This window comes from Anomaloglossus baeobatrachus, chromosome 12, assembly GCF_048569485.1.
Source record: "Anomaloglossus baeobatrachus isolate aAnoBae1 chromosome 12, aAnoBae1.hap1, whole genome shotgun sequence".
NCBI lineage: Eukaryota > Metazoa > Chordata > Amphibia > Anura > Aromobatidae > Anomaloglossus > Anomaloglossus baeobatrachus.
Window position 1 is genome coordinate 125,181,514 of NC_134364.1, and position 72,089 is coordinate 125,253,602.

The window sequence follows — 72,089 nt, forward strand, 5'->3', positions numbered from 1 at the left end:
TCTCTTGTGGGGGCACTGCGCTCAGCGTTTGGTCTCTGCCTTCTGGAGGGCACTGCACTTGTGAGTTGGTTTCCTTTTGGGAGTACTGTGCTCATTTTTGGTCTCCTTGTAGAGGGGCTGCACTCGCACTGTAGGCTCCTTGTGGGGGCGCTGTGCTCATGGTTTGGTCTCCTTGTGGGGCGCTGCTCTAATGATTTGGCCTCTCCCTTGTGGAGGCGCTGCACTCGTGATTTGGTCTCCTTGTGGGGATGCTGCACTCATACTGTAGTTTGGTCTCTGCCTTGTGAGGGCGCTGTGTTCGTGGTTTGGTCTCTCCTTTGTGGGGCGCTGCACTCGTGATTTAGTCTTCTTATGGGAGCGCTGCGTTTGTGCTTTGGTCTCTTCATTGTGGGGACGCGGCACTTGTAGTTTGGTCTCCAAGTGTGGACGCTGCGCTCATAGTTTGGTTTCCTTGTGGGGGTGCTGTCCTCGTGGTTTGGCCTTTCCCTTGTGGGGGTGCTGCTTTAGTGATTTGGTCTCTGCCTTGTGGGGGCGCTGCGCTCGTGATTTGGTCTCCTTGTGGGGATGCTGTGCTCATTGCTTGGTCTCCTTGTGGAGGCGCTGCACTCGTGGTTTGGTCTCCTTTTGGAGGCGCTGCATTCGTACTTTGGCCTTTCCCTTGTGGGGGCGCTGCGCTCATGGTTTGGTCTCTGCCTTGTGGGGCACTGCGGTTGTGATTTAGTCTTCTTGTGGGAGTGCTACGTTCGTGGCTTGGCCTTTCCCTTGTGGGGGCGCGGCGCTCGTAGTTTGGTCTCCATGTGGGGGCACTATGTTCATGGTTTGGTCTCCTTGTGGGGGTTCTGCAATCTTGGTTTGGCCCACCAAAGCTAGTGCTTTGGTCTCTGCCGTGTGGGGGCACTGTGCTCGTGATTTGGTCTCTTTGTGGAGGTGCTGTGCTCGTGATTTGGTCTCCTTATAGAGACGCTGTGCTCGTGGTCTAGTCTCCTTGTGGGGACGCTGCGCTCATGGTTTGGTCTCCTTGTGGGGTGCTGTGCTAGTGATTTGGTCTCTGCCTTGTGGGGGCACTGCGCTCGTGATTTAGTCTCCTTGTGGGGGCACTGTACTCATTCTTTGGTCTCCTTGTGGGGGCGCTGTGCTTATGGTTTGGCCTCTCCCTTGTGGGGGCACTGTGCTCGTGATTTAGTCTCATTGTGGGCATGGTGCGCTCGTTGTTTGGTCTCCTTGTGGGGGCGCTACGTTCATGGTTTGACCTCTCCCTTGTGGGGGCGCTGCGCTCGTGGTTTGGTCTCCATTTGGGGGCGCTGCGCTCGTGATTTGATCTCCTTGTGGGGGCGCTTCATTCATGGTTTTGTCTCTTTGTGGGGGAGCTGTGCACATTGTTTGGTCACCTTGTGGGGGCGGTGTGCTCATGATTTGGTCTCCTTGTGGAGGCGCTGTATTCATTGTTTGGTCTCCTTGTTGAGGCGCTGCGCTCGTGTTTTAGGCTCCTTGTGGGGACGCTGTGCTCATAGTTTGGCCTTTCCCTTGTGGGGGCGCTGTGCTAGTGATTTGGTCTCCTTCTGGGGGCGTGCGTCAGTTGGTCTCCTTGTGGGGGCATTGTTCTCGTGGTTTGGTCTCTGCCTTGTGGGGCACTGCACTTGTGATTTAGTCTTCTTGTGAGTGGGGCTGCGCTCGTTTTTTGGTCTTTTCCTTTTGGAGGCGCTGTGCCCATGGTTTGGCCTCTCCCTTGTGGGGGGCGCTGCGCTCATGGTTTGGTCTCCTTGTTGGGGCACTGTGCTTGTGATTTGGCTTCTCCCTTGTGGAGGCGCTGCGCTAGTGATTTAGTCTCTGCCTTGCGGGGGCACTACACTCATGATTTGGTCTCCTTGTGGGGGCGCTTCGCTCATGGTTTGTTCCTCTTGTAGGGGCGTGGTGCTCATGGATTGGTCTTTTCTTTGTGGGAGTGCTGCGCTTGTGGTTTGGTTTCTGCCTTGTGGGGGCACTGCGCTCATGGTTTAGTCACCTTGTGGGGGCGCTACGCTCATGGTTTGGGCTCCTTGTGGGGGTACTATGCTCATGGTTTGGTCTCCTTGTGGGGGTGCTGTGCTTGTGGTTTGGCTGCTCCCTTGTGGGGGGCACTGTGCTAGTGATTTGGTCTTCTTGTGGGGGCGCTGTCCTCATTGTTTGGTCTCCTTATGGGGGTGCTGTGCTAGTGATTTGGTCTTGTGGGGGCGCTGTCCTCATTGTTTGGTCTCCTTATGGGGGTGCTGTGCTAGTGATTTGGTCTTGTGGGGGCACTGCGCTCATGGTTTAGTCACCTTGTGGGGGCGCTACGCTCATGGTTTGGGCTCCTTGTGGGGGTACTATGCTCATGGTTTGGTCTCCTTGTGGGGGTGCTGTGCTTGTGGTTTGGCTGCTCCCTTGTGGGGGGCACTGTGCTAGTGATTTGGTCTTCTTGTGGGGGCGCTGTCCTCATTGTTTGGTCTCCTTATGGGGGCGCTGTGATAGTGATTTGGTCTTCGCCTTGTGGGGGCACTGCGCTCGTGATTTGGTCTCCTTGTGGGGGCGCTGTGCACATTGTTTGGTCTCCTTGTAGAGGTGCTGCTCTCCTGATTTAGTGTCCTTTTCGGCGCGCTGCGCTCATGGTTTGGCCTCTCCCTTGTGGGGGCACTGCGCTCGTTGTTTGGCCTCTCCCTTGTGGGGGTGCTGTGTTTGTCTTTTGGCCTCTTCCTTGTGAGAGCGCTGCGTTCGTGATTTGGTCTCCTTGTGGGGGACGCTGCGCTAGTGGTTTTGGTCTCTGCTTTGTGGGGGCGCTGCGCACGTGATTTAGTCTCCTTGTGGGGGCATTGTGCTTATAGTTAGGTCTCCTGTGGGGGCACTGTGCTCGTGATTTAGTCTTCTTGTGGGGGCGCTGCGCTCGTTTTTTGGTCTTCTCCTTGTGGAGGCGCATGATTTTGTCTCCTTGTAGGGGCACTGTGTTCGTGGTTTAGCCTCTCTTTTGTGGGGGCGCTGTGCTCGTTCTTTGGTCTCTATGTTGGGGTGCTGCGCTCATAGTTTGGTCTGCTTGTGGGGGTACTATGCTCATGATTTGGTCTCCTAGTGGGGGGCGCTGCGCTTGTGATTCGGTCTCCTTCTGCAGGTGTAGTGCTCGTCATTTCATCTTCTTGTGGGACCGCTGCGCATGTCGGTTGGTCTCAGTCTTGTGGGGGCGCTGCGCACGTCGGTTGGTCTCAGTCTTGTGGGACCGCTGCGCACGTCGGTTGGTCTCAGTCTTGTGGGGGCGCTGCGCACGTCGGTTGGTCTCAGTCTTGTGGGACCGCTGCGCACGTCGGTTGGTCTCAGTCTTGTGGGGGCGCTGTGCTCGTGATTTAGTCTTCTTGTGGGCGCTGCACTCATGGTTTGCTCTTCCTTGTGAGAGCGCTGCGCTCATAGTTTGGTCTCCTTGTGGGGGCACTGTGCTCGTGGTTTGCTCTTCCTTGTGGGGGCGCTGCACTTGTGATTTAGTCTCCTTGTTGGGGCACTGTGCTCGTGGTATGGTCTTTTCTTTATGGTGGCGCTGCACTCGTGGTTTGGTCCCCTCCTTGTGGGGGCACTGTTCTCGTGGTTCGGTCTCCTTGTGGAGGCGCTGCGCTCCTGATTTGGCCTCCTTGCGCGGGCACTATGCTCAAGGTTTTTTCACCCTTGTGGGGGCACTGCGCTCGTGGCTTGGTCTCCTTGTGGGGGCACTGCGCTTGTGATTTGGTCTTTTTGCGGGGGCACTGCGCTTGTGGTTTGTTCTTGTGGGGGCGCTGTGCTCGTGGTTTGGTCTTTTCTTTGTAGGGGCACTGCACTCGTGGTTTTGTCTCCTTGAGGGGACTGTGCACTCATGGTTTGGTCTTCTCCTTGTGGGGGAACTTGGCTCGTGATTTATTCTCCTTGTGGGGGCGCTGCGCTTGTGATTTGGTCTCTGTGGGGGCACAGTGCTCATGGCTTGGATTTGTGGAGGCGCTCGATGTTTTTTCTCCTTTTGGAGGCACTCTGCTTATGGTTTAATTTTCTCCTTGTGGGGGCGCTGTACTTGTGGTTTGTTCTCCTTTGGGGGCGCTGCAGTCGTGGTTTGTTCTCCTTGTAGGGGCGCTGTGCTCGTGGTTTGGTGTTCTTGTGGGGGCATTGTGCTTGTGGTTTGGTGTTCTTGTGGGGGCATTGTGCTCGTGGTTTGGTGTCCTGGTGGGGGACTACAATCGTGGTTTCTTCTCATTGTGGGGGCACTGCACTCATGGTTTGGCCTTATTGTGCGGGCACTGCACTCATGGTTTGGCCTCCTTGTGGGGGCGCTGTGCTCGTGGTTTGGTCTTCTTGTGGGGGCACTGAGCTCATGGTTTGGTCTCCTTGTGGGGACGCTGTGCGCGTAGTTTAGTCTTTTTGTGGGGACGCTGCACTCGTGGTTTGTTCTCCTTGTGGAGGCACTGAGCTCATGGTTTGGTCTCCCTGTGGGGATGCTGCACTCGTGGTTTGTTCTCCTTGTGGGGGCACTGAGCTCATGGTTTGGTCTCCTTGTGGGGGCGCTGTGCTCGTAGTTTAGTCTTTTTGTGGGGGCACTGCACTCATGGTTTGGCCTCCTTGTGGGGGCACTGAGCTCATGGTTTGGTCTCCTTGTGGGGACGCTGTGCGCGTAGTTTAGTCTTTTTGTGGGGGCACTGCACTCATGGTTTGGCCTCCTTGTGGGGGCACTGCACTCATGGTTTGGCCTCCTTGTGGGGGCACTGAGCTCATGGTTTGGTCTCCTTGTGGGGACGCTGTGCGCGTAGTTTAGTCTTTTTGTGGGGACGCTGCACTCGTGGTTTGGTCTCCTTGTGGGGGCACTGAGCTCGTGGTTTGGTCTTCTTGTGGGGACGCTGCACTCGTGGTTTGGTCTCCTTGTGGGGGCACTGAGCTCGTGGTTTGTTCTCCTTGTGGGGGCACTGAGCTCATGGTTTGGTCTCCTTGTGGGGGCGCTGTGCTCGTAGTTTAGTCTTTTTGTGGGGGCACTGCACTCATGGTTTGGCCTCCTTGTGGGGGCACTGAGCTCATGGTTTGGTCTCCTTGTGGGGACGCTGTGCGCGTAGTTTAGTCTTTGTGGGGACGCTGCACTTGTGGTTTGGTCTCCTTGTGGGGGCACTGAGCTCGTGGTTTGGTCTCCTTGTGGGGACGCTGTGCTCGTGGTTGTGTGTTTTCCCATATACTACGATCGGAGTTTTGCGGGTTTCTGAGTCGTGGCTTAAGTCTGCAGACACAGAAGAAGTGGAGGGTGATATTATAGAAGACCCAGCGTGGCCCCCTAGAGGCCACAACAGCATGAACACTGGCCGGACACTTCACTCAGGGAGAAGCTTTGTGCGCAGGTTTCCGAGTCTCAGCTGTTGTCTCAGGAGGAAACCTGTGCTGAGAAAGGCATCCTTCTCCCTGAGGACAGTGCTGCGGCCGATCCTCCCCGCTGATCTGGTGGATCATTTACAGGAGCGCAGGCCGTACACAGCAGCTAGGGTCTTCCTGGGCTGTGTACACCGCAGCACACTCCACCTGCACACGGCGCTGCTCTCGCTCAGTGACTCGGGAGGGACACACCTGTGTAATCTCGGTCACCATCACCAGCCTGTGCGACAGGTGCAAGAGGCCCACACCCAGGAAACCTGCCAAACCACAGCTCCCGTCCCCTTTAAGGAGGAGGGTGGTACCTGGCCGCCCCATCCAGGATGTGCAGATCCTGGAAGTCTGCAGTCTGACCAGCAGCAAGCTCGGGGTAAGCAGGCGACCCCTGTCCTCGGGAAGGAGTAGTGGGCTGCAAGTGACTGGGGGACTCACACTGCGACATCCAGTCCTATAGGGTCTGCAGACAAGTACCCCAAAATCTCCTGCCAGACAGCGGGGGGCAGCAGTGGTGGCTGATGGAGGATGTGCCCCTATAGGTGCAGATATTGGGGGGTAGGATACCTGACGTCCTATTGACCGTGTCTCCGTAGGAAACATATAGCCCCCTGCCCGGCACGATGGACTCCTCCAGACCAGACCTCTTACTTGGCTGCATATTTGAGCCACAGGACAATCTGTTCCATTCGGAGGGGTTCCCAGCGACGGACGCAGTCACTTTCCCGCTACCCGAACCCCACGGATTTCCAGCCGATAAGCTGTATGAAGAATGGCCGGTCAGCGGACGGGGGGTAAGTTGTTTTTGCTGGTTTTGTGTCCACTAGGTGGCGCCGTGATTACCTGGTGTATACAGAGGTCGGGGTGTCCACGCTTCGTTGCAGTCCCTCACCGTGTGCATGGATCGTCGCAGCCAAGTATATGGTCAGGTTGGATCGTCGCTGACCACATACTTGGCTGCTGATATTTGTAGTTCCCAGACACACGCATCCTGTTGGCATTTGGGATTACGGCCTCCCAATCAGACGTGATTATGCGTTTACTCTTTAATGCCCTCGATCCATGGGCAAATATTTGCTTTGGACTAGGATGGTGAAGCGCAGGATTGGGCGGATCAGACGGATGCCGCAGGGCCGCTGTCTAGGGGTTTTACCTCTGATGTTTTTTAGGGTCTCAGCGACAGAGAAGATCCCGAGGAATTTCTGCAGATGATGATCAATCCCAATGATGTTTACAGCACGGAGGCAGCCGCCAGCGAGTCCCCCGAGAGTGACAGCGGCTTCTCTGATGACCCCCGCCCCGACACCCCCTCCACATGTGAAGGGAGCACCACACTGCCCCAGCCCACCCCTGTCTATGAGCTGGTGTACAACATCGGGGCCACGGAGGAGCAGAAGGCGGCCGGAGACCTGAGCAGCGTCATATCTATACAGCTGGGTACGTCCATAGGGGTCGCAGCCCCCCGAAATAACCTGCACCCCATAACACTGCTCCCCACGCAATGCACTCTACTGATAACTGTTATCAGCCCTCGTGGGATGAGTGAACGTGGCATCTAATGGCTCAGAGATGGTAGTTATCTAGGGAGGGTACTTCTAGATTATAATGTGCATGTCATAAAAGGGTTAATGAATCCCATAATCCAGCGGATCCAGATAATGCCAGGCAGTGGGAACGGTCTTCTGCCTTTGGATGCAGCAGATACCAGCTCTGCCCTGTGCGGAGGAGGCTGGGACCTGTGGTGCGCGGTTCTTATGGCCCTTTGTGTCTCCCAGCAGAGGACTGGCACACGCCTGTGCTCATCCCTGACAGCTGTATAGTCAGCGAGCTGCCCGGCCTCCGGAGGCCAGTGACGTTACCCGGCCGGGGGCTGGCTCCAGACCTGCTCTCTGTGGAGTCTCTGGTAAGGGATCTCTGTATTGTGCCCAGTCCTCTGTGATTACGCCCTGTACCCGCTGATATGTCTTGTGTCGCCAGTATCCGGAGCTTCAGCTGACCGATGAGGAGAAAAGGCTGCTGTCACAGGAGGGCATCGCGCTGCCAAACAACCTGCCACTCACTAAGGTACGGAGCACAGCAGTGCCATGTATAGACTGCAGTACCAAGGATGTCCACTGGGTGGTATGCTGTCCTTACATGTAACGAATACATTCCGCCTATCAGGACTGCAGTACCACTGATGACCACCAGATGGTGCGCTGTCTCTACATGTAACTAGTACATTACCTCTATCAGGACTGCAGTACTACTGATGACCACCAGATGGTGCGCTGTCCTTACATGTAACTAGTACATTACCCCTATCAGGACTACAGTACCACTGATGACCACCAGATGGTGCGCTGTCCCTACATGTAACTAGTACATTACCCCTATCATGACTGCAGTACTACTGATGACCACCAGATGGTGCGCTGTCCTTACATGTAACTAGTACATTACCCCTATCAGGACTGCAGTACCACTGATGACCACCAGATGGTGCGCTGTCCCTACATGTAACTAGTACATTACCCCTATCAGGACTGCAGTATCACTGATGACCACCAGATGGTGCGCTGTCCTTACATGTAACTAGTACATTACCCCTATCATGACTGCAGTACCACTGATTACCACCAGATGGTGTGCTGTCCTTACATGTAACTAGTACATTACCCCTATCATGACTGCAGTACCACTGATGACCACCAGATGGTGCTCTGTCCTTACATGTAACTAGTACATTACCCCTATCAGGACTGCAGTACCACTGATGACCACCAGATGGTGCGCTGTCCCTACATGTAACTAGTACATTACCCCTATCAGGACTGCAGTATCACTGATGACCACCAGATGGTGCGCTGTCCTTACATGTAACTAGTACATTACCCCTATCATGACTGCAGTACCACTGATTACCACCAGATGGTGTGCTGTCCTTACATGTAACTAGTACATTACCCCTATCATGACTGCAGTACCACTGATTACCACCAGATGGTGTGCTGTCCTTACATGTAACTAGTACATTACCCCTATCATGACTGCAGTACCACTGATGACCACCAGATGGTGCTCTGTCCTTACATGTAACTAGTACATTACCCCTATCAGGACTGCAGTACCACTGATGACCACCAGATGGTGTGCTGTCCCTACATGTAACTAGTACATTACCTCTATCAGGACTGCAGTACCACTGATGACCACCAGATGGTGCGCTGTCCTTACATGTAACTAGTACATTACCTCTATCAGGACTGCAGTACCACTGATGACCACCAGATGGTGCGCTGTCCTTACATGTAACTAGTACATTACCCCTATCAGGACTGCAGTACCACTGATGACCACCAGATGGTGCGCTGTCCCTACATGTAACTAGTACATTACCCCTATCATGACTGCAGTACCACTGATGACCACCAGATGGTGTGCTGTCCCTACATGAAACTAGTACATTACCCCTATCAGGACTGCAGTACCACTGATGACCACCAGATGGTGCGCTGTCCCTACATGTAAGTAGTACATTCCCCTGCTCCCTGTATCAGAACTCCAGCAGATTTTGGTGCATGTGCACTGGAATTTAGTGCAACATTTACCTCCTTCGTCTCATCTTCACAGGCTGAGGAACGGATTCTTAAGAAAGTGCGGAGGAAAATCAGGAATAAGCAGTCGGCCCAGGACAGCAGAAGGCGAAAAAAGGAATATATAGATGGGCTGGAGAGCAGGTGGGAGATGAGTCCTGTAAGCTCACAGCGCCCCCTGCTGTGTGTGATGTGCAGTAATATAAGTGCTGTATCTTTAATCACAGAGTTGCTGCCTGCTCCGTCCAGAATCAGGAACTTCATAAGAAGGTTTTGGAGCTGGAGAAGCACAACATGTAAGTGTCGGGGGGTGGAGACAGTAAGACTGGTGTGGATGGGATGGTCAAGGGGATGGAGATGGTCAGGGGGGAGAGGTTAAGACAGCCAAGAGGTGGAGATGTCAGGGGTAGGGGTTAGGACAGCCAAGGGGTGGAGACGGTCGAGGGGGGGTAGGGGTTAGGACAGCCAAGGGGTGGAGACAGTCGAGGGGGGGTAGGGGTTAGGACAGTCAAGGGGTGGAGACGGTCAGGGGGGCAGGGGTTAGGACAGCCAAGGGGTGGAGACGGTCAAGGGGGGGGTAGGGGTTAGGACAGCCAAGGGGTGGAGACGGTCGAGGGGGGGGGTAGGGGTTAGGACAGCCAAGGGGCGGAGACGGTTGAGGGGGGGTAGGAGTTAGGACAGCCAAGGGGTGGAGACGGTCGAGGTGGGGGTAGGGGTTAGGACAGCCAAGGGGTGGAGACGGTCGAGGGGGAGGTTAGGACAGCCAAGGGGTGAAGACGGTCGAGGGGGGGGGGGGTTAGGGGTTAGGACAGCCAAGGGGTGGAGACGCTCGAGGGGGGGTTAGGGGTTAGGACAGCCAAGGGGTGGAGACGGTCGAGGGGGGGGTAGGGGTTAGGACAGCCAAGGGGTGGAGACGGTGGAGGGGGGCAGGGGTTAGGACAGCCAAGGGGAGGAGACGGTGGAGGGGGGCAGGGGTTAGGACAGCCGGAAATAACTGCCATTATTTTATTTCTCCCAGATCGCTGATCACGCAACTCCGCAAACTCCAGACGCTGATAAAGCAGACGGCAAACAAAGCGGCCCAGACGGGCACCTGCGTCCTGGTAAGTCCTGGCCGATCCGTGGTACCGTCCTTCAGCCGGCGGCCGCAGTCCTCACTGAGCTGACCCGACCCTCTCTTACAGATCCTCTTCTTCTCCCTGGGTTTACTGATCTACCCCAACTATCACCCGCTCCGCTCCGGAGACCCCCCGCAGGACGGGGCCGCTTATATGCCCACTGGAGGTAAGAGAGGCAAGTTGTGTCCATTCTCTGGGTGCACTTCCCATTTAAGACGCATTGGCGTGTGTGGGGTCCGCCTTCTACTGAGGTCAGGGGGTGACTATGTTCTCTGCTGCAGTGATATCAAGAAATATTCTGAATAAAGATGAATTTGTGGAGAATATGGAGACCGCGCTACCAAACGCCTTGCCCCCCGAGCCACAGGACAAGAGGGCAGAGCCGGCGCTCAGGACTCTAGATCAGGAAGAGACGAGGATGGAGGTCTCTGAGGACAGAGTCCCTCCGGTCAGCTCCAAAGAGACAGAGGCGCTGACCCAAGAGAGTGCTGCTCTGAGGGAAGGGTCGAAGACGGGGAGGATGGATGAGATGTGAGCGGCTCCGTGCTGCTCAACCGGATGCATGGACTGTGTATGGAGACGTTACATGTAGACTATGGGCGAGAGACAGAGGGGAGAGAGGAGTTGGCGTCTAATATCTGGGGGCTGCGTGTACCCCAAAACTGGATGTGGGCAGAACTTTATGCGAAGGTGTCTCTCTGCGCCAGTGATCGGGGTTTCGAAGGTAAAGTGTTCACACCAGTAATAATCACCCGGAACAGAACCTGAGACCTGATCATACGTGATGTCAACATGAGGAGACTGCGCTGACAACCTCACACATAATGGTGGTGGGGTGTCAGGAGAAGAGAATGGTGTGGACAACCTCACACATGATGGTGGTGGGGTGGAACTGACATCCTCACACATGATGGTGGTGGTGGGATGTCAGGAGAAGGAAATGGTCTTACAACCTCACACATGATGGAGGGGGGGGGGGGTGGAACTGACAACCTCACACATGATGGTGATGGGGTGTCAGGAGAGAGGGGGGTAGAGCAGACAACTTCCCACAATGAAAGTCGGTTGTCAGCAGTAATGACTGCACCGTCGGGTTCCTTCATCTTCGCCTTCCCTCGCTCCCCGTCCTTCCGCTATGCAGAGACTTTGTATAATATTTATATGCAGATTATTCTATTACGGACGTTGATCTCTGGGACATTATAATAAAGTAATATTTAGTTTGTACACTTATTTTCTGCGGACTGAGGACGTCTCCCGGTGCGGTGAGCTTTTGGTCATGTGATGCTTGTACGGCCGCCATTGGCAGGGAGTGCTGAATATAATAAAGGTGTGACTCCGCCTTCCTCTGCATAAGCCACACCCACAATAAAGGCCCCTCCCACATAACTTGGTACAGTGGTTTCACAAGTATCATAGCTTGTAAACGCTTTTTGTAGCAGCTAATTCATGTTTGAGGGATTTTCATCCATTGTTCCTTGGAGACGTCTTCCAGTTCTGTGAGATTCCTGGCTCGTCTTGCATGCACTGCTTTTCCTTGGAGACGTCTTCCAGTTCTGTGAGATTCCTGGCTCGGTTTGCATGCACTGCTCTTCCTTGGGGACGTCTTCCAGTTCTGTGAGTATTCCTGGCTTGTCTTGCATGCATGGCTCCTCCTTGGAGATGTCTTCCAGTTCTGTGAGATATCTGGCTTGTTTTGCATGCACTACTCTTTTTGAGGTCGATTTTTAATGATATTCAGATCAGGGGGACTATGAGGCCAATGTACAACCTTCAGCTTGCATCCTTTGTGGACGTCTATTGTGGATTTTGCCGTGTGTTTAGGATCAACATCCATTTGAGGAAGCCATCCTCTTCTCCTTTTTTCAACTTCTACTTTTTTACAGATAATATGTTTCCTTCAAGAATTTGTTGAAATTTCATTGACTCCATTCTTCCCTCTACCCATGAAATGTTCCCTGTGCCATTTGCTCCAGCACAACCCCAAAGCATGATTGATCCTCCTCCATGCTTAATGGTTGGCGAGATGTTCTATTCATCAAATTCTGTGTCCTTTTTTATCTCCACACACCTTAGATTATTGTGGCATAAAAGTTCTATTTAAACCTCATCGGTCCACAGGACTTGTTTGTTTAGATGTTCTCCTGCAGACTTCTAACGCTCACTTTTATGGTGAAGGCAAGCGGAGTAGGGGCGGAGGGCACCAATTCCCTGAAATGGGATCACACCGGAACTATAAACAATTGTGAGATAAGAAGAGGCAAAGAAAGTGCCAAAAAACGGGGATCACCAAAAATAGAAATTTTATTGGACAAATATGCACTGGACTAACACACAGAAACATTAAAAATCCAAACAAGAAAAGGGAGAGAGAGGGACGGCCCGACATCCTAAAACCCGAGAAAAGCACCGCATATAACATGAGCAGCATACACCGCAATCACATAGGTGACATATCACATGTGACAAGATATGGAAAATGAGCAGCAATATAAATAACATGCGTGTGGAGCTCATAGAAAACCAGGCAGCAGTAGGGTGAGAATACCCCAAGGTACTATAACTGCGAATATTAGACACAAACTGTATATACTGCCCAGTCATGATACAAATAAAGAGTCACATGTGAATGCTGTAAAGGCGCCAGGCGTAGCAAATAGCATGATGAAAAAGCGGGGGGGTCCCACACACTCACCAAAAATCCCAATAAAGGATGATCTAACAAAAGTAACAAGGCTGCAATGCTGGAAGATCGTATCCTCCCCCAGTAAGAAGAGGACGAGGGGGTGGAAAGTGGGGGACAAATCAATAACAATGAACAGAGAGGATGGGGCGCAGCCACACGCGTATCGCCACAAAGTGGCTTGGGCAAAGGGCAAGAGTGTGTGTGTGTAAGGGCCAATATCAAGCTCAATATATACAAGATGTGATGACGTCTGTGCTGAAGAGTGCAGATACTGTGTGCACACTATTATACAAGTAATAAAAACGCAGAAGCGCAAACATCCATGAATAAGGCGCAGCTAAAGGACCAGGCACTAAGTACCACGCTGAGAATCCCAGCCTCCAGCTGCCTGGTTTTACCTGACTAGCAATCATTATACGGCGGGAGGCCATGCATTTTATTTTATTTTTTTTTAAATAATGGGCTTCCTGTATTTTGATTGCCAGCCAAGGTAAAGCCAGGCAGATGGAGGTGCAGCCCATAGCCGTCCGCTTTATCTGCGCTGAGAATCAAAAACACCGCGGAGCGCTACGTAATTTTTTAAAATTATTTATTTTTACACTACTATATGTGTGAAGGACCCAACAGCCAAACACAGACACTGTAGCACACAATGGGTGCCTGTGATTGGCTATTGGAGTAACCTGGAATCTGCCCATACATTCTAGATGCTAGAATGTATGGACTGTTTTTTCAGGTTACTCAGCATCTAATCACAGACGCCCACTCTGTGACAACATCTGTGATTGTTTGTTATTTTAATAGTAAAATAAAACAACAACACACAGAAAAAATATTTTATTAGAAATAAAACAGAAGACATTTAGGACTCCATCTTTATTACTCAAAAACACCCTCCGATGTAGTCCAAATGCGGGCGAGCATCTTCAGCTCTGCTACATCTGACTTACAGGACCTTCCATGTTGTCATAGCCATGTGATCAGTTTGTAACCCAATGTCTGTACAACATTCACACCTGACAGGTCACATGGCTATGACCTCATGGAAGGTCCTGTAGTCAGCGGTGGTTACCCGAGGGCACAGCAATGATCGGACCCAGAAGCAGAAGCAGCCGGGAGACAGAGACTGCAGGACGTGTCGTGGGACCTGTAAGTGTAATGACAATGTTTATTATTTACTATATTCTATATTTTACAGCCCCCCCTCCACCCCCGCCCCATCCCATAACTGTAAAGCCCGAGTTCGGTGTTTGGACGCAAGTTTGCGTTATCTCAGAACCTGAACTCAATCTTTACAAAACGTTCGGGCGAGGCTCCCCGATACTGAACAGTGGGGGGATTTCCCATCACTAGAAGCAACACATGCGCATTAACCCCCTCCCCGTCTGCTGTATGTGGACACCCCAGGGGTCACAGGTCATTATACTCACCACATACAACACACCATCAGTCAACCAAAAGACCTGATTGCCTCCCTCAGAGTCAGACAGGTACACCAGGCACTTTGGCGTATATCCAGACCCATTTCAAAGTTGCCGCCTTCTGGGTCTGGATATACGCCAAAGTGCGTGACCTGGGCATTTGTGGACTGTTGCGTGATGGTGACACTTAGCAGCAGCCCGTTCTGATATCCCACTTGGACTCCCCTGATGGTCTGTTTGTGAAACGTTGGGAGTGGGAAGATTCATCCATATGCCTGATACAGGTGTCCTGGCTTGTATGGGATTTGATGTGCTGATTGACAGCCCCCCTCAGGAGCCGTTATCCTGTCTGTATGCCTGATAGTATTTTCTGGACCTGGTAAGACCGTTCCCATATGACGTGGGATTTATTTATGGTTTCATATAGGTACCAGTATAACTGCCTGTGACACACTGGTGATTACCCCCCTCAAATGGGGTCTTGATTGAAATAATCATTTCTGTGTGCACGTTTTTCTATCTCAGCTGACTGGTCTGTAGAGGGTTTGAGTGTTCTAATTCACTCGACCTGGAGTAAGCCGAGACAGACCGTACTTCTGGGCCTCAATTGTGCCCTCAGCCTGCTATGGTCCGAATGGTCGGACTATTGGCACCTCTGGTTTTAATTCTCACTAGTGAATTATTGTTCACTTTTATTCCTTGCATGAATTAAAAGTTATGTTTTATGTATATGAATTTCTGAATGAATTTTTCTAAGCTCCTTTACTGGTCCAGCTAATTTGTTGTGATTACTGTGGACTACCCCTGGTATTTTGCTATTTACTACTTCATTCCCACCTAAGTCCCAATTGAAGGCAACAGCCCAACCCGTCCGGATAGTAGCCACCGCCAGAGGCCAGAGATCCAAGGGGCCAGCGTCTGCGGGCAAACGGGCTCCTACGACACATACACGCCGGGGAGCGGGCTACCAGTGCCCAGGCACGGTAGCCAAGATCACATACAGGTGCAGGAGAAAGGCGGACATTACCAACCTATCTGGAGAAACTGCATCCGGCTGCGGGCCCCGTTCGTCACCCCGTTTGGTTTACCAGTGACTCTGTGTGGTTTAATCGTGAGTACACCAGTGCCATCAGGCACCGCACCGCAATACTGCCCTTGCACCCCGGCCCTCACTACCGGGCCCCGGGACCAACATCCCCTACCCACAGAGGGGTCAACACCTAACTAGCCCCTACACCACTCCCGGGATTCTCTGCACCTTTACCGCAGCGGTGGTGCCCACCATCACCACAACCCGTGGGTGGCTTCATGAACTTTACAACACAACCACCCCACAACCCCTGCGTGCACCGCCACTACACCATTCCAGAGCAACGTGACCTCCGGGTCCGGAGGCGCTCGAGCCACCGACACACACGAGCCCGAACCCGAGCGGCTCGGCGGTCGCAGTCGAGGCCGCGGGGCGGTACATATGCATAAAGGATGCAATTACAAGCACCAACGATTGCAGAGCGACACACAGCCCCGCAGCAGGACAAGCAAAGCTGAGCAGCATACACAGCGGCACACCGCGTATGGGGACTGGAGCAGGAAATATACACAGATCATGAAGAACCCAACCAGTACTAACAGCCAGGAGTGCGCGGTGCTCAACCAAATGATGACTCCAGCACAGGTTTAAATGGAGGACAAAGAAAAATAAATTGTATGTACAGTACACACCAAAAGTTTGGACACACCTCATTCAAAGAGTTTTCTTTATTTTCATGAATCTGAAAATTGTAGATTCACATTGAAGGCATCAAAACTATGAATTAACACATGTGGAACGAAATACTTAAAAAAAAAGTGTGAAACAAGTGAAAATATGTCTTATATTCTAGGTTCTTCACAGTAGCCACCTTTTGCTTTGATTACTGCTTTGCACACTCTTGGCATTCTCTTGATGAGCTTCAAGAGGTAGTCACCGGAAAAGGTTCTCACTTCACAGGTGCACCCTGTCAGGTTTAATAAGTGGGATTTCTTGCCCTATAAATGGGGTTGGGACCATCAGTTGTGATGTGCAGAAGTCTGGTGTATACACAGCTGATAGTCCTACTGAATAGACTGTTAGCTGCTTTTTTCTTGCCATAATACAAATTCTAAGTAAAGAAAAACGAGGGGAAATCATTACTTTAAGAAATGAAGGTCAGTCAGTCCAAAAAATTGAGAAAACTTTAAAAGTGTGCCCAAGTGCAGTGGCAAAAACCATCAAACGCTACAAAGAAACTGGCTCACATGGAGAACCACCCCACGAATGGAAGACCAAGAGTCACCTCTGCTGCAGAGGATAAGTTTATCCGAGTCACCAGCCTCAAAAATCACAGGTTAACAGCAGCTCAGATTAGAGACCAGGTCAATGCCACACAGAGTTCTAGCAGCAGCCACATCTCTAGAACAACTGTTAAGAGGAGACTTTGTGCAGCAGGCCTTCATGGTAAAATAGCTGCTAGGAAACCACTGCTAAGGGCAGGCAACAAGCAGAAGAGACTTGTTTGGGCTAAAGAACACAAGGAATGGACATTAGACCAGTGAAAATCCGTGCTTTGGTCTGATGAGTCCAAATTTGAGATCTTTGGATCCAACCACCGTGTCTTTGTGCGACGCAGAAAAGGTAAACGGATGGACTCTACATGCCTGGTTCCCACCGTGAAGCATGGAGGAGGAGGTGTGATGGTGTGGAGGTGCTTTGCTGGTGACACTGTTGGGGATTTTTTCAAAATTGAAGGCATACTGAACCAACATGGCTACCACAGCATCTTACAGCGGCATGCTATTCCATCCGGTTTGCGTTTAGTTGGACCATGATTTATTTTTCAACAGGATAATGACCCCAAACACACCTCCAGGCTGTGTAAGGGCTATTTGACTAAGGAGAGTGATGGAGTGCTACGCCAGATGACCTGGCCTCCACAGTCACCAGACCTGAACCTAATCGAGATGGGGCCTTCAAGTGCTAAGCATCTCTGGGAACTCCTTTAAGACTGTTGGAAAACTATTTCCGGTGACTACCCCTTGAAGCTCATCAAGAGAATGCCAAGAGTGTGCAAAGGAGTAATGAAAGCAAAAGGTGGCTACTTTGAAGAACCTAGAATCTAAGACATATTTTCAGTTGTTTCACACTTTTTTGTTTAGTATTTCATTCCACATGTGTTAATTCATAGTTTTGATGCCTTCAATGAGAATCTACAATTTTCAGAGTCATGAAAGTAAATAAAACTCTTTGAATGAGAAGGTGTGTCCAAACATTTGGTCTGTACTGTATATACTTAGTGGGAAAAGTTTTTAGAGGAACTATTGCATATATAATAAATGTATGTATATGTATAGAAATATAAGGCAATGTAATGTAACATGGGGAGGAAACATCACCCAAGGCTACATAACTGCAGCATACGAATGTGATGACAAGAAGGTAAAGCATGGAGCAAGCAAAAAACATGTACATGAAAAACAGAGGCACATGTGAACAAGAAGAAGGACAACTGAATTAAAGAGTCATAAATGTACGAAGACGCATATACAGGAGCAGAGCATTGACATGGAGCCTAGTTCAAAATTGCCACGTTGTCCAAATGCATGGGCAGCAAAGATATGGGGCCGCCGTGTGTCTTACCATGTCAAAGTGACAGGGCGGATACACCCTTACGTAGCGCTCACTAAAATAAAAATTAGGCACACTGAATACAGTTTTATGGTAAAGCAATAATGTAACAATTTATTAAGATTGCATCAGGATAATGTTCCATTATGGAATGGCAGAAACAATATAACCCTGTTCTATTGATTCAATTAATGTAAATTATACAATCAATATAAATCATAGTATATAGAGAAATAACGCATCAATACATTACCTAAGTATTGCAACATCACTTCCCCACTGGAGGGACCACAGTGTCAGCGAGAAGGAAAATACTCTGGTCTTATCACAGAAGAAGTACATCCACTTTACCTTCTGGAGCATCCCTAACTCGCTGAACAGGGTCCCCATTTTTTATACACAGCTCTCACATTCTCTTCCATCACAGCTGCGTAGTATGTTTTAGCAGATCATCAGTTTCTTGCAGCTGCGCAGTATATTATTTTTTACAAAGTTAAAGTTTTATGATCACTTAAGTTTTATGACCACAGCACAGTGCTTCAAGGTTGTTTGTTACCAACATAAAGGCTCCTTTACACACTGAGACTTTCTATCAATCCCACCAGCAATCTCGACCTGGCCGGGATCGCTGGAAAGTCTATTAACAGTCGCTGGTGAGCTGTCAAACAGGCAGATCTGGCCAACGACGCAGCAGCGATACGGACCTGCAGAATGACCTCGCTGGAAAGGGAATGCTAGCACGCCTATGGGCTGGGTCGCTAACGATGTCATTGTAACGGTGTCAAACACACTGATACTTGCTGCGCAGCCGGGAAACATAGGACCAAAGAATGGTCCTGAATGACTTGTAGCGATCAGCGACCTCACAGCGGGGGCCAGGTCGCTGATGCGTGTCACACACTGCAATGTCGCTGGGGAGGTCGCTATTACGTCACAAAACCGGTGACGTTACAGCGATATCGCTAGCGATGTTGCAGTGTGTAAAGGGGCCTTAATAACCCAAAGTTTGTTTCCAAGGTTTGTTTGCTATTGATTATAGTCTAACATTTCAAAGTTCCCGGTATGTTGTTTGCACAAAATTAACTCGGCATAACGCTCTAAGACTGTAGCACATGGACAGCATGACTTACATAATCACCTATTCTGAAGACTGGATACCTATTTTAATCCAATCACACACTCATACTTGTCTCATTTGCATCACACCATCCGGAAAACCTAAAAAAGATTAAATGATTCTTAATGATTTTTATAAAAACCTGTGTATTTTATGATGAAGACGCAGGGGAAGTTTCCTTTTGATGACTCTTCCATGAAGACCATGTTTGTGCAGGTGTCTTTGAACAGTAGAACAATGTACTACAACTCCAGAGTCTGCTAAATCTTCCTGAAGGTCTTTTGCAGTCACGCAGGGCATCTGATTTGCCTCTCCAGCAATCCTACAAGCAGCTCTCACAGAAATTTTGCTTGGTCTTCCAGACCTTAACTTGACCTCCCCTGCTCCTGGTAACTGCCATTTCTTAATTACATGTGGAATTGAATAAACGGCAACTTTATTATATTCTTATAGCCTTCCCCGGCTTTGTGGGCCTCCACCATTTTCATTTTCAGAGTGCTAGGCAGCTGCTTAGAAGAACCCATGGCTGCTGTTTATTGGCACAAGGTTAGATGGGGCTGGGTTTTTATAAAGCTGTGAAGTTTGTATTACCATTTTTTCCTACCGATGATAGAGAAGACATAACCGTAATAGGATAATTAAGGTCTGAAACCTTGGTCAAAGGTTCTCCAAACATTTACATGCCACAGTAATATAGAAGATAATAATCTCCTCTGGTGATGGATCCCGCGCTCAGTTTACTCTTCATACTTTCTCTGCATGTCCCTGGGGTGTAAAAACTGAGCGCGCCCCTTGTTTCTGGTAACCCAGCCTATGTGACCATGTAAACTGAATGGACCCTTTAAGATAATCTACAGTGGTGCTAGAAAGTTTGTGAACCCTTAATAATTTGCAAACATTTGACCTAACACTTCATGATGGTGAATTTATCAGCATTATATGAGGGCAGCCTTTAGTTGTTTAGAGGTGAACTTGAGTTCCTTTGTGATCTACAAGCCTCCTGTGGAGGGAGTAGCCCTCTTGTATTTCCCCCACTTGTACATGATCTGACTGTGGATTGAGGGGGTGCACACTTATTGTCTCCTCAATGTGGTGGTCTTAGTATATAGACAAAATCTCTGCTTGGACCAGTCCTTCTGACAGAGGTTGCAGATTTGTTACACATGTATCCACAATCCTGTGATTACTGCAGATGAATACTCTATGGCTGCACTGATACATTGTGACAAAACCCTGGAACAATGCAGGGACTTCAGAAGAAAATGCAACCATCACTTCTCACAACTCTGCGCTGTCTCTGCTCCGCGCTGTCACGGCTCCGCGCTGTCACGGCTCCGCGCTGTCTCTACTCCGCTCTGTCTCCGCTCCGCGCTGTCTCTGCTCCGCGTTGTCTCTGCTCCGCTCTGTCTCTGCTCCGTGCTGTCTCTGCTCCTCGTTGTCTCTGCTCTGCGCTGCACTGTCTCTGCTCCGCGCCGTCTCTGCTCTGCGCTGCACTGTCTCTGCTTCGCTCTATCTCTGTTCTGTGCCCCCCCTGCTCGTATCTTGGAGACGACACTTATCAGTAATCAGAAGCGCTGATGGCTGTATACGGAGAATAAGGGGAGGGAGGACGTATATATAAGTCTGGAGCTCGCAGCACTCACATCACTCCCTGCACACACAGCTATGGACAAAGTCTGCCCAGCCGGCATCGGGGGACCCCCGAAACACTGCGCCCTCCTGATCGCCCTCTACCTGTCCGCACTCATCCTGCCAGGGAACAGCCAGGACCCCCAACTGCGAATAACCCAGGAGGCGCTCCCCCTGCAGAGCAACAGCCTGGTGAGTAACCACCGACCTCTACAGATCTGCAGAACATCGCTCCTCCATATCATTACAGATACAGTGTTAGATCCTGCAGATTACACCACTAACATCTCTGCAGAGCGTCACTACTCTACGTCCTATACACAGTGATATATCTTGCAGATTTTTACACCACTGACCTCTCTGCAGAGCATCACTCCCCCTCCTCCCATACACTGTGATATATCCTGCAAATTATTACACCTGACCTGCAGAGCATCGCTTCTCCATCTCCTGACAGATACAGTAATATATTCTGCAGATTATTACACCCCTGACCTCTCTGCAGATCATCGCTCCTCCACCTCCTGCAGACCATTACACCTCCATCCTCCCTGCAGATTACACCTCCATCCTCCCTGCAGATCATTACACCCCCGCCCTCCCTGCAGTATATCGCTCCTCCACCTACTGTAGATCATTACACCCCCGTCCTCCCCGCAGAGCATCGCTCCTCCACCTCCTGCACATTATTACACCCCCGCCCTCCCTGAAGAGCATCGCTCCTCCACCTCTTGAAAATCATTCCACCCTTGTGCTCTCTGCAGATCATCGCTCCTCCAGCAGATCATTACACCCCCGTCCTCCCTGCAGATTATTCCACCACTCTACTCCCTACAGAGCATTGCTCCTCCACCTCCGGCAGATTATTACACCTCCATCCTCCCTGCAATATTTCGCTCCTCCAGATCATTACACACCCATTCTCCATGCAGTATATCGCTCCTCCACCTACTGCAGATCATTACACCTCCATCCTCCCTACAGAGCATCACTCCTCCACGTCCTGCAGATTATTACACCCCCGTCCTCCCTACAGAGCATCAATCCTCCACGTCCTGCAGATTATTACACCCCCGCCCTCCCTGCAGAGCATCGCTCCTCCACCTCTTGAAAAACATTCCACCCTTGTGCTCTCTGCAGATCATCGCTCCTTCAGCAGATCATTACACCCCTGTCCTCCCGGCAGATCATTCCACCCCTCTACTCCCAACAGAGCGTTGCTCCTCCTGCAGATTATTACACCCCCACCCTCCCTGCAGTATATCGCTCCTCCACCTCCTGCAGATCATTACACCCCAGTCCTCCCTGCAGAGCATTGCTCCTCCACCTCCTGCAGATTATTACACCCCTGTCCTCCATGTACTATATCACTCCTCCACCTCCTGCAGATTATTACACCCCCGCCCTCCCTGCAGAGCATCGCTCTTCCACCTCTTGAAAATCATTCCACCCTTGTGCTCTCTGCAGATCATCACTCCTCCAGCAGATCATTACACCCCCATCCTCCCTGCAGCTCATTACACCGCTCTGCTCCCAACAGAGCGTCACTCCTCCACCTCCTGCAGATCATTGCACCTCCATCCTCCCTGCAATATTTCGCTCCTCCAGATCATTACACCCCTCTTCTCCCAAAAGAGCGTTGCTCCTTCACCTCCTGAAGATTATTACACCCACGCCCTCCCTGCAGAGCATCGCTCCTCCACCTCCTGCAGGTTATTATACCCCCGCCCTCCCTGCAGTGTATCGCTCTTCCACCTCCTGCAGATCATTACACCCCCGCCCTCCCTGCACTATATCACTCCTCCACCTCCTGCAGATTACACCCCCGCCCTCCCTGCAGTGTATCGCTCCTCTACCTCCTGCAGATCACTCCACTCCTCTGCTCCCAACAGAGCGTTGCTCCTTCACCTCCTGAAGATTATTACACCCACGCCCTCCCTGCAGTATATCGCTCCTCCACTTCCTGCAGATCATTACACCCCCGTCCTCCCTGCAGAGCATCGCTCTTCCACCTCCTGCAGATTATTACACCCCCGCTCTCCCTGCAGTTTATCGCTCCTCCACTTCCTGCAGCTTATTACACCCCTGTCCTCCCTGCAGAGTGTTGCTCCTCCACCTCCTGCAGATCATTACACACCCGCCCTCCCTGCAGAGCGTTGTTCCTCCAACTCTTGCAGATTATTACACCCTCATCCTCCCTGCAGTATATCGCTCCTCCAGTTCCTGCAGATATTTACACTACCGTCCTCCCTGCAGAGCATCGCTCCTTCACCTCCTGCAGATTATTACACCCCCCTGTCCTCCCTGCACTATATCACTCCTCCACCTCCTGCAGATTATTACACCCCCCTGTCCTCCCTGCACTATATCGCTCCTCCACCTCCTGCAGATCATTACACCCCCGCCCTCCCTGCAGTATATCGCTCCTCCACTTTCTGCAGATCATTACACCCCCGCCCTCCCTGCAGTATATCACTCCTCCACCTCCTGCAGATTATTACACCCCCGTCCTCCCTGCAGAGCATGCTCCTCCACCTCCTGAAGATCATTACACCCCCGCCCTCCCTGCAGTATATCGCTCCTCCACTTCCTGCAAATCATTACACCCCCGTCCTCCCTGCAGAGCATCGCTCCTCCACCTCCTGCAGATCATTCCACCTCTATACTCTTCCTAGATTGCTAGCTCCTCAGCCCTGGATAATTGTGTGTCCTGCTGGGCTGGAGATTAACCCCTGGTGTCCTGCTCTCCTTACTTTCCAGGCCTTGGCTCTGGGAGAGCTGCTGGAGTATAACCACGATGCGGGTCTGACTGTGGAGAAGAAGGCCGTGCAGGTGCCGCGGGTGAGGAGCGGCTATGGGGTAAGCTTAGGTGTTTCTTGTCCCCAGAGCTGACCGTCTATTCTCTGCACAGTGTGACATGGGGGAGCGCTGTGCGATGAAGCATGGACCCCGGATCGGGAAGCTGTGTGACTGCCTACGCGGAGCCTCCTGCAACTCCTTCATGCTGCGCTGCTACTAGCCCTCTGGCCCTGTCCTGGGGGGCCGCACATCTCCGCTCATTGTACCCCTTATATTACTGGCCTCCCCATACAGGGGTCCCCACATCTGTGCATCGTCCCCCTATGGCCTCCTGTACACATCTGATTGAGACGGCAGATAGCAGAGAACAGCAGCAGCCCAGCTGCCCATCCCCATCTCCTCCCCCGCTGTATTTTATATGATGCTTTGTAAGATAATAAAGGGTTATTACAGATTATTTTTGCTGTTTGGTTGTCCTCTCCTGAAATCATCTGTGCTGCTGTGAAATAAATGGTTTTGTCTCTTAGATTCCCTTGTCCCAATTCCTGAGGGAACATCTCTGTTCAGGCCCCATGATAACACTCCCTGGACATGTCCTCCGGCAGCTCAGTGTCATAGGAACACGACTGTACTGTAAATAATCAGAATAAAGTATACTGCTATTATACGAAAAGGGGGGACCATGGAGAAGCAACACTGATAAAGAACGGAGACAAGAAGTGTTGTCGTGGGGGCACAAGCAGATATGGTGTGAATAGTAATGATGATGAGACATGGGCAGCAGGGGGCGCCACTATGAGAGGATCACCAAGACTGTTACATAACAATCTAAATGTGGCGTCACCTCAGAGATCACAGATAATCGCACAGATTATGTCACATATTATGTAAGGAGATTACACCCATCATCCGCCCCGTACACGGCCGCCGCAACTCCCACGTCACCGGCATTACTGGACGACAACAACCACCGTGTCCTGGGACAAAGCAACTAATCCCATCAGATGTGATACTGTCTGCTGAGCCACGGCTAATCCTGAGGACGAGAATATCACTGCTAGATACCGCCCCATGTACAAGAATATAACCGCTATACTACTGCCCCATGTACAGGAATATAACCGCTATAATACCGCCCCTATATACTGGAATATAACCGCTATAATACTGCCCCTATATACAGGAATATAACCGCTATAATACCGCCCCTATATACAGGAATATAACCGCTATAATACTGCCCCTATATACAGGAATATAACCGCTATAATACCGCCCCTATATACAGGAATATAACCGCTATAATACCGCCCCTATATACCGGAATATAACCGCTATACTACTGCCCCATGTACAGGAATATAACCGCTATAATACCGCCCCATGTACAGGAATAGAACCGCTATAATACCGCCCCATGTACAGGAATATAACCGCTATAATACCGCCCCATCTACAGGAATATAATCGCTATAATACCACCCCTATATACAGGAATATAACCGCTATAATACTGCCCCATGTACAGGAATAAAACCGCTATAATACCGCCCCATGTACAGGAATATAATCGCTATAATACCACCCCTATATACAGGAATATAACCGCTATAATACTGCCCCATGTACAGGAATAAAACCGCTATAATACCGCCCCATGTACAGGAATATAATCGCTATAATACCACCCCTATATACAGGAATATAACCGCTATAATACCGCCCCATGTACAGGAATATTTATACCCCCCCCCCCTTTTTTTGCCTCTTCAGTGTCTAAGATGTATGGACTCAGTGGTCTTCAGATTTCGGAAGATTCTTCATAGGCTGTTGCTCTTCTGTGGCATTACTCCTCCATGGACACCCGAACAGATGACCATCAACACAGACTGCTTTATCTTTGGACCATATTTATTAGCTCTGATCCTTGTTCTAAATCCTTCACTTATGTTCTGTGACTTATGATGTGAAGTTATGTAAAGAGCCATTTGGCCTCCTCTTTTTCCATTGGCCTGTGTTTTGATGATTATGAATCTTTCAATCACTGTTGATTATATGTATATATACCATGTGTCAGATTTGACTTTTCCTATGTCCTCTTTTGAGTGCTATGTGGGTTCATAATTGTGTTGCTGGGTTGTCCTGTTTGCCCTTATTCTTTCACCTTTGTGACATTCCATATTAAATGTATTTGGGAAATACCATATGTATGGTTACACCTGTCCCATGGACCAGTCTACAGTTGTGAATTGTAAAGATTTCTCTGCCTTTGCATTTGTCTGTAAAAAACCCTATTCAATGGTGTATGCTTATATTTACTCATTGATAATAGTGTGCTGCTTTTTTCTGATTTTGCTCTCTTTAAAACATACATGTTGCTAATGCTGATTGCTCTCCAAGTCTATAGGGTCATCTTAAATCTAAGCGCTAGCGCATATTTACTTTTGATCTCTGCGCCGTTAGCTGCATGGGCGCCTGCGCATTACTATATTGCTTGCTTACATGGTATTTCATCGCGCATGCGCATTTGTGGATTTTCGGCGCGATAGGGGAAGAAATTTCCCCTTGCACGCCGATGTATTTCCGGTCTATCGGCCACTTCCGCCCGGCGTGTCAGCTGAACGCACAGCTTGATTTGAGCACAGGAACACCGGTATTTGATTTTCTTATTAATTTTCTTGTATTTATATGTGTGCTTTTTTTGTTTTTGTCCATTACCTTCCCCTGATGAAGCCCTTGTATTAGGGCGACACGCGTAGGGTCGGTGCTTATCTGTCTGGCACCTTACTATGGCTTAATTTTTGCCTCTACTCTTGTAAGTGTTTCCCTCTGGACCTCTTGTGTGGTGGCTTATTATGGTCCTTTGCATTTTTTAGGGCAATGCTCCCTTAGGAGATCTATTTAGGTTATTCCAGGCCTTGTTACCTATATTTGCCTTCCACATTTTGTATTATCATGCATGCATGTATATTCCGTATGCATTAGTGCTTTATTGTTGGGTCCATGGGACAGGTGTCTGTGTGTTTTTAAGTGGTTTTAACGGTGTTTTGGCACTTTCATGTTCCTAATAAATATTTGTATATATATTTTGATTCTATTTGATGAGTTGAGTGCTTTTTTGCCTACTCTTTCTCTCCCTTACATTACCCTTGTAGGCTTTGCACCCTCATTGTTGTGTTATTTTGTTGTTACTATTAGCAGTGCAGCCTTGTCTTTCCATTTAATGTACAGGAATATAACCGCTATAATACAGCCCCTATATACAGGAATATAACCGCTATAATACCGCCCCATATGCAGGAATATAACCGCTATAAAACCGCCCCTACATACAGGAATATAACCGCTATAATACCGCCCCATGTACAGGATATAACCACAATAATACTGCCTCCTATGTACAAGAATATAACTGCTATAATACTGCTCCTATGTACAAGAATATAACTACTATAATACTGCCCCTATGTACAAGACTATAACTACTATAATACTGCCCCCTATGTACAAGAATATAACTACTATAATACTGCTCCTATGTACAAGAATATAACTACTATAATACTGCTCCTATGTACAAGAATATAAGTACTATAATACTGCCCCTATGTACAAGAATATAACTACTATAATACTGCTCCTATGTACAAGAATATAACTACTATAATACTGCCCCTATGTACAAGAATATAACTACTATAATACTGCCCCTATGTACAAGAATATAACTACTATAATACTGCCCCCTATGTACAAGAATATAACTACTATAATACTGCTCCTATGTACAAGAATATAACAACTATAATACTGCCCCCTATGTACGAGAATATAACTACTATAATACTGCCCCTATGTACGAGAATATAACTACTATAATACTGCCCCTATGTACAAGAATATAACAACTATAATACTGCCCCTATGTACAAGAATATAACTACTATAATACTGCCCCTATGTACAAGAATATAACTACTATAATACTGCTCCTATGTACAGGAATATAACTACTATAATACTGCTCCCTATGTACAAGAATATAACTACTATAATACTGCTCCTATGTACAAGAATATACGGTAACTACTATAATACTGCTCCTATGTACAGGAATATAACTACTATAATACTGCCCCTATGTACAAGAATATAACTACTATAATACTGCTCCCTATGTACAAGAATATAACTACTATAATACTGCCCCTATGTACAAGAATATAACTACTATAATACTGCCCCTATGTACAAGAATATAACTACTATAATACTGCCCCTATGTACAAGAATATAACTACTATAATACTGCCCCTATGTACAAGAATATAACTACTATAATACTGCCCCTATGTACAAGAATATAACTACTATAATACTGCCCCTATGTACAAGAATATAACTACTATAATACTGCTCCTATGTACAGGAATATAACTACTATAATACTGCCCCTATGTACAAGAATATAACTACTATAATACTGCCCCCTATGTACAAGAATATAACTACTATAATACTGCCCCTATGTACAAGAATATAACTACTATAATACTGCCCCTATGTACAAGAATATAACTACTATAATACTGCTCCTATGTACAAGAATATAACTACTATAATACTGCCCCTATGTACAAGAATATAACTACTATAATACTGCCCCTATGTACAAGAATATAACTACTATAATACTTCCCCTATGTACAAGAATATAACTACTATAATACTGCTCCTATGTACAAGAATATAACTGCTATAATACTGCCCCTATGTACAAGAATATAACTACTATAATACTGCTCCTATGTACAAGAATATAACTACTATAATACTGCTCCTATGTACAAGAATATAACTACTATAATACTGCCCCTATGTACAAGAATATAACTACTATAATACTGCCCCTATGTACAAGAATATAACTACTATAATACTGCTCCTATGTACAGGAATATAACTACTATAATACTGCCCCTATGTACAAGAATATAACTACTATAATACTGCCCCCTATATACAAGAATATAACTACTATAATACTGCTCCTATGTACAGGAATATAACTACTATAATACTGCTCCTACGTACAGGAATATAACTACTATAATACTGCCCCTATGTACAAGAATATAACTACTATAATACTGCTCCCTATGTATAAGAATATAACTACTATAATACTGCCCCTATGTACAAGAATATAACTACTATAATACTGCTCCCTATGTACAAGAATATAACTACTATAATACTGCCCCTATGTACAAGAATATAACTACTATAATACTGCCCCCTATGTACAAGAATATAACTACTATAATACTGCCCCCTATGTACAAGAATATAACTACTATAATACTGCCCCTATGTACAAGAATATAACTACTATAATACTGCCCCTATGTACAAGAATATAACTACTATAATACTGCTCCTATGTACAAGAATATAACTGCTATAATACTGCTCCTATGTACAAGAATATAACTACTATAATACTGCTCCTATGTACAAGAATATAACTGCTATAATACTGCCCCCTATGTACAAGAATATAACTACTATAATACTGCCCCTATGTACAAGAATATAACTACTATAATACTGCCCCTATGTACAAGAATATAACTACTATAATTCTGCCCCTATGTACAAGAATATAACTACTATAATTCTGCTACTATATACAAGAATATAACTACTATAATACTGCTCCTATGTACAAGAATATAACTACTATAATACTGCTCCTATGTACAAGAATATAACTACTATAATACTGCTCCTATGTACAAGAATATAACTACTATAATACTGCTCCCATGAACAAGAATATAACTACTATAATACTGCCCCTATGTACAAGAATATAGCTACTATAATACTGCCCCTATGTACAAGAATATAACTACTATAATACTGCCCCTATATACAAGAATATAACTACTATAATACTGCCCCTATGTCCAAGAATATAACTACTATAATACTGCCCCTATGTACAATGTTGCGGTGTTATTCCTTGTATAGCAGTGTCAGTAATGTTGGGTGTTGTATTTTGCAGGCATATCTTGAGTCTCTGGTCTCGGCTTGGTTTCGGGGGGGGGGGGGGGGGGAGATAGTGTGCTGCTGCTGCTGCTGATGATGATGATGTTTATTACTGGGATTATTGATCCTGGAGACAAAATGTAATGTGTAGACGAGGTTTCTTGAGGATTATCCCTGTGCTCAGTGTCATTATCACATTACGGCGCTGATATAATCTTCGCCGCGGGGCAGACGACTGGTCAGTGTTTGCCGGTGTCCATGAGTGAAGCTGGTGATGGCTGAACGCTGCCCGCTGCTCCCGCTCTCCTTGTGCCTTATCTTTGTCCTGACCATGTCACTGATGAAGACGACATCTGCAGAGGCGGCCAACAGCGACACAGACGTCCAGGGCGTGAATGAGAAGGAACTGGTGAGTCCCTGCCCCGCCAAATCTCATCTGCTGGACCAGCACTGCGGACCTTAGCTTGTCCCAGTCCCATTGTCTGCCCAGTCCCAACATCTGCCCAGTCCCAACCACTGTCCAGTCCCAACCACTGTCCAGTCCCAACATCTGCCCAGTCCCAGAGCTTGTCCCAGTCCCAACATCTGCCCAGTCCCAGAGCTTGTCCTAGTACCGAATGCACAGTCCCAGAGCTTGTCCCAGTATCACCATCTGCCCAGTCCCAGAGCTGGTCCCAGTATCACCGTCCGCTCAGTCCCAATATCACCATCTGCCCAGTCCAAGATTGTCCCAGGATCAACGTCTGCCGTCTCAGCTCTTGTCCCAGTACCAGTCCAAGAGCTTGTTGCAGGACCAACAACTGCCCAGTCCCCGAGCTTGTTCCATTGCCAGTCCAAGAGCTTGCCCCAAATTTTGTCCCAGTCACAGAGCTTGCCCCGTACCAGTCCCAGTGCTTGTACCAGTCCCAGTGCTTGCCCAGTTCCAGTACCAGATCTTGTCCCAGCCACCGAGCTTGTCCCAGGGCTTTTTACAGTCCCAGAGCATGCCCAGTACAAGTCCCAAAGTCTTCCCATTCCCACAGCTTGTCCCAGGTCCCAACGTCTGCACAGTCCCAGAGGCTACGCAGCTCCAGTCCCAGTACCAGAGCTTGTCCCAGTCCAGTCTGCCCAGTCCCAGAGCTTGTCCCAACACCAGTCCCAGCGCTTGCCCAGTTCCAACCCGAGCTTCTCCCAGTACCACCGTCTGCCCAGTCCCAGATCTTTTCCCATTATCACCGTCTGCCCAGTCCCAGATCTTGTCCCATTATCACCGTCTGCCCAGTCCCAGATCTTGTCCCATACCATCTGCCCAGTCCCTGAGCTTGTCCCATACCACCATCTGCCCAGTCCCAGAGCTTGTCCCATTATCACCATCTGCCCAGTCCCAGAGCTTGTCCCATTATCACCATCTGCCCAGTCCCAGAGCTTGTCCCAGTACCACCATCTGCCCAGTCCCAGAGCTTGTCCCAGTACCACCATCTGCCCAGTCCCAGAGCTTGTCCCAGTACCACCATCTGCCCAGTCCCAGAGGTTGTCCCATTATCACCATCTGCCCAGTCCCAGAGCTTGTCCCATTATCACCATCTGCCCAGTCCCAGAGCTTGTTCCAGTACCAATAACTGTCCAGTCCCAGAGCTTGGCCCAGAACCAGTCTGCCCAGTCCCAGAGGTTGTCCCACTACCACTGTCTGCGCAGTCCCAGAGCTTGCCCCGCACCAATCTCAGAGCATGTCCAAATACCAGTCTCAGCGCTTGCCCAGTTCCAACCCTAGATCTTGTCCCAGTCCCAAAGTCTACCCATTCTCAGAGCTTGTCATAGCCACCGAGCTTGGACCAGAGCTTTTTACAGTCCCAGCACCAATCCTAGAGCTTGTCCCAGAGCATGCCTAGTACAAGTCCCAAAGTCTGCCCAGTCCCAGACCTTGTTTCAGTACCAGATATTGTCCCCGTATCAGTCCCAGTCCCAAAGTCTACCTATTCCCAAAGCTTGTCCCAGAGCCTACCCAGCACCAGTCCCACATCTTGTCCCAGTACCAGAGATTCTCCCATTACCTGTCCCAGCACTTGCCCAGTCTCAACGCTTGCCCAGTCCTAGAGCTGGTCCCAGTATCACCGTCTGCCCAGTCCCAGAGCTGGTCCCAGTATCACCATCTGCCCAGTCCTAGAGCTGGTCCCAGTATCCCCATCTGCCCAGTCCCAGAGCTGGTCCCAGTATCACCGTCCGCTCAGTCCCAGAGCTGGTCCCAGTATCACCATCTGCCCAGTCCCAGAGCTGGTCCCAGTATCACCGTCTGCCTAGTCCCAGAGCTGGTCCCAGTATCAGCATCTGCCCAGTCCCAGAGCTGGTCCCAGTATCACCATCTGCCCAGTCCCAGAGCTGGTCCCAGTATCAGCATCTGCCCAGTCCCAGAGCTGGTCCCAGTATCACCATCTGCCCAGTCCCAGAGCTGGTCCCAGTATCACCATCTGCCCAGTCCCAGAGCTGGTCCCAGTATCACCATCTGCCCAGTCCCAGAGCTGGTCCCAGTATCACCATCTGCCCAGTCCCAGAGCTGGTCCCAGTATCACCATCTGCTCAGTCCCAGAGCTGGTCCCAGTATCACCATCTGCCCAGTCCCAGAGCTGGTCCCAGTATCAGCATCTGCCCAGTCCCAGAGCTGGTCCCAGTATCAGCATCTGCCCAGTCCCAGAGCTGGTCCCAGTATCACCATCTGCCCAGTCCCAGAGCTGGTCCCAGTATCACCATCTGCCCAGTCCCAGAGCTGGTCCCAGTATCACCATCTGCCCAGTCCCAGAGCTGGTCCCAGTATCACCATCTGCCCAGTCCCAGAGCTGGTCCCATTATCACCATCTGCCCAGTCCCAGAGCTTGTCCCATTATCACCATCTGCCCAGTCCCAGAGCTTGTTCCAGTACCAATAACTGTCCAGTCCCAGAGCTTGGCCCAGAACCAGTCTGCCCAGTCCCAGAGGTTGTCCCACTACCACTGTCTGCGCAGTCCCAGAGCTTGCCCCGCACCAATCTCAGAGCATGTCCAAATACCAGTCTCAGCGCTTGCCCAGTTCCAACCCTAGATCTTGTCCCAGTCCCAAAGTCTACCCATTCTCAGAGCTTGTCATAGCCACCGAGCTTGGACCAGAGCTTTTTACAGTCCCAGCACCAATCCTAGAGCTTGTCCCAGAGCATGCCTAGTACAAGTCCCAAAGTCTGCCCAGTCCCAGACCTTGTTTCAGTACCAGATATTGTCCCCGTATCAGTCCCAGTCCCAAAGTCTACCTATTCCCAAAGCTTGTCCCAGAGCCTACCCAGCACCAGTCCCACATCTTGTCCCAGTACCAGAGATTCTCCCATTACCTGTCCCAGCACTTGCCCAGTCTCAACGCTTGCCCAGTCCTAGAGCTGGTCCCAGTATCACCGTCTGCCCAGTCCCAGAGCTGGTCCCAGTATCACCATCTGCCCAGTCCTAGAGCTGGTCCCAGTATCCCCATCTGCCCAGTCCCAGAGCTGGTCCCAGTATCACCGTCCGCTCAGTCCCAGAGCTGGTCCCAGTATCACCATCTGCCCAGTCCCAGAGCTGGTCCCAGTATCACCGTCTGCCTAGTCCCAGAGCTGGTCCCAGTATCAGCATCTGCCCAGTCCCAGAGCTGGTCCCAGTATCACCATCTGCCCAGTCCCAGAGCTAGTCCCAGTATCAGCATCTGCCCAGTCCCAGAGCTGGTCCCAGTATCAGCATCTGCCCAGTCCCAGAGCTGGTCCCAGTATCACCATCTGCCCAGTCCCAGAGCTGGTCCCAGTATCACCATCTGCCCAGTCCCAGAGCTGGTCCCAGTATCACCATCTGCCCAGTCCCAGAGCTGGTCCCAGTATCACCATCTGCCCAGTCCCAGAGCTGGTCCCAGTATCACCATCTGCTCAGTCCCAGAGCTGGTCCCAGTATCACCATCTGCCCAGTGCCAGAGCTGGTCCCAGTATCACCATCTGCCCAGTCCCAGAGCTGGTCCCAGTATCACCGTCCGCTCAGTCCCAGTTTCACCATCTGCCCAGTCCCAGAGCTGGTCCCAGTATCACCATCTGCCCAGTCCTAGAGCTGGTCCCACTATCACCGTCTGCCCAGTCCCAGAGCTGGTCCCAGTATCACTATCTGCCCAGTCCCAGAGCTGGTCCCACTATCACCATCTGCCCAGTCCCAGAGCTGGTCCCACTATCACCGTCTGCCCAGTCCCAGAGCTGGTCCCAGTATCACCATCTGCCCAGTCCCAAAGCTGGTCCCAGTATCACCATCTGCCCAGTCCCAGAGCTGGTCCCAGTATCACCATCTGCCCAGTCCCAGAGCTGGTCCCAGTATCACCGTCCGCTCAGTCCCAGTATCACCATCTGCCCAGTCCCAGAGCTGGTCCCAGTATCACCATCTGCCCAGTCCCAGAGCTGGTCCCAGTATCACCGTCCGCTCAGTCCCAGTATCACCATCTGCCCAGTCCCAGAGCTGGTCCCAGTATCACCATCTGCCCAGTCCCAGAGCTGGTCCCAGTATCACCATCTGCCCAGTCCCAGAGCTGGTCCCAGTATCACCATCTGCCCAGTCCCAGAGCTGGTCCCAGTATCACCATCTGCCCAGTCCTAGAACTGGTCCCACTATCACCGTCTGCCCAGTCCCAGAGCTGGTCCCAGTATCACCATCTGCCCAGTCCCAGAGCTGGTCCCAGTATCACCGTCTGCCCAGTCCCAGAGCTGGTCCCAGTATCACCATCTGCCCAGTCCCAGAGCTGGTCCCCGTCCCTGTGCTGCTCCAGCAGGATATTTGTGAGATATGTATTGGCATGCTCAGCAGTGGAGGACATATGCACCTTGCTGACTGTTTCCTCTGTTGCAGCTTCTGGAGCTACAGGACGTTCTGTACAAACTGCAGTCCAAGCGGAGCTCCATGTGGGAGAGCAAATACATCCAGCTGCCGAAGGTGAGTGTCACAGCAGCACAGAGCGCTTCAGGACACTAGTGTCCTCATTTTGTTATGTATTTGTATTATGGCAGGAACCAGCAGCACAGAGTATTTAAGTGCACTTTTCTTCTTTCCAACTCCAGTGCATTATGGGAGATGCCTGTGCGGTGAAGCGAGGTGCTCGGATAGGAAAGCTGTGCGACTGCCCCGAGCGCAGCACCTGCAGCTACTTCTTCATGCGATGTCTGTGAGGCCCCCGCCGCTGAGAAGACCTGCGCAGAGCCGACGCCGGAGGCAGCGCCACCGCTTATCTCACAGCGCCACGCTAATCCGCGGCTGCAATGACTATTTCTCATTACATGGAATGACCTGCTGGTGATTACGGGGCGATCACCTCCCCTCAGGTCCTGTACATAATCCCCCGCTACCTGCGAGGTGATCCCAGACCCCGACACACAGAGACACAAGGACAATGCAATACAAGCTTTTATATATAATTATCTCCTGTCTGATTCCATCTTATCCGTCATAAGAACATCCGCGCCGAGGACGGGGCCGCTCCAGGGGAGGGGGAAACACAGCTGCATGTGATCCTCCAGAGCTGCACTCACTATTCTGATGAAGCAGGGAATTACTGATCCTGAGTTACCTCCTGTATTATACTCCAGAGCTGCACTCACTATTCTGTTGGTGCAGTCACTGTGTACATACATTACATTACTGATCCTGAGCTACCTCCTGTATTATACTCCAGAGCTGCACTCACTAGTCTGCTGGTGGAGTCACTGTGTACACACATTACATTACTGATCCTGAGTTACCTCCTGTATTATACTCCAGAGCTGCACTCACTATTCTGTTGGTTCAGTCACCGTGTACATACATTACATTACTGATCCTGAGCTACCTCCTGTATTATACTCCAGAGCTGCACTCACTATTCTGCTGGTGCAGTCACTGTGTACATACATTACATTACTGATCCTAAGTTACCTCCTGTATTATACTCCAGAGCTGCACTCACTATTCTGCTGGTGCAGTCACTGTGTACATACATTACATTACTGATCCTGAGTTACCTCCTGTATTATACTCCAGAGCTGCACTCACTATTCTGCTGGTGGAGTCACTGTGTACATACATTACATTACTGATCCTGAGCTACCTCCTGTATTATACTCCAGAGCTGCACTCACTATTCTGCTGGTGCAGTCACTGTGTACATACATTACATTACTGATCCTGAGTCACCTCCTGTATTATACTCCAGAGCTGCACTCACTATTCTGCTGGTGCAGTCACTGTGTACATACATTACATTACTGATCCTGAGTCACCTCCTGTATTATACTCCAGAGCTGCACTCACTATTCTGCTGGTGCGGTCACTGTGTACATACATTACATTACTGATCCTGAGTCACCTCCTGTATTATACTCCAGAGCTGCACTCACTATTCTGCTGGTGCAGTCACTGTGTACATACATTACATTACTGATCCTGAGCTACATCCTGTATTATACTCCAGAGCTGCACTCACTATTCTGCTGGTGCAGTCACTGTGTACATACATTACATTACTGATCCTGCGTTACATCCTGTATTATACTCCAGAGCTGCACTCACTATTCTGCTGGTGCAGTCACTGTGTACATACATTACATTACTGATCCTCAATTACCTCCTGTATTATACTCCAGAGCTGCACTCACTATTCTGCTGGTGCAGTCACTGTGTACATACATTACTGATCCTGAGTTACTTCCTGTATTATACTCCAGAGCTGCACTCACTATTCTGTTGGTGCAGTCACTGTGTACATACATTACATTACTGATCCTGAGCTACCTCCTGTATTATACTCCAGAGCTGCACTCACTATTCTGCTGGTGGAGTCACTGTGTACATACATTACATTACTGATCCTGAGTTACCTCCTGTATTATACTCCAGAGCTGCACTCACTATTCTGTTGGTGCAGTCACTGTGTACATACATTACATTACTGATCCTGCGTTACATCCTGTATTATACTCCAGAGCTGCACTCACTATTCTGCTGGTGCAGTCACTGTGTACATACATTACATTACTGATCCTGAGTTACATCCTGTATTATACTCCAGAGCTGCACTCACTATTCTGCTGGGGCAGTCACTGTGTACATACATTACATTACTGATCCTGAGTTACATCCTGTATTATACTCCAGAGCTGCACTCACTATTCTGCTGGTGCTGTCACTGTGTACATACATTACATTACTGATCCTGAGTTACCTCCTGTATTATACTCCAGAGCTGCACTCACTATTCTGCTGGTGCAGTCACTGTGTACATACATTACTGATCCTGAGTTATCTCCTGTATTATACTCCAGAGCTGCACTCACTATTCTGCTGGTGCAGTCACTGTGTACATACATTACTGATCCTGAGTTACCTCCTGTATTATACTCCAGAGCTGCACTCACTATTCTGCTGGTGCAGTCACTGTGTACATACATTACATTACTGATCCTGAGTTACCTCCCGTATTATACTTCAGAGCTGCACTCACTATTCTGCTGGTGGAGTTAGATAATGGAACGCTGAGATTCAAATCTGTCACAACTTTATTGTCCAAACCTCCCCCCACCACAATATGTTGTGTAATAAATACAGTCCAGTGGCTGTGTCGACCATCGTTACCTCGCCCCCTTCTGGAGGGAGGACCACTTGTGGGATTTTCACCAGGTTTTCCTGCTCTGTGATTGGCTGAGAGGTGTGACCCCACGTAAACATCCGATGAGGGTAAGTCTCCGCAACTGCCATATTGCAAACATACGACAATAGGAATGTGCAGAGCGCTGGATATGTGGGAATTCCAAAATCATGAGGCAGATGTCCTCTGTGCTCCGCGGGGGCGGGCCTGTCGTGAGCCTGCAGTCTGAGCCACGCCCCCGCTTAGATGGACTCGATCTGTTTTCGCACTTTCTCCAGCGCTCGCCGATCCAACGTCCGCTGCCGTGTAATCACCAGTAGGGAGAGCGCAACTGTCCCCGCCAACATGACACCCACAAATTGCCAGAACACCCGCTTCTCCATGGGGGCGGAGCGACAGCTGTGGGGGAGGGGAGAGTCGGTAACAGGGTGAAGGCACCAGGACCCCCCAGACCCCGGTGACCACTCACCTCTTATACTCGGATTTGTCGGAGGTGGTGCAGGCGACCTGCTCAATGAACCCGGTGATGCCGCACTGACCGAGGGTCTTCTGTACAGGGGGGAAAGGAACAAGATGGCCGTTATCCGTATACAGCAGAGAATGAGCTCCGCAGACGAGGACGTGTGACCACCGGGGGCAGCGACACTCACCGCCTCAAACTCGTTACAGCTGTAGCATTGCCTGGATATGGTGTACTCCTCCGTCTGCCAGCAGGGGGTGCTCACAGCCAGAGGCTCTGCAGCACAGAACATGGAGGGTCACATGACAGGATGGGGGACACAAAACAACGGGGCAAGGCAAAGGTCATACGTACCGCGCTCCCCAGGAGACTGCTGATCCTGCCCCGGAGACGCCAGCACCCAACTACAGGAGAACAGACAGATCAGCAGGGGCCACGGACAGCCGCGACGTGAGGGGGAGGGGCGCGATGAGAAGGGGCGCGACAAAAGGGGGGAGGGGCGCGACAAAAGGGGGGAGGGGCGCTAATGGCAAACAAATGGGCACTGACCACGAGGGGGAGCAAGAGGAAGAGATGAGGGGGCACTGACCACGAGGGGGGGGGGAAGAGGAGGAAGAGTCGAGGAGGCACTGACCACCTGGGGGAGGGGGAAGCAGAAGAAACGGGGGGGGGGGGAAAGAGGAAGAAATGAGGGGGCACTGACCACGAGTGGCGGAGGGAAGAGGAGGAAGAGTCGAGGAGGCACTGACCACCTGGGGGAGAGGGAAGCAGAAGAAACGGGGGGGGGGGGGAAGAGACAGGCGGCACTGAAAAGGGATAAGTGAGGAGGAGGGGGGGGTCGGGGTAAGTGCCCTCTCGTCTCTTCTGCCTCCCTCTCCCCAGGTGGTCAGTGACCCCAAGTCTCTTACTCCTTACACATCAGAAGCGATGAGGGGACACTAATAACTGACACCCGGGGAGATGAGAGGACACTAATAACTGACACCCGGGGAGATGAGAGGACACTAATAACTGACACCCAGGGAGATGAGAGGACACTAATAACTGACACCCGGGGAGATGAGGGGACACTAATAACTGACACCCGGGGAGATGAGGGGACACTAATAACTGACACCCGGGGAGATGAGGGGACACTAATAACTGACACCCGGGGAGATGAGAGGACACTAATAACTGACACCCGGGGAGATGAGGGGTCACTAATAACTGACACCCGGGGAGATGAGAGGACACTAATAACTGACACCCAGGGAGATGAGAGGACACTAATAACTGACACCCAGGGAGATGAGGGGACACTAATAACTGACACCCGGGGAGATGAGAGGACACTAATAACAGACACCCGGGGAGATGAGAGGACACTAATAACTGACACCCGGGGAGATGAGAGGACACTAATAACTGACACCCGGGGAGATGAGAGGACACTAATAACTGACACCCGGGGAGATGAGGGGACACTAATAACTGACACCCGGGGAGATGAGGGGACACTAATAACTGACACCCGGGGAGATGAGAGGACACTAATAACTGACACCCGGGGAGATGAGAGGACACTAATAACTGACACCCGGGGAGATGAGGGGACACTAATAACTGACACCCGGGGAGATGAGAGGACACTAATAACTGACACCCGGGGAGATGAGAGGACACTAATAACTGACACCCGGGGAGATGAGAGGACACTAATAACTGACACCCGGGGAGATGAGAGGACACTAATAACTGACACCCGGGGAGATGAGAGGACACTAATAACTGACACCCGGGGAGATGAGAGGACACTAATAACTGGCACCCGGGGAGATGAGAGGACACTAATAACTGACACCCGGGGAGATGAGAGGACACGAATAACTGACACCCGGGGAGATGAGAGGACACTAATAACTGACACCCGGGGAGATGAGGGGACACTAATAACTGACACCCGGGGAGATGAGAGGACACGAATAACTGACACCCGGGGAGATGAGGGGACACTAATAACTGACACCCGGGGAGATGAGGGGACACGAATAACTGACACCCGGGGAGATGAGAGGACACTAATAACTGACACCCGGGGAGATGAGAGGACACTAATAACTGACACCCGGGGAGATGAGAGGACACTAATAACTGACACCCGGGGAGATGAGGGGACACTAATAACTGACACCCGGGGAGATGAGGGGACACTAATAACTGACACCCGGGGAGATGAGGGGACACTAATAACTGACACCCGGGGAGATGAGAGGACACTAATAACTGACACCCGGGGAGATGAGAGGACACTAATAACTGACACCCGGGGAGATGAGAGGACACTAATAACTGACACCCGGGGAGATGAGGGGACACTAATAACTGACACCCGGGGAGATGAGGGGACACTAATAACTGACACCCGGGGAGATGAGGGGACACTAATAACTGGCACCCGGGGAGATGAGGGGACACTAATAACTGACACCCGGGGAGATGAGGGGACACTAATAACTGACACCCGGGGAGATGAGAGGACACTAATAACTGACACCCGGGGAGATGAGGGGACACTAATAACTGACACCCGGGGAGATGAGAGGACACTAATAACTGACACCCGGGGAGATGAGGGGACACTAATAACTGGCACCCGGGGAGATGAGAGGACACTAATAACTGACACCCGGGGAGATGAGGGGACACTAATAACTGACACCCGGGGAGATGAGGGGACACTAATAACTGACACCCGGGGAGATGAGGGGACACTAATAACTGACACCCGGGGAGATGAGGGGACACTAATAACTGACACCCGGGGAGATGAGAGGACACTAATAACTGACACCCGGGGAGATGAGAGGACACTAATAACTGACACCCGGGGAGATGAGGGGACACTAATAACTGACACCCGGGGAGATGAGGGGACACTAATAACTGACACCCGGGGAGATGAGGGGACACTAATAACTGACACCCGGGGAGATGAGGGGACACTAATAACTGACACCCGGGGAGATGAGGGGACACTAATAACTGACACCCGGGGAGATGAGAGGACACTAATAACTGACACCCGGGGAGATGAGGGGACACTAATAACTGACACCCGGGGAGATGAGGGGACACTAATAACTGACACCCGGGGAGATGAGGGGACACTAATAACTGACACCCGGGGAGATGAGGGGACACTAATAACTGACACCCGGGGAGATGAGGGGACACTAATAACTGACACCCGGGGAGATGAGAGGACACTAATAACTGACACCCGGGGAGATGAGAGGACACTAATAACTGACACCCGGGGAGATGAGAGGACACTAATAACTGACACCCGGGGAGATGAGGGGACGGTAATAACTGACACCCAGGGAGATGAGAGGACACTAATAACTGACACCCGGGGAGATGAGGGGACACTAATAACTGACACCCGGGGAGATGAGGGGACGGTAATAACTGACACCCAGGGAGATGAGAGGACACTAATAACTGACACCCGGGGAGATGAGGGGACACTAATAACTGACACCCGGGGAGATGAGGGGACGGTAATAACTGACACCCAGGGAGATGAGAGGACACTAATAACTGACACCCGGGGAGATGAGGGGACACTAATAACTGACACCCGGGGAGATGAGGGGACACTAATAACTGACACCCGGGGAGATGAGGGGACACTAATAACTGACACCCGGGGAGATGAGGGGACGGTAATAACTGACACCCGGGGAGATGAGGGGACACTAATAACTGACACCCGGGGAGATGAGGGGACGGTAATAACTGACACCCGGGGAGATGAGGGGACACTAATAACTGACACCCGGGGAGATGAGAGGACACTAATAACTGACACCCGGGGAGATGAGAGGACACTAATAACTGACACCCGGGGAGATGAGGGGACACTAATAACTGACACCCGGGGAGATGAGGGGACACTAATAACTGACACCCGGGGAGATGAGGGGACGGTAATAACTGTGACACATAGAAAGATGAGAGGACAGTCGGTGATGAGGGGACAGTAATGACTGTGACACCCGCTGATAGGAGGAAACTAATCACTGTGACACCCGGTGATGGGAAGACACTAATGACTGTGACACCCGGGGAGATGAGAGGACGGTAATAACTGTGACGCATAGAAAGAAGAGAGGACACTAATGACTGTGACACTCGGTGATGGGAGGACACTAATGGCTGTGACACCCGGTGATGGGAGGACACTAATGACTGTGACACCCGCTGATGGCGCCGCACTCACCGCTGGACGCTCAGCAGGAGGAGGACGCCCCTTAGGACAGATCCCGCCGCCGCCTCCATTTCTCGTTTGTTGTCACCGGCCGCTTCCTGTAGAGAATTCACCACTTCCGGCCGCGCCCTCTCCCGGCTGGAGCTGGAATAGCGGCGCGGTTCTGTGCGCTCTGCTGCCCTCTGGTGGTAGCTGGCGGGGTTGCAGGGAATGGTGATATAAGCAAGTTCACACAGTTGGGGGGGGGGCTGGAGAGCTGTGGATGGGGGGACAGGGGTTCTTGGCACCCTTACCTTTCTCAGCTCTGCCTCTACCCTTCCCCCTGTAATAAATGACATATTGAGCCGTTTTTTCTGCTTTTCCCTCAGTGACTATACAGGACATTCAGTGAGCACCATGGTTGTGGCTCCAGTACAGAGCACCCCGATATTGTGTATGCACTTCTATAGCCCCATGTGGTCTGGACGCCATGTGTGCTTGTGTAGTGGGCAGCACTCCCCGACCTACCGTATACGCCCCGCAAGACCCTCCATGTACCGAGAACGCCCCGAGGGACCCTCCGTATACCGAGAACGCCCCGAGGGACCCTCCGTGTCCCGAGAACGCCCCGAGGGACCCTCCGTGTCCCGAGAACGCCCCGAGGGACCCTCCGTGTCCCGAGAACGCCCCGAGGGACCCTCCGTGTCCCGAGAACGCCCCGAGGGACCCTCCGTGTCCCGAGAACGCTCCGAGGGACCTTCCGTGTCCCGAGAACGCCTCGAGGGACCCTCCGTGTACCGAGAACGCCCCGAGGGACCCTCCGTGTACAGAGAACGCCCCGAGGGACCCTCCGTGTACCGAGAACGCCCCGAGGGACCCTCCGTGTACCGAGAACGCCCCGAGGGACCCTCCGTGTACCGAGAACGCCCCGAGGGACCCTCCGTGTACCGAGATCGCCCCGAGGGACCCTCCGTGTACCGAGATCGCCCCGAGGGACCCTCCGTGTACCGAGATCGCCCCGAGGGACCCTCCGTGTACCGAGATCGCCCCGAGGGACCCTCCGTGTACCGAGATCGCCCCGAGGGACCCTCCGTGTACCGAGATCGCCCCGAGGGACCCTCCGTGTACCGAGATCGCCCCGAGGGACCCTCCGTGTACCGAGATCGCCCCGAGGGACCCTCCGTGTACCGAGAACGCCCATTCTGGTTATTTTGGACATCTAGACATCACAATTTGGCCCTTTTCCGGTGGCTCTGATCCGTGCTCGCTGGCATTAATGTCGCGTGTGAATGGTGAATACCTGAGGTTGCTCCAACCAATCACAGCACAGCTTTCATTGTAGCAGAGGAGCATAAGAAGTGAAAGCTGAGCTGTGATTGGCTGCTATAATACCTCTATAAATTCAGGACTCGGACTGCGGAGATGTTAGAAATCCCTTTTTATTATTACACACGAGACGACGGTCACCAGAGAGCGGTGTCACCACGGCCTTCTCCTGCAGTGTCACTGCCGCCCCGCGGCCCATGATGGTCTACAAGCCTTGTGATCGGGGCATCTGTAACAAGCAGCGGCCATGATTTCTTTATTATTGTGCAGGTGATTGGTCGTTGTGGGGCCCCTCTGACACGGGCCCCTAATATACAGTACAGTCACATACATTAACCTGAGCGCAGTTATCGGACGGAGCTGCAGAGAATTCCTCCAGTCACAGCCAAAGCTGCAGCAATGATTCATCTCCAACTGTGGTGGACTACAGATGCCAGCATGCCCTCGCCTGCTTCCACATACTTCACACAGTCTCATCACCTACTGAATCCATCATCCCATCTCCAATTTCAGTTCCATCATTATTTCCACAAGTCAGGGGGGAAATTACTCCAAAATTGGCCGAAGATGGTGGAAGAGGCCCGATCCCGTCCAGTGGGGTCCATGGTCCACATCGGGGGTCACCCTGCCCCCAGTACAGTCCTCTACTCCTAGATTATAAGGCCTCTAAGGAACGTCCCCACCTCATTCCAGGGACAGCGCTGTATTAATCACTTCTATATGTGCGCCTGGATGAGCGGTGCCCGTGTGGACGAGGGGCCACTGATCTCCCTCCGCCCGTCCTTAGATCACAGAACACTTATTGCTTCCTTTCTTGGAGGAACTCTTTAAATCCACTGGATCCTTCAACCCATGAGCCTGAAAGAAACAAAAAGTCAGCGAGCGGGTCTCAGGGGTCCAGGCCGTGACTACGGGGGTCTCACTCACCGCCCTCCGGGACATCTGCATCAGGATATCTGTGGCCAGTGCATTAAACGCCTGCGGAGAGAAGGGGACGAATCAGCGGAGGAGAAAATTGGACACCAGACCCCAGCGCCGAAATCTAGGGAGTCACTCACCTCATCCACGTTCTGACTAGACTTAGCGCTCGTCTCAAAGAACCGGATCCCGTGATCCTTAGCGAGCTGATGAGGAAGGGGCATAAAGAGCACATAACAAGGTAGCAGACACATATCTACAGAGTATCTGAGCAAACATCCATCCCCGGGCAAAGGCAGACGCCCGTCCACAAGTACACCCGACACAGGCAGACTCCCGTCCACAAGCGCGCCCGACACAGGCAGACGCACATCCCTTAGCCCGCCAGACACAGGCAGATGCCCGTCCCAGAGCCCGCCAGACACAGGCAGACACCCGACCCAGAGCGCGCCAGATACAGGCAGACGCCCGACCCAGAGCTCGCTGGACACAGGCAGACGCACATTCCTTAGCCCGCCGGACACAGGCAGACGCCCGTCCCAAAGCCCGCCGGACACAGGCAGACGCCCGTCCCAAAGCCCGCCGGACACAGGCAGACGCCCGTCCCAGAGCACGCTGGACACAGGCAGACGCCCGTCCCAGAGCCCGCCAGACACAGGCAGACGCCCGTCCCAGAGCCCGCCGGACACAGGCAGACGCCCATCCCAGAGCCCGCCGGACACAGGCAGACGCCCGTCCTAGAGCACGCTGGACACAGGCAGACGCCCGTCCCAGAGCCCGCCAGACCTGCACTTACCTTCTCCCCTCGCTCCTTTGGGACTTTCCGTCGGCTCTCTATGTCACATTTATTTCCCAGAAGCATCCGCTCTACCCCCGGAGCAGCATTCTGTGGGAGGAACAACATATCAACCCTCCAATGTGATGGGACCCAGTCAAGAGTCCAATAGAGTTAGCTTCCGCCATGTTCCTGTAGTGCTCTTCACTTTCAGGCACCCCAATTCTTACGCGACCCTCCGCCTTCCGAACTGCAGGACCCCACACTCACCTAAGATGCCCCTACTCCTCTGGAATAAACCCCCCACCAGGCAGGTCTTCAATACGTCTCATCTGTTGGGACATCCAATGCCCCTCACAATCCATCTTCGCCCCACACCCTCTGGACCCCTGACACCCATTGCCCCTGCGTGTCCCGCAGCCTTTGCTCCTCTAATCTTCCCCTTTCTATACCTCTGTTGCTCCTCCTGTCACTCACCTCTTTTATGCTCTTCATCCAGTTTTGAATGTTTTCGAAGGATCGCTCGTCCGTGATGTCATAGACCAGGATGATCCCCTGAAACACAAACCGACCGTTACCTTATATTCTAATACATAGTAGGTGACTGTAGAGAGCGGACAGCGGGTGGAGGCTGCCCCCTGCTGGAGGACGGGTGGAACTGCAGCATAAAAGACACAGCCCGTCCATGCAGAGTACATAAGTATAAGCGCCCTCTGTGCTGAGGAACTCACCATCGCCCCCCGATAATAGGCCGTAGTGATGGTCTTGAATCTCTCCTGTCCAGCCGTGTCCCTGAAAGAAAGCAGTCCTTAGACTCCTCCTCCCTGACTCATGTGGGTGCTTACGATTGGTCAGTTTGGGGTCACAAACTTCTACTCAATGGTTTATCATTCATTGGGGATTATCCCTTTAACCTGGCCGCCATGTTTTGTCACTCGATGCTGCTGCAGAACCTCTTGAACATTCGGCGCCTCGTAACTCACCAGACCTGCAGTTTGATTTTCTTCCCTTGAATTTCGGTCGTTCGGATCTTGAAGTCGATTCCTGCATAGAAAAAAAAAGGGAAACGATAACAGAAATGTCCCATTGTGCCATTCAGGATACTGGGGGAGCTGGGTGACAGCGGCCATATTGTGGGGGTCATTGTGTGGTCACCAGGTTTCCTGAGCTCCAGTGAGTCACCATTCGGGACCCTAGCACAGAGGAGGCCGACCGCCATCTTGTAGCTTCTGCAATGTTATCCCTCCCGCCTCCGACATACAAAGGACTGGACGTATAGGGGCCGGAAGGAAGATGGAAGGAAGACGAGGAATCCTGGGTGACGCGGATCAGCGCACGCGGCTTCCTGCAAATGTTACTAGGATGAAATCATAACAATGGGCAAGCCAACAATGCCATGCGGGAGCAGACAATCACCGAACCGACCGACTGATGGAGCCATGAAAAGTGGTCATACATGGGTCCACATTGCTACAAGGACGAGAACCCAGAGACCGTACACAGCATGCACAACATAATACAACACACAGGATATAACACCACAATCATACACAAGGAAGGACGAGAAACCAGCGACCGTACACAGCGTGCACAACATAATACAACACACAGGATATAACACCACAATCATACACAAGGAAGGACGAGAACCAAGCGACCGTACACAGCATGCACAACATAATACAACACACAGGATATAACACCACAATCATACACAAGGAAGGACGAGAAACCAGCGACAGTACACAGCGTGCACAACATAATACAATACACAGGATATAACACCACAATCATACACAAGGAAGGACGAGAAACCAGCGACCGTACACAGCGTGCACAACATAATACAACACGCAGGATATAACACCACAATCATACACAAGGAAGGACGAGAACCAAGCGACCGTACACAGCATGCACAACATAATACAACACACAGGATATAACACCACAATCATACACAAGGAAGGACGAGAAACCAGCGACAGTACACAGCGTGCACAACATAATACAATACACAGGATATAACACCCCAATCATACACAAGGAAGGACAAGAACCCAGCGACCGAACACAGCGTGCACAACATAATACAACACACAGGATATAACACCACAATCATACACAAGGAAGGACGAGAAACCAGCGACCGTACACAGCGTGCACAACATAATACAACACGCAGGATATAACACCACAATCATACACAAGGAAGGACGAGAAACCAGCGACCGTACACAGCGTGCACAACATAATACAACACACAGGATATAACACCACAATCATACACAAGGAAGGACGAGAAACCAGCGACCGTACACAGCGTGCACAACATAATACATCACACAGGATATAACACCACAATCATACACAAGGAAGGACGAGAACCCAGAGACTGTACACAGCGTGCACAACATAATACAACACACAGGATATAACACCACAATCATACACAAGGAAGGACGAGAACCCAGAGACCGTACACAGCGTACACAACATAATACAATACACAGGATATAACACCACAATCATACACAAGGAAGGACGAGAACCCAGAGACCGTACACAGCGTGCACAACATAATACAACACACAGGATATAACACCACAATCATACACAAGGAAGGACGAGAAACCAGCGACCGTACACAGCGTGCACAACATAATACATCACACAGGATATAACACCACAATCATACACAAGGAAGGACGAGAAACCAGCGACCGTACACAGCGTGCACAACATAATACAATACACAGGATATAACACCACAATCATACACAAGGAAGGACGAGAAACCAGCGACCGTACACAGCGTGCACAACATAATACATCACACAGGATATAACACCACAATCATACACAAGGAAGGACGAGAACCCAGAGACTGTACACAGCGTGCACAACATAATACAACACACAGGATATAACACCACAATCATACACAAGGAAGGACGAGAACCCAGAGACTGTACACAGCGTGCACAACATAATACAACACACAGGATATAACACCACAATCATACACAAGGAAGGACGAGAACCCAGAGACCGTACACAGCGTGCACAACATAATACAACACACAGGATATAACACCACAATCATACACAAGGAAGGACGAGAACCCAGAGACCGTACACAGCGTGCACAACATAATACAATACACAGGATATAACACCACAATCATACACAAGGAAGGACGAGAACCCAGAGACTGTACACAGCGTGCACAACATAATACAACACACAGGATATAACACCACAATCATACACAAGGAAGGACGAGAACCCAGAGACCGTACACAGCGTGCACAACATAATACAACACACAGGATATAACACCACAATCATACACAAGGAAGGACGAGAACCCAGAGACCGTACACAGCGTGCACAACATAATACAACACACAGGATATAACACCACAATCATACACAAGGAAGGACGAGAACCCAGAGACCGTACACAGCGTGCACAACATAATACAATACACAGGATATAACACCACAATCATACACAAGGAAGGACGAGAACCCAGAGACCGTACACAGCGTGCACAACATAATACAACACACAGGATATAACACCACAATCATACACAAGGAAGGACGAGAAACCAGCGACCGCACACAGCGTGCACAACATAATACAATACACAGGATATAACACCACAATCATACACAAGGAAGGACGAGAAACCAGCGACCGTACACAGCGTGCACAACATAATACAACACACAGGATATAACACCACAATCATACACAAGGAAGGACGAGAAACCAGCGACCGTACACAGCGTGCACAACATAATACAATACACAGGATATAACAGCACAATTATACACAAGAAAGGACGAGAAACCAGCGACCGAACACAGCGTGCACAACATAATACAATACACAGGATATAACACCACAATCATACACAAGGAAGGACGAGAACCCAGCGACCGAACACAGCGTGCACAACATAATACAATACACAGGATATAACACCACAATCATACACAAGGAAGGACGAGAAACGAGCGACCGTACACAGCGTGCACAACATAATACAACACACAGGATATAACACCACAATCATACACAAGGAAGGACGAGAACCCAGAGACCGTACACAGCGTGCACAACATAATACAACACACAGGATATAACACCACAATCATACACAAGGAAGGACGAGAACCCAGAGACCGTACACAGCGTGCACAACATAATACAATACACAGGATATAACACCACAATCATACACAAGGAAGGACGAGAACCCAGAGACCGTACACAGCGTGCACAACATAATACAACACACAGGATATAACACCACAATCATACACAAGGAAGGACGAGAAACCAGCGACCGCACACAGCGTGCACAACATAATACAATACACAGGATATAACACCACAATCATACACAAGGAAGGACGAGAAACCAGCGACCGTACACAGCGTGCACAACATAATACAACACACAGGATATAACACCACAATCATACACAAGGAAGGACGAGAAACCAGCGACCGTACACAGCGTGCACAACATAATACAATACACAGGATATAACACCACAATCATACACAAGGAAGGACGAGAACCCAGAGACTGTACACAGCGTGCACAACATAATACAACACACAGGATATAACACCACAATCATACACAAGGAAGGACGAGAAACCAGCGACCGAACACAGCGTGCACAACATAATACAATACACAGGATATAACACCACAATCATACACAAGGAAGGACGAGAACCCAGCGACCGAACACAGCGTGCACAACATAATACAATACACAGGATATAACACCACAATCATACACAAGGAAGGACGAGAAACGAGCGACCGTACACAGCGTGCACAACATAATACAACACACAGGATATAACACCACAATCATACACAAGGAAGGACGAGAACCCAGCGACCGAACACAGCGTGCACAACATAATACAGCCACACAGCATATAACACCACAATCATACACAAGGAAGGACGAGAACCCAGCGACCGAACACAGCGTGCACAACATAATACAATACACAGGATATAACACCACAATCATACACAAGGAAGGACGAGAAACGAGCGACCGTACACAGCGTGCACAACATAATACAACACACAGGATATAACACCACAATCATACACAAGGAAGGACGAGAACCCAGAGACCGTACACAGCGTGCACAACATAATACAATACACAGGATATAACACCACAATCATACACAAGGAAGGACGAGAACCCAGAGACCGTACACAGCGTCCACAACATAATACAATACACAGGATATAACACCACAATCATACACAAGGAAGGACGAGAACCCAGAGACCGTACACAGCGTGCACAACATAATACAACACACAGGATATAACACCACAATCATACACAAGGAAGGACGAGAAACCAGCGACCGCACACAGCGTGCACAATATAATACAATACACAGGATATAACACCACAATCATACACAAGGAAGGACGAGAACCCAGAGACCGTACACAGCGTGCACAATATAATACAATACACAGGATATAACACCACAATCATACACAAGGAAGCAGGGCTGTGGAGTCGGAGTCGGAGTCGTGGAGTCGGAGTCGGAGTCGGAGCTCATTTTGGTGGAGTCGGAGTCGGAGTCGGTATAAAATGCACCGACTCCGACTCCTAAAATATACAATAAATTGGGGACAGGAGTGCAATGCAGAATGTGCTGAATATTTTACTAAATAACAACATTTAGTATAATGCTTATATTTAAGTGAAAAATTTATTGTAGTATAATGTGAACATCAGACATTTAATTGTTTTTATGATACAATAATCAAGATATTTGGATAGAACATAAAATATTTATTGGAATACAACTTTAGAACACAAAAAAACTAATAAATTGTAAATATGTAATATATATAATATATATATATATATATATACAGTGTATATACACACACACAAGATATATATGTAATCTACTGTATATTACATAGTGTATTACATATTTACAATTTATTACAGTTTTTTGTGTTCTAAAGTTGTATCCAATAAATATATTTTATGTTCTATCCAAATATCTTGATTATTGTATCATAAAAATTATTAAATGTCTGATGTTCACATACACATATTCATGTACTACAATAAATTTTTCACCTAACTATAAGCAATATATGTAGGAGCCGGAGCCGGAGCCGGAGCCGGAGTCGGAGTCGGAGCCGGAGTCGGAGTCGGAGTCGGAGCCGGAGTCGGAGTCGGTGCAAGAGAATTTGAGGAGTCGGAGTCGGAGTCGAAGGTTTGGCTTACCGACTCCACAGCCCTGCAAGGAAGGACGAGAACCCAGCGACCGAACACAGCGTGCACAACATAACACAACACACAGGATATAACACCACAATCATACACAAGGAAGGACGAGAACCCAGAGACCGTACACAGCGTGCACAATATAATACAATACACAGGATATAACACCACAATCATACACAAGGAAGGACGAGAACCCAGCGACCGAACACAGCGTGCACAACATAATACAACACACAGGATATAACACCACAATCATACACAAGGAAGGACGAGAACCCAGAGACCGTACACAGCGTGCACAATATAATACAATACACAGGATATAACACCACAATCATACACAAGGAAGGACGAGAACCCAGAGACCGTACACAGCGTGCACAACATAATACAATACACAGGATATAACACCACAATCATACACAAGGAAGGACGAGAAACCAGCGACCGTACACAGCGTGCACAACATAATACAACACACAGCATATAACACCACAATCATACACAAGGAAGAATGAGAAACCAGCGACCGTACACAGCGTGCACAACATAATACAATACACAGGATATAACACCACAATCATTCACAAGGAAGGACGAGAACCCAGAGACCGTACACAGCGTGCACAACATAATACAATACACAGGATATAACACCACAATCATACACAAGGAAGGACGAGAAACCAGTGACCGTACACAGCGTGCACAACATAATACAATACACAGGATATAACACCACAATCATACACAAGGAAGGACGAGAACCCAGAGACCGTACACAGCGTCCACAACATAATACAATACACAGGATATAACACCACAATCATAAACAAGGAAGGACGAGAACCCAGAGACCGTACACAGCGTGCACAATATAATACAATACACAGGATATAACACCACAATCATACACAAGGAAGGACGAGAACCCAGCGACCGAACACAGCGTGCACAACATAACACAACACACAGGATATAACACCACAATCATACACAAGGAAGGACGAGAACCCAGAGACCGTACACAGCGTGCACAATATAATACAATACACAGGATATAACACCACAATCATACACAAGGAAGGACGAGAACCCAGCGACCGAACACAGCGTGCACAACATAATACAACACACAGGATATAACACCACAATCATACACAAGGAAGGACGAGAACCCAGAGACCGTACACAGCGTGCACAATATAATACAATACACAGGATATAACACCACAATCATACACAAGGAAGGACGAGAAACCAGCGACCGCACACAGCGTGCACAACATAATACAATACACAGGATATAACACCACAATCATTCACAAGGAAGGACGAGAACCCAGAGACCGTACACAGCGTGCACAACATAATACAATACACAGGATATAACACCACAATCATACACAAGGAAGGACGAGAACCCAGAGACCGTACACAGCGTGCACAACATAATACAATATACAGGATATAACACCACAATCATTCACAAGGAAGGACGAGAACCCAGAGACCGTACACAGCGTGCACAACATAATACAATACACAGGATATAACACCACAATCATACACAAGGAAGGACGAGAACCCAGAGACCGTACACAGCGTCCACAACATAATACAATACACAGGATATAACACCACAATCATACACAAGGAAGGACGAGAACCCAGAGACCGTACACAGCGTGCACAATATAATACAATACACAGGATATAACACCACAATCATACACAAGGAAGGACGAGAACCCAGCGACCGAACACAGCGTGCACAACATAACACAACACACAGGATATAACACCACAATCATACAGAAGGAAGGACGAGAACCCAGAGACCGTACACAGCGTGCACAACATAATACAATACACAGGATATAACACCACAATCATACACAAGGAAGGACGAGAAACCAGCGACAGTACACAGCGTGCACAACATAATACAATACACAGGATATAACACCACAATCATACACAAGGAAGGACGAGAACCCAGAGACCGTACACAGCGTGCACAATATAATACAATACACAGGATATAACACCACAATCATACACAAGGAAGGACGAGAACCCAGCGACCGAACACAGCGTGCACAACATAATACAATACACAGGATATAACACCACAATCATACACAAGGAAGGACGAGAACCCAGAGACCGTACACAGCGTGCACAATATAATACAATACACAGGATATAACACCACAATCATACACAAGGAAGGACGAGAAACCAGCGACCGCACACAGCGTGCACAACATAATACAATACACAGGATATAACACCACAATCATTCACAAGGAAGGACGAGAACCCAGAGACCGTACACAGCGTGCACAACATAATACAATACACAGGATATAACACCACAATCATACACAAGGAAGGACGAGAACCCAGAGACCGTACACAGCGTGCACAACATAATACAATATACAGGATATAACACCACAATCATTCACAAGGAAGGACGAGAACCCAGAGACCGTACACAGCGTGCACAACATAATACAATACACAGGATATAACACCACAATCATACACAAGGAAGGACGAGAACCCAGAGACCGTACACAGCGTCCACAACATAATACAATACACAGGATATAACACCACAATCATACACAAGGAAGGACGAGAACCCAGAGACCGTACACAGCGTGCACAATATAATACAATACACAGGATATAACACCACAATCATACACAAGGAAGGACGAGAACCCAGCGACCGAACACAGCGTGCACAACATAACACAACACACAGGATATAACACCACAATCATACAGAAGGAAGGACGAGAACCCAGAGACCGTACACAGCGTGCACAACATAATACAATACACAGGATATAACACCACAATCATACACAAGGAAGGACGAGAAACCAGCGACAGTACACAGCGTGCACAACATAATACAATACACAGGATATAACACCACAATCATACACAAGGAAGGACGAGAACCCAGAGACCGTACACAGCGTGCACAATATAATACAATACACAGGATATAACACCACAATCATACACAAGGAAGGACGAGAACCCAGCGACCGAACACAGCGTGCACAACATAATACAATACACAGGATATAACACCACAATCATACACAAGGAAGGACGAGAACCCAGAGACCGTACACAGCGTGCACAATATAATACAATACACAGGATATAACACCACAATCATACACAAGGAAGGACGAGAAACCAGCGACCGCACACAGCGTGCACAACATAATACAATACACAGGATATAACACCACAATCATACAGAAGGAAGGACGAGAACCCAGAGACTGTACACAGCGTGCACAACATAATACAACACACAGGATATAACACCACAATCATACACAAGGAAGGACGAGAACCCAGCGACCGTACACAGCGTGCACAACATAATACAACACACAGGATATAACACCACAATCATACACAAGGAAGGACGAGAACCCAGCGACCGTACACAGCGTGCACAACATTATACAACACACAGGATATAACACCACAATCATACACAAGGAAGGACGAGAAACCAGCGACAGTACACAGCGTGCACAACATAATACAATACACAGGATATAACACCACAATCATACACAAGGAAGGACGAGAACCCAGAGACTGTACACAGCGTGCACAACATAATACAACACACAGGATATAACACCACAATCATACACAAGGAAGGACGAGAAACCAGCGACCGTACACAGCGTGCACAACATAATACAATACACAGGATATAACACCACAATCATACACAAGGAAGGACGGGAAACCAGCGACCGTACACAGCGTGCACAACATAATACAACACACAGGATATAACACCACAATCATATACAAGGAAGGACGAGAACCCAGAGACCGTACACAGCGTGCACAACATAATACAACACACAGGATATAACACCACAATCATACACAAGGAAGGACGAGAAACCAGCGACCGTACACAGCGTGCACAACATAATACAATACACAGGATATAACACCACAATCATACACAAGGAAGGACGAGAAACCAGCGACTGTACACAGCGTGCACAACATAATACAACACACAGCATATAACACCACAATCATTCACAAGGAAGGACGAGAAACCAGCGACCGTACACAGCGTGCACAACATAATACAATACACAGGATATAACACCACAATCATACACAAGGAAGGACGAGAAACCAGTGACCGTACACAGCGTGCACAACATAATACAATACACAGGATATAACACCACAATCATACACAAGGAAGAAGCCGGTGACAACTCCAAAAGGATGAAGACAAAATGTCCAAAAGAAAGACACAAAGGAACAAATGTATTACAGCAACATGGAGAAAAGCAAAACACCACAATACACAACGTCACACCGTACAGGGACATCACAAGGGCACAACATCAGCGACAATGATTAAACCGAAACCGGACATACAGGATACAAGACCGCATATAACACACAGCATAATACCGCACAGGCAGGACACAACAACACAACACAGGGATAACACACACCATAATACCGCACAGGCAGGACAAGACAACACCACACCATAATACCGCACAGGCAGGACACAACAACACACACCATAATACCGCACAGGCAGAACACAAGAACACAAAACAGGGATAACATACACACCATAATACCGCACAGGCAGGACACAACAACACAACACAGGGATAACACACACCATAATACCGTACAGGCAGGACACAACAACACAACACAGGGATAACACACACCATAATACCGCACAGGCAGGACACAACAACACAGGGATAACACACACCATAATACCGCACAGGCAGGACACAACAACACAACACAGGGATAACACACACCATAATACCGCACAGGCAGGACACAACAACACAACACAGGGATAACACACAGCATAATACCGCACAGGCAGGACACAACAACACAACACAGGGATAACACACACCATAATACCGCACAGGCAGGACAAGACAACACCACACCATAATACCGCACAGGCAGGACACAACAACACAACACAGGGATAACACACACCATAATACCGTACAGGCAGGACACAACAACACAACACAGGGATAACACACACCATAATACCGCACAGGCAGGACACAACAACACAGGGATAACACACACCATAATACCGCACAAACAGGACACAACACAACACAGGGATAACACACACCATAATACCGCACAGGCAGGACACAACAACACAACACAGGGATAACACACACCATAATACCGCACAGGCAGGACACAACAACACAACACAGGGATAACACACAGCATAATACCGCACAGGCAGGACACAACAACACAACACAGGGATAACACACACCATAATACCGCACAGGCAGGACAAGACAACACCACACCATAATACCGCACAGGCAGGACACAACAACACAACACAGGGATAACACACACCATAATACCGTACAGGCAGGACACAACAACACAACACAGGGATAACACACACCATAATACCGCACAGGCAGGACACAACAACACAGGGATAACACACACCATAATACCGCACAAACAGGACACAACACAACACAGGGATAACACACACCATAATACCGCACAGGCAGGACACAACAACACAACACAGGGATAACACACACCATAATACCGCACAGGCAGGACACAACAACACAACACAGGGATAACACACAGCATAATACCGCACAGGCAGGACACAACAACACAACACAGGGATAACACACACCATAATACCGCACAGGCAGGACAAGACAACACCACACCATAATACCGCACAGGCAGGACACAACAACACACACCATAATACCGCACAGGCAGAACACAAGAACACAACACAGGGATAACATACACACCATAATACCGCACAGGCAGGACACAACAACACAACACAGGGATAACACACACCATAATACCGTACAGGCAGGACACAACAACACAACACAGGGATAACACACACCATAATACCGTACAGGCAGGACACAACAACACAACACAGGGATAACACACACCATAATACCGCACAGGCAGGACACAACAACACAGGGATAACACACACCATAATACCGCACAAACAGGACACAACACAACACAGGGATAACACACACCATAATACCGCACAGGCAGGACACAACAACACAGGGATAACACACACCATAATACCGCACAAACAGGACACAACAACACAGGGATAACACACACCATAATACCGCACAAACAGGACACAACAACACAGGGATAACACACACCATAATACCGCACAAACAGGACACAACAACACAGGGATAACACACACCATAATACCACACAGGCAGGACACAACAACACAATCCAGGGATAACAGGACACAACACAACACAGGGATAACACACACCATAATACCGCACAGGCAGCACAGGAGAACACAACACAGGGATAACACACACCATAATACCGCACAGGCAGGACAGAACACAGGGATAACACACACCATAATACTGCACAGGCAGGACACAACACAGGGATAACACACACCATAACACAGAGAACACACAACATAAAGTGATATAAACAGTACACAGCACAGTACAATTATCACTCTCAGACCCTGCAGCACTGCCCCGACTGAACTCGCCCACAGAGCTGACAGTCTGAACTCCAGTCCCGGCTAGATCTATGGGAGTCCCCAGCTGGGGGATGGGCAGGTTTCTCACCTATGGTGGAGATGTAGGTGTTGTTGAAGCTGTCCTCGGAGAAGCGGACGATCAGACAGGTCTTCCCCACCCCGCTGTCCCCGATCAGCAGCAGCTTGAAGAGATGGTCATAGGATTTCGCCATATTGACCTGGAGAGGAAGAAAGAAGAGAAAAGAGCAAAAGTAAAAAAAAAAAAAGCCAAAAGAGGAGGAGGAGGACAAGGAAGAGGCGAGGAGAGGAGGAGGGGAGCAGCCAGGAGACAACTCAGGATTGGACAGAAAAAAAAATGAGGAAAATCTGCAGGAGTGAGGGAAACCAGTGGGAAGAGGAGGAACTGCACCAGGGAGACACCGGGGAAGAGGCGGCAGATCAAGGGGATGAGGAGGCACTTCACAGGGGAGACACCGGAGAAAAGGGGCACTCCACCAGGAAAAAGGTGGCACTAGACCAGGGGAGACACTGAGGAAGACGTGGCACTCCATCAGGGAAGAGGCAGCACTCCTCCAAGGAAGAGACAGAACTCCACTGGAGGACATCAGGGGAGAGGTGTCACTCCACTGGGGAGACACTGAAGAAAAGCAGCAAATTGCAGGAATCAGAGGCGACACTCCACCATGGAGACACCGGGAAAGAGGCGACACTCCACCGGGGAAGAGGCGACACTCCACCAAGAAAGAGGTGGCACTCCACCAGGGGACATCGGGGAAGAGGCAGCACTCCACCCGGGAGACAACAGGGAAGAGGTGGCACTCGACCGTGGAGACATCGGGGAAAATGCGGCACTCGACTAGGACGAGACGCTTGGGAAGAGGTGGTACTCCACCCAGGAGACACCAGGGAAGAGGTAGCACTCTACCCACGAGACATCGAGGAAGAGGTGGCATTCCACCGGGGAAGAGACTGCACTCCACCTGGCAGACATCTGGGAAAGGCGTCATTCAATCGGGGAGACAGCCGGGAAGAGACGGCACTCCACACAGGAGACAACGGGGAAAAGGCGGCACTCCAATCAGGGGAGACACTGGGGAAGAGGCGGCGCTCAACCCGGGGGAGACAACAGTGAAGAGGTCGCACTCCAATCCGGGGAGGAGGCGGCATTCCACCTGGGAAAAACACCGGGAAAGAGGCAGCACTCCACCCGGGGGAGACACCGGGAAAGAGGCTACACTCTATCCGGGAGTCACTGGAGAAGTGGGGGCACTCCACTGGGGAAGAGGCGGCATTCCGCCAGGGAGATAGCGAGGTAGAGGGGGCAGTCCACCGGGAAGGCTGTATGACACCAGGGAAGAGGCAGCACTCCACCGGGGAAGAGGTGGCACTCCACTCAGGCACAGGGCAGGGACACCACTACCTAAGGAGTCATGGGGTGTGGGAAATAGAAAGACTCAGGAAATGAGTGGACAATAATGAGCGTGACACAGGGGAGATGATGACAAGGGATGAAGTCTGACACAGAATTCATGCGAGGCAATTACCCGCTCTTTTACCCAAGTTTATCAGTCTCCTTCTCTACTTCCTTCTCCGCAGGCAGACGCTCAGTGTAACATCACTCATACCACTGTTTTCTACACAAGTTCCAAAACTCCTACCAGGCACTGATATGTCTTACAATTCCTGACTACCCCCGAGATTAGTCTTCTTTCCCCTCTGGCAGCTGTATATTTAACAGTAAATTCTGGGATCAGTCTCCTCCCCCCTCTGCAAATAAAACAGGGAAAGAAAATTAGTAATAAGCCCACATGTAATTAGCATATAACAAAAGACTTTATTAGATAAAAACAGTCCGGAGTCCAGGACATGAATATAACAGTTAAAAGGTGTCACCCATTGCAGGAGAGGACACTTATTACATCTTCCCAACTCTTTCTTTTCTTCTTTTAATGGCCTTCCGCTTGCTCTCGAGCCATTGCAAACTGATGGATGAACACTCTGTGCAAATATCAATCTTGTGCCGCCTAGATGGGTCCACCAGGGTCTTCTCCGCCTAGATGGGTCCACCAGGGTTTTCTCCGCTCAGATGGGTCCACCAGGGTCTTCTCCGCCTAGATAGGTCCACCTGGGTCTTCTCCGCCTAGATGGGTCCACCAAGGTCTTCTCCGCCTAGATGGGTCCACCAGGGTCTTCTCCGCCTAGATGGGTCCACCAGGGTCTTCTCCGCCTAGATGGGTCCACCAGGGTCTTCTCCGCCTAGATGGGTCCACCAGGGTCTTCTCCGCCTAGATGGGTCCACCAGGGTCTTCTCCGCCTAGATGGGTCCACCAGGGTCTTCTCCGCCTAGATGGGTCCACCAGGGTCTTCTCCGTCTAGATGGGTCCACCAGGGTCTTCTCCGCCTAGACGGGTCCACCAGGGTCTTCTCCGCCTAGACGGGTCCACCAGGGTCTTCTCCGCCTAGACGGGTCCACCAGGGTCTTCTCCGCCTAGACGGGTCCACCAGGGTCTTCTCCGCCTAGACGGGTCCACCAGGGTCTTCTCCGCCTAGACGGGTCCACCAGGGTCTTCTCCGCCTAGATGGGTCCACCAGGGTCGTCTCCGCCTAGATGGGTCCACCAGGGTCTTCTCCGCCTAGATGGGTCCACCAGGGTCTTCTCCGCCTAGATGGGTCAACCAGGGTCTTCTCTGCCTAGATGGGTCCTCCCAGGGTCTTCTCCGACTAGATGGGTCCTCTACTGTCTGCTAAGCCTAGATAGGTCATCCAGAGTCTTCTACGTCCAGATAGGTCCACAAGGGTCTTCTACGTCCAGATAGGTCCACCAGGGTCTTCTCTATTATTATCTTGATAGTATCAAGCCTTTGGGTTTCTGGTCTTCCTCTTCGCCTTGTTCCTTCTATTCTTCTGACCATGATGTCCTCCTCCGGTGATTGCTCTTCGTATGATGTGTAGATGGGTCGTAGCTTGGTGATCCGAGTGACAAGTCTGGGTTGATTTCTTCCAAAATTGATTTCTTTGCTCTTCTTGCCATCTATGGTATTGATAACATCCTTCTTCAGCACCACATATCAAATGCGTTTATTTGTCTTCTGTTTTGTTTCTTTATCATACAAGTTTCACATACCCCAGTAAGTGTGCAAATTAATATTTTTCTTCCTCTGGCAACCGTATAGCCCCCAGTACCGTAAGTTCCTGGAACAGTTTCCTCACCGGTCTGGTAACTATATAACCCCCACTAACTTCTGGATAAGTCTTCTTCCCCTTCTGACAGCTATATAACATTCAGTAAGTTCCCAGATCAGTCTCTTCTCCCTCTGGCAGCTGTATAATCTAAGTATACTCCCAAATACACCTTCTCACCCCTCTGGCAAATGTTTTCGCTCTCAGACCAATGTACTCCCCTTTCCAACAGTTAAATAATTCCCAGATCAATGTCCTCCCTCTTCTGGCATCTGTGTAGTCTCCATTACTTTGCTGCTCTCACAGATTTGTCATAGGTCCACCAGGGTGTTCTCTGTTATCTTGGTAGTATCCAGCCATTGCATTTCTAGTCCTCCTCTTCACCTTGTTCCTTCTATTCTTCCCTCCATGATATCTGAGTCGTAGCTTAGTAATTCTTGCTGCACGTCTGGCTTGATTTCTTAAAAGATTGATTTGTTTGTTCTTCTTTCCATCCATGGTATTGATAAACTCCTTTTCCAGCACATTTCGAAGGCGTTGATTCTTCTTCTTTATTGTTTCTTTATCATCCAGGTTTCACATCCCCCAAGTAAATGCCCAAATTAATATTTTTCTTCTTCTGGCAGCTGTGTAGTCAGCAGTTAGTTACGGAATCAGTCTTCTTCCCCCTCTGACAGATCTAGAGCCCCCAGTACGTTTCTGGAGCAGTCTCCTTCCCCTCCTAGTAGCTATATAACCTCCAGGTAGTTCCCAAATCAGTCTCTTTCCCCCTTTGATAGCTGTATAGCCCCCCAGTAAGTTCCCAGAACAGTGTCCTTTCACTGGCAGCCGTACAGCCCTCAGAAAGTTCCTTGATCAGTCTCCTCTCAGTTAGGCTGTTGTATAGCCCCAAGTAAGTTCCCAGATCAGTCTCCTTCCCCCTCTGGCAGCTGTGTAGCCCTCAGCAAGTATTCAGATCAATCTCCTTCCCCACTGACAGCTGTATAGCCCTCAGTAAGTTCTTGGATCAGTTTCCTTCCCCCTCTGACAGCTGTATAGCCCTCAGTAAGTATTCGGATCAGTCTCCTTCCCCACTGACAGCTGTATAGCCCCAGTAAAGTCCTGTATCAGTCTCCTTCCCCCTCTGGCAGCTGTATAGCCCCCAGTAAGTTACTGGACGTCTCCTCACCCTTCTAGTAGCTATATAAAGCCCATTAAGTACCCAGATCAGTCTCATTCCCCCTTTGACAGCTGTATTGCCCTCAGCAAGGTCCTGGATCAGTCTCCTCTCACTGTAACAGTTGTATGATTCCTAGTTAACTCCCAAATACGTTTTTTCTCCCCTCTAGCAACTCTTTTGTCCCCAGATAAATGTCCTTCCTCTTCTGGCAGCTAAATAATTCCCAGATCAGTCTCCTCCCTCCTCTGGCAGCTGTATAGTTTCCACTACCTTCCCGCTCTCACAGATTCATCGTTTAGGCAGGAAATCTGTCATAAAGCAGATAAAATGTTGCAATACTTTTCAGTAACCCGTCAGCTTGACAATCTTTTTGGAAAGCGGGTGTTTAGCAGGAGGAGGGATGACCGGACTAATGCAGCCCATTTACAGCTGTGGCGTGTGGCTGATACGGCGGAGGCCACGGTACAAATGTGTCGCATCGTTCATCCGCCATCTTACAGTAGACGCAAATAACGCCAAAAGTGACAAATGGCTGCCGGTGACCCCCGTGAACGCCGCTGCTGACCCCGGACACTTCGTGTGAGGTGTGTGGGCTGCAGGGACGGCAGCGTAGCTCGAGCAGTAAAGTGTCAGCTCCTAGGCCTACGCCCTCTCCTCAGTGCTGGAGACCACAGGACATGTCCTGACTTGTCTCCTCCATTGCTCTCTATTATGTTTGGTGCCCTGGTCTCATAATCACTCTGCGCCCGGATCTTCACCCCCCTGCTCGATTACACAGACCGTACTGGATCCCCCATTTGCCCCCCCTCCCTGGCTCTTGTCCCCATCCCCCTAAAATTAATCACAAAAACTAACAATGACCTTCCTAAAATGGTGGCACGCCGCCTCCAGTGCGTCACTTCCGGGCTCTCGGGCCGCTCTGCCTTATAAACAGCGTTCCGCTTCCGGTCTCCCTCCTTTTCCGCAGCGGCCGCGTCCTGAGAACATGCCTGTGAGTGCGGGGAGCGGAGCGGGGCCCGGGCGGCGGGAGCGGGGCAGCACCGGGGCTGAGGGGGTATATGGTGGCGGGCTCTGCCGGGGGAAGACTGAGGGACGGGGCGCTGACAAAGATGGCGCAGCGGGGCCTGGTGTGGAGGCCTCCTGCATCGGCCTCCTATGAGCAGGGTCTGCCCTCCAGGGCCCCGGCCGGGGGAGAGCGCTGATCTCTGCTGATGGGGACGAGAAGGCTCCGCGGCCCCACTTACTATGGCCACCTGTGTGTGGCCTATGCAACGGAGGCTGGGGGGTGAGGCTCTGCGTCCTCTACAACGATGGGGGGGGCTCTGTGGCCTCTACAACGAGGGGGGCGGGGGCTCTGTGGCCTCTACAACGGGAGGCTCTCCTGCTGTGACTGGGGGGAATTCAGGGCCTGGGCTCATCAGTGCGGGGGAACATCAGAGAATGTTGAGGACTAAAATCATTGTGTATTTTATTAATATTTGGGGTGTCTCCTGCAGCTCGCAAAAGATCTCCTGCACCCCTCTCCCGAGGAGGAGAAGCGGAAGCACAAGAAGAAGCGCTTGGTCCAAAGTCCCAACTCCTACTTCATGGACGTGAAGTGTCCAGGTGAGTGTCCGGAGGGAGGGGCTTGTTACTTCCTGTGAATAGTCTGGAGAGAGAGGTGTGTGTGTGTCTTCCTGTGAGGGGACCGGAGGGATGGGTTGGTGTGTGTGTCTCTTCCTGTGAGGGGACCGGAGGGATGGGTTGGTGTGTGTGTGTGTCTCTTCCTGTGAGGGGACCGGAGGGACGGGTTGGTTGGTGTGTGTCTTCCTGTGAGGGGACCGGAGGGACGGGTTGGTTGGTGTGTGTCTTCCTGTGAGGGGACCGGAGGGACGGGTTGGTGTGTGTGTGTCTTCCTGTGAGGGGACCGGAGGGACGGGTTGGTGTGTGTGTGTGTGTGTGTGTGTGTGTGTGTGTGTGTGTGTCTTCTAGTGAGGGGACTGGAGGGGGGATTGTGTGTTACTTCCTGTGAATAGTCCGGAGGGAGTGGATTGTGTTACTTCCTGTGAATAGTCCGGAGGGAGGGGATTGTGTTTGTCTTCCTGTGAATAGTCCGGAGGGGGGGTGTCTTCCTCTGGGGGGGGTGAAGTGAGGACTGTCCCTCTGTGAAGGGTGCGGTTGGAGGAGTCCCTTCTTGCAGCGTCTCAGTGTCTCCCTCTTCTCCCCGCAGGTTGTTATAAGATCACCACGGTGTTCAGCCATGCTCAGACAGTGGTCCTGTGTGTGGGCTGCTCCACGGTCCTCTGCCAGCCCACCGGTGGCAAGGCGCGATTGACAGAGGGTGAGTTGTGGCTGCAGTTACTACCGTTCTATTCCTAGCTCTGCACGCTGGTGCTCTGAGGCCTAATCCCGCCAGTCCTTTGTGTGGACTGTAGGTCCTCTCCTGGCAGCGAGCCTCTGTCTGGGCGCTCTCCTCTATGGGAAGGGTGCATTCTTTGTTCGGGGTTGGTGTATCCATTTTGTTGCTGACCTCCTTCTCCCCACAGGTTGCTCTTTCAGGCGGAAGCAGCACTAGTTGTGGAGGCTCCGGATCCGCGCGGCGGTGCCCTGTATGTCTGGAGAGCGGACTGCACGTGGCGGGGACTGGGCTCTGCTCGCATCAGGACACTGTAGCCTGTACCCGCCTGTCAATAAATTTTGGATACAATTTGATGTACCGCATTCAGTGTATATTTGTGGGGGTCCTCATGCTGTGATCATGGCGAGAATTGGGGGAGTGGAAGTATGGAGGGATCTTGCATACGGGCGTAGGAAGGAGGAGGCTATGGAAGGAAGCCAGGACCATAAATCTGCCTCCAGCTGGGAAAAGATACTGGGGGTGGGTGCCCTGCGAGTGCCGACTGATGGCGGTTATCAATATGGCAGCCTCCAATGCAGTAAATCCCGAGGTGCGGCCCCCTTCCTGGTGTCATACTTCAGTGCTCGGCGCGCTGTGCAGGCTCCTCACTGTAAACAGGACTCCTGCACAGGAATGTGATTCAGGCTAGTTTCACACTTGCGTTGTTTTCCTTCAGTCGCAATCCGCCGTTAACGGATTCCGCTGCTTCCCATAGACTTGTATGGACAACTGATTGCGACTGATAATCCTGCGATGCTTACGCCGGGCGGAAGGAACGCAGCATGTAATGTTTTTTGCAGGGCTGTGGAGTCGGAGTCGTGGAGTCGGAGTCGGAGCTCATTTTGGTGGAGTCGGAGTCGGTATAAAATGCTCCGACTCCTAAAATATATAATAAATTGGGGACAGGAGTGCAATGCAGAATGTGCTGAATATTTTACTAAATAATAACATTTAGTATAATGCTTATATTTAAGTGAAAAATTTATTGTAGTATAATGTGAACATCAGACATTTAATTGTTTTTATGATACAATAATCAAGATATTTGGATAGAACATAAAATATTTATTGGATACAACTTTTAGAACACAAAAAACTAATAAATTGTAAATATGTAATATTATATATATATACACAGTGTATATACACACACAAGATATATATGTAATCTACTGTATATTACATAGTGTATTACATATTTACAATTTATTACAGTTTTTTGTGTTCTAAAGTTGTATCCAATAAATATATTTTATGTTCTATCCAAATATCTTGATTATTGTATCATAAAAATTATTAAATGTCTAATGTTCACATACACATATTCATGTACTACAATAAATTTTTCACCTAACTATAAGCAATATATGTAGGAGTCGGAGCCGGAGTCGGAGCAAGAGAATTTGAGGAGTCGGAGTCGAAGGTTTGGCTTACCGACTTCACAGCCCTGGTTTTTTGAGCGGCGGAATCCTTTTTGTTCACTGCGCATGCTCATCATCATTATTATTAATTTATTTATTTTTTTTACTCAAACTTTGTTTTGTCTCTCGGTGGCCGAATGATCAGCTTGATCACCCGGCGGCCGGCTTTTGAGAGCGCTCAGCTGTTTGGCCGGATTTTGAGAGCGCTCAGCTGTTTGGCCGGATTTTGAGAGCGCTCAGCTGTTTGGCCGGATTTTGAGAGCGCTCAGCTGATCGTTCACAATAGTCTGCCGCCGGTAAAACTGTAAAAAAAAAAAAATCCGTTTTGTACGATCTGATGCATCAGTTGTGTGCCACTATCCGTCACACAGCATAATGCAACGGATGCCGTTCAGCGCAAGTGTGAATCTAGCCTGACTCAACCACACAACTGCCACCAGGAGGCAGTATGATGTGAGATCTATGGCCCCCCCCAGCGTGGTGTATGGCAGGGGGATCAGGGTCTCAGGATATGAATCCATTCTGTGTTATAGGTTACTCCTATCCCTGCCAGCTGGCTCCATCCTGCTGTACCATTCTCAAAAAGAGCCAAAAGCTGCCCCAACAGGAGGCGCTGGAGACACTTTATTTTGAGCAGTCATGCTGAGTAAATTTTTGGCCACTAGAGGGCGCATGGAGGAATTCACTGAAATTGCACTACACTAGGGGCAGACTCTGGTAGCTGTGCACCCCTGAGGGTAAGAGGTAGACTGTCTCTGGCTGGTAGCTGTGCACCCCTGAGGGTAAGGGGCAGACTGTCTCTCGGCCTGGCGGCTGTGCACCCCTGAGGGTAAGGGGTAGACTGTCTCTGGCTGGTAGCTGTGCACCCCTGAGGGTAAGGGGCAGACTGTCTCTCGGCCTGGCGGCTGTGCACCCCTGAGGGTAAGGGGCAGACTGTCCCTCGGCCTGGCGGCTGTGCACCCCTGAGGGTAAGGGGCAAGACTGTCTCGGCCTGGCGGCTGTGCACCCGAGGGTAAGAGGCAGACTGTCTCTGGCTGGTAGCTGTGCACCCCTGAGGGTAAGGGGCAGACTGTCTCTCGGCCTGGCGGCTGTGCACCCCTGAGGGTAAGAGGTAGACTGTCTCTGGCTGGCGGCTGTGCACCCCTGAGGGTAAGAGGTAGACTGTCTCTCCGGCCTGGCGGCTGGTCACGTGTATATCCAGGATATATGCACACCCCATGTACTCAGCACAAGACAACTAGGCACTATTTTCTGGATCCAGGCTGTGTAGTTTCCCTGTGGCCCTCTTGGTGAGGATACCGGTCTCCTTTTCATGCACACAACATGGCGGTATGATGTGCTGACCCCGTAGCTGTAGCGTTCACCAGCTCCTGTATAATAGTATGTCCTGAAGAAGCTATTTAGGGAAAATGCATCCAGATCTACTCTACCTATGAGATGTTCTGCTCACCTTCATTGCAAGAAAAGCAAATTCTCATTTTTCTTCAGACTGGACATATAGCGGTAGGATTGGTGGTTTTCGGTTTGATATTCATGGTTTTAGCCCCTTGAAGGACAAATAAGAGACCCTCACATCTATAGGGTCAATGTAGGAGCGAGCAATGAGTGGACAGCAAACCTCCGGGCTCAGGTAGTGGTGAGAGCTTTCTGCCTCTAGGGCCGGAGTTCCACTTGTGAGTCTCATCGGTATCACCCGGTACGGCCTGACGCGGACACGAGCGCCTCAGCAGCATGAAAATACCTGCAGCCGACCGCTCCTGTCCGGGGAGTGCAGCGTGCACCGATGAGAGACTCGTGCGAGTCATACACAAGTGGAACCGTGCACAAACCAGGGATCTCATATATTCTCTCCCCATTGGGTGTTTTAGGAGAGGGTTTCTTTCTATTTTTGTGATTTTTCTCCTGAGCATACTTTACCATCGGTGACTGCAGAGGGTATAGAGCAGGGGTGGAAAACATCTCTGCAGCCCCCAGACAGATTCCCGGGGGCCACAATGCTCAGGATGGCAGCCTCTGTAAACCCACATGTGCACAGCGAGGACACAAACACCACTGGTCCTCACGCTGGCCACGGTGTGGAGTGCATACTCTGTGGGTGGAGCAGCATCACCGTCCCCAGGGATGTACGTCTCCCGATACTGCTTACTCCACCCCACCAGTCCTCTACATGCCTCCCGATGCTGTCTGACAGCCCTATTGGTGGCCATGCCCCCCCCATCTGTGCTGCACTGCCATGTCTATGCTTCTCAGCGATGTATATGGCCCCAGCGTCTCCTATGATGTATAGATATCCCAGCATCTACTGTGGTGTATATGGCTCCAGCCCCTCATTGTGACCTCTCTGCCTTCACCCCTCCTGTAATGTACAAGTGCATCTCAAATTAGAATATCAAAAAGTCAATTTATTTCAGTAATGCAATGGAAAAAGTAAAACACATATATTATAGAGTCATTACACACAGAGGGATCTATTCCTATATATTATATGGAGTCATTACACACAGAGGGATCTATTCCTATATATTATATAGTCATTACACACAGCGGGATCTATTCCTCTATATTATATAGTCATTACACACAGAGGGATCTATTCCTATATATTATATAGAGTCATTACACACAGAGGGGTCTTCCTATATATTATATAGTCATTACACACAGAGGGCTCTATTCCTATATATTATATAGAGTCATTACACACAGAGGGCTCTATTCCTATATATTATATAGTCATTACACACAGGGCTCTATTCCTATATATTATATAGAGTCATTACACACAGAGGGATCTATTCCTCTATATTATATAGTCATTACACACAGAGGGATCTATTCCTCTATATTATATAGTCATTACACACAGAGGGATCTATTCCTCTATATTATATAGTCATTACACATAGAGGGATCTATTCCTCTATATTATATAGTCATTACACACAGAGGGATCTATTCCTCTATATTATATAGTCATTACACACAGAGGGATCTATTCCTCTATATTATATAGTCATTACACATAGAGGGATCTATTCCTCTATATTATATAGTCATTACACACAGAAGGATCTATTCCTATATATTATATAGTCATTACACACAGAGGGATCTATTCCTATATATTATATAGAGTCATTACACACAGAGGGATCTATTCCTATATATTATATAGTCATTACACACAGAGGGCTCTATTCCTATATATTATATAGAGTCATTACACACAGAGGGATCTATTCCTCTATATTATATAGTCATTACACACAGAGGGATTTATTCCTCTATATTATATAGTCATTACACACAGAGGGATCTATTCCTCTATATTATATAGTCATTACACACAGAGGGATCTATTCCTCTATATTATATAGTCATTACACACAGAAGGATCTATTCCTATATATTATATAGAGTCATTACACACAGAGGGATCTATTCCTCTATATTATATAGTCATTACACACAGAAGGATCTATTCCTATATATTATATAGAGTCATTACACACAGAGGGATCTATTCCTCTATATTATATAGTCATTACACACAGAGGGATTTATTCCTCTATATTATATAGAGTCATTACACACAGAGGGATTTATTCCTCTATATTATATAGTCATTACACACAGAAGGATCTATTCCTATATATTATATAGAGTCATTACACACAGAGGGATCTATTCCTCTATATTATATAGTCATTACACACAGAGGGATTTATTCCTCTATATTATATAGTCATTACACACAGAAGGATCTATTCCTATATATTATATAGAGTCATTACACACAGAGGGATTTATTCCTCTATATTATATAGTCATTACACACAGAGGGATTTATTCCTCTATATTATATAGTCATTACACACAGAGGGGTCTATTCCTATATATTATATAGAGTCATTACACACAGAGGGATCTATTCCTCTATATTATATAGTCATTACACACAGAGGGATTTATTCCTCTATATTATATAGTCATTACACACAGAGGGATCTATTCCTCTATATTATATAGTCATTACACACAGAGGGATCTATTCCTATATATTATATAGAGTCATTACACACAGAGGGATCTATTCCTCTATATTATATAGTCATTACACACAGAGGGATTTATTCCTCTATATTATATAGTCATTACACACAGAAGGATCTATTCCTATATATTATATAGAGTCATTACACACAGAGGGATTTATTCCTCTATATTATATAGTCATTACACACAGAGGGATTTATTCCTCTATATTATATAGTCATTACACACAGAGGGGTCTATTCCTATATATTATATAGAGTCATTACACACAGAGGGATCTATTCCTCTATATTATATAGTCATTACACACAGAGGGATTTATTCCTCTATATTATATAGTCATTACACACAGAGGGATCTATTCCTCTATATTATATAGTCATTACACACAGAGGGCTCTATTTCTATATATTATATAGAGTCATTACACACAGAGGGATCTATTCCTCTATATTATATAGTCATTACACACAGAGGGATCTATTCCTCTATATTATATAGTCATTACACACAGAGGGATCTATTCCTCTATATTATATAGTCATTACACATAGAGGGATCTATTCCTCTATATTATATAGTCATTACACACAGAAGGATCTATTCCTATATATTATATAGTCATTACACACAGAGGGATCTATTCCTATATATTATATAGTCATTACACACAGAGGGATCTATTCCTCTATATTATATAGTCATTACACATAGAGGGATCTATTCCTCTATATTATATAGTCATTACACACAGAAGGATCTATTCCTATATATTATATAGTCATTACACACAGAGGGATCTATTCCTATATATTATATAGAGTCATTACACACAGAGGGATCTATTCCTATATATTATATAGTCATTACACACAGAGGGATCTATTCCTATATATTATATAGAGTCATTACACACAGGGATCTATTCCTATATATTATATAGTCATTACACACAGAGGGATCTATTCCTATATATTATATAGTCATTACACACAGAGGGATCTATTCCTCTATATTATATAGTCATTACACACAGCGGGATCTATTCCTCTGTATTATATAGAGTCATTACACACAGAGGGATCTATTCCTATATATTATATAGTCATTACACACAGCGGGATCTATTCCTCTATATTATATAGAGTCATTACACACAGAGGGATCTATTCCTATATATTATATAGTCATTACACACAGAGGGATCTATTCCTCAATATTATATAGTTATTACACACAGAGGGATCTATTCCTATATATTATATAGTCATTACACACAGAGGGATCTATTCCTATATATTATATAGAAGTCATTACACACAGAGGGCTCTATTCCTATATATTATATAGAGTCATTACACACAGAGGAATCTATTCCTATATATTATAGAGTCATTACACACAGAGGGCTCTATTCCTATATATTATATAGTCATTACACACAGAGGGATCTATTCCTCTATATTATATAGTCATTACACACAGGGGGATCTATTCCTCTATATTATATAGTCATTACACACAGAGGGATCTATTCCTCTATATTATATAGTCATTACACACAGAGGGATCTATTCCTATATATTATATAGTCATTACACACAGAGGGATCTATTCCTCAATATTATATAGTTATTACACACAGAGGGATCTATTCCTATATATTATATAGTCATTACACACAGCGGGATCTATTCCTCTATATTATATAGAAGTCATTACACACAGAGGGCTCTATTCCTATATATTATATAGAGTCATTACACACAGAGGGCTCTATTCCTATATATTATATAGTCATTACACACAGAGGGCTCTATTCCTATATATTATATAGAGTCATTACACACAGAGGGCTCTATTCCTATATATTATATAGAGTCATTACACACAGAGGGCTCTATTCCTATATATTATATAGAGTCATTACACACAGAGGGCTCTATTCCTATATATTATATAGTCATTACACACAGAGGGCTCTATTCCTATATATTATATAGAGTCATTACACACAGAGGGCTCTATTCCTATATATTATATAGAGTCATTACACACAGAGGGATCTATTCCTCTATATTATATAGTCATTACACACAGAGGGATCTATTCCTCTATATTATATAGTCATTACACACAGAGGGATCTATTCCTCTATATTATATAGTCATTACACAAAGAGGGATCTATTCCTCTATATTAT

General features: G+C 48.9%; 6 protein-coding genes across 8 annotated transcripts; 4 read left to right on the plus strand and 2 right to left on the minus strand.

The window, feature by feature from the left end:
- The first annotated feature begins 5,657 nt into the window (after positions 1–5,657).
- On the plus strand, positions 5,658–11,443 carry CREB3L4 (cAMP responsive element binding protein 3 like 4). Its single transcript, XM_075329887.1, has 10 exons — positions 5,658–5,737; positions 5,958–6,155; positions 6,531–6,798; positions 7,137–7,264; positions 7,339–7,425; positions 8,974–9,080; positions 9,164–9,232; positions 9,955–10,039; positions 10,121–10,220; positions 10,336–11,443. The coding sequence occupies exons 2-10, from the start codon at positions 5,985–5,987 to the stop codon at positions 10,587–10,589; spliced, it is 1,269 nt and encodes a 422-aa protein (XP_075186002.1). The 5' UTR covers positions 5,658–5,737; positions 5,958–5,984; the 3' UTR covers positions 10,590–11,443.
- Positions 11,444–20,529: 9,086 nt separating this feature from the next.
- LOC142258513 (cocaine- and amphetamine-regulated transcript protein-like) lies at positions 20,530–26,409 on the plus strand. Of its 3 annotated transcripts, none has more exons than XM_075331133.1 (3): positions 20,530–20,742; positions 23,311–23,409; positions 25,123–26,409. In XM_075331133.1, the coding sequence occupies exons 1-3, from the start codon at positions 20,587–20,589 to the stop codon at positions 25,312–25,314; spliced, it is 447 nt and encodes a 148-aa protein (XP_075187248.1). In that variant the 5' UTR covers positions 20,530–20,586; the 3' UTR covers positions 25,315–26,409. The 3 variants fall into 3 exon arrangements, with proteins under 3 accessions (XP_075187248.1, XP_075187250.1, XP_075187249.1); XM_075331135.1 differs by lacking the exon at positions 25,123–26,409 and adding an exon at positions 23,462–23,875 and having other exon boundaries at positions 20,543–20,742; positions 23,311–23,382; XM_075331134.1 differs by lacking the exon at positions 25,123–26,409 and adding an exon at positions 23,462–23,875 and having other exon boundaries at positions 20,547–20,742; positions 23,311–23,391.
- A 3,256-nt stretch (positions 26,410–29,665) lies between these two features.
- Positions 29,666–34,715, plus strand: LOC142257764 (cocaine- and amphetamine-regulated transcript protein-like). Its single transcript, XM_075329941.1, has 3 exons — positions 29,666–29,812; positions 34,251–34,334; positions 34,460–34,715. Exons 1-3 carry the CDS (start codon positions 29,678–29,680, stop codon positions 34,565–34,567), a joined length of 327 nt encoding a protein of 108 aa, XP_075186056.1. The 5' UTR covers positions 29,666–29,677; the 3' UTR covers positions 34,568–34,715.
- A 2,195-nt stretch (positions 34,716–36,910) lies between these two features.
- JTB (jumping translocation breakpoint) lies at positions 36,911–41,835 on the minus strand. Its single transcript, XM_075329940.1, has 5 exons — positions 41,745–41,835; positions 37,832–37,881; positions 37,668–37,753; positions 37,487–37,566; positions 36,911–37,416 (listed from the first exon to the last, which is right to left on the minus strand). Exons 1-5 carry the CDS (start codon positions 41,801–41,803, stop codon positions 37,260–37,262), a joined length of 432 nt encoding a protein of 143 aa, XP_075186055.1. The 5' UTR covers positions 41,804–41,835; the 3' UTR covers positions 36,911–37,259.
- Positions 41,836–43,134: 1,299 nt separating this feature from the next.
- RAB13 (RAB13, member RAS oncogene family) lies at positions 43,135–59,035 on the minus strand. Its single transcript, XM_075330482.1, has 9 exons — positions 58,674–59,035; positions 57,782–57,911; positions 45,714–45,774; positions 45,462–45,522; positions 45,208–45,285; positions 44,752–44,841; positions 44,096–44,161; positions 43,965–44,015; positions 43,135–43,895 (listed from the first exon to the last, which is right to left on the minus strand). Exons 1-9 carry the CDS (start codon positions 58,698–58,700, stop codon positions 43,821–43,823), a joined length of 639 nt encoding a protein of 212 aa, XP_075186597.1. The 5' UTR covers positions 58,701–59,035; the 3' UTR covers positions 43,135–43,820.
- A 3,885-nt stretch (positions 59,036–62,920) lies between these two features.
- On the plus strand, positions 62,921–64,723 carry RPS27 (ribosomal protein S27). Its single transcript, XM_075330483.1, has 4 exons — positions 62,921–63,023; positions 63,529–63,637; positions 64,242–64,352; positions 64,558–64,723. The coding sequence occupies exons 1-4, from the start codon at positions 63,018–63,020 to the stop codon at positions 64,584–64,586; spliced, it is 255 nt and encodes an 84-aa protein (XP_075186598.1). The 5' UTR covers positions 62,921–63,017; the 3' UTR covers positions 64,587–64,723.
- Positions 64,724–72,089: the final 7,366 nt, after the last annotated feature.

Excerpts from the sequence above, each read along its gene's own strand:
- CREB3L4 (XM_075329887.1), top strand. The coding sequence starts at position 5,985 with ATGGACTCCTCCAGACCAGACCTCTTACTTGGCTGCATATTTGAGCCA. Across the intron at positions 6,799-7,136 it reads CGTCATATCTATACAGCTGG|CAGAGGACTGGCACACGCCT; the intron begins GTACGTCCATAG and ends TGTGTCTCCCAG. Across the intron at positions 9,081-9,163 it reads ATAGATGGGCTGGAGAGCAG|AGTTGCTGCCTGCTCCGTCC; the intron begins GTGGGAGATGAG and ends CTTTAATCACAG.
- LOC142257764 (XM_075329941.1), top strand. The coding sequence starts at position 29,678 with ATGGCTGAACGCTGCCCGCTGCTCCCGCTCTCCTTGTGCCTTATCTTT. Across the intron at positions 29,813-34,250 it reads GCGTGAATGAGAAGGAACTG|CTTCTGGAGCTACAGGACGT; the intron begins GTGAGTCCCTGC and ends CCTCTGTTGCAG. Across the intron at positions 34,335-34,459 it reads AATACATCCAGCTGCCGAAG|TGCATTATGGGAGATGCCTG; the intron begins GTGAGTGTCACA and ends TTCCAACTCCAG.
- RPS27 (XM_075330483.1), top strand. Across the intron at positions 63,638-64,241 it reads CATGGACGTGAAGTGTCCAG|GTTGTTATAAGATCACCACG; the intron begins GTGAGTGTCCGG and ends TTCTCCCCGCAG. Across the intron at positions 64,353-64,557 it reads CAAGGCGCGATTGACAGAGG|GTTGCTCTTTCAGGCGGAAG; the intron begins GTGAGTTGTGGC and ends TTCTCCCCACAG.
- RAB13 (XM_075330482.1), bottom strand. The coding sequence starts at position 58,700 with ATGACGCCTTTCCCAGATGTCTGCCAG. Across the intron at positions 45,523-45,713 it reads AAAATCAAACTGCAGGTCTG|GGACACGGCTGGACAGGAGA; the intron begins GTGAGTTACGAG and ends GCTTTCTTTCAG. Across the intron at positions 43,896-43,964 it reads TGCAGATGTCCCGGAGGGCG|GCTCATGGGTTGAAGGATCC; the intron begins GTGAGTGAGACC and ends TGTTTCTTTCAG.
- JTB (XM_075329940.1), bottom strand. The coding sequence starts at position 41,803 with ATGGAGGCGGCGGCGGGATCTGTCCTAAGGGGCGTCCTCCTCCTGCTG. Across the intron at positions 37,882-41,744 it reads CTCCTGCTGAGCGTCCAGCG|TTGGGTGCTGGCGTCTCCGG; the intron begins GTGAGTGCGGCG and ends GTTCTCCTGTAG. Across the intron at positions 37,567-37,667 it reads GCTGTAACGAGTTTGAGGCG|AAGACCCTCGGTCAGTGCGG; the intron begins GTGAGTGTCGCT and ends CCCCCTGTACAG.
- LOC142258513 (XM_075331133.1), top strand. The coding sequence starts at position 20,587 with ATGGACAAAGTCTGCCCAGCCGGCATCGGGGGACCCCCGAAACACTGC. Across the intron at positions 20,743-23,310 it reads CCCTGCAGAGCAACAGCCTG|GCCTTGGCTCTGGGAGAGCT; the intron begins GTGAGTAACCAC and ends CTTACTTTCCAG. Across the intron at positions 23,410-25,122 it reads GGGTGAGGAGCGGCTATGGG|TGTCTAAGATGTATGGACTC; the intron begins GTAAGCTTAGGT and ends TTGCCTCTTCAG.